The sequence below is a fragment of the Nicotiana sylvestris genome, chromosome 11 (assembly GCF_000393655.2).
Source record: "Nicotiana sylvestris chromosome 11, ASM39365v2, whole genome shotgun sequence".
In the NCBI taxonomy this organism is placed as follows: domain Eukaryota; kingdom Viridiplantae; phylum Streptophyta; class Magnoliopsida; order Solanales; family Solanaceae; genus Nicotiana; species Nicotiana sylvestris.
This window is the reverse complement of record NC_091067.1, coordinates 55,696,179-55,768,267: the sequence shown is the minus strand read 5'-3', so window position 1 is coordinate 55,768,267 and position 72,089 is coordinate 55,696,179. Positions and strand designations below refer to the sequence as shown.

At 38.1% G+C, this 72,089-nt stretch overlaps 3 protein-coding genes, 1 long non-coding RNA gene and 5 other non-coding genes across 9 annotated transcripts; 1 reads left to right on the top strand and 8 right to left on the bottom strand.

The window, feature by feature from the left end:
* Positions 1-3,139: 3,139 nt before the first annotated feature.
* LOC138881056 (secreted RxLR effector protein 161-like) lies at positions 3,140-3,835 on the top strand. The gene has a single exon (XM_070161257.1). It carries the CDS (start codon positions 3,140-3,142, stop codon positions 3,833-3,835), a length of 696 nt encoding a protein of 231 aa, XP_070017358.1.
* Positions 3,836-26,177: 22,342 nt separating this feature from the next.
* On the bottom strand, positions 26,178-28,030 carry LOC138881055 (intracellular protein transport protein USO1-like). Its single transcript, XM_070161256.1, has 4 exons — positions 27,799-28,030; positions 27,333-27,444; positions 26,714-27,182; positions 26,178-26,309 (listed from the first exon to the last, which is right to left on the bottom strand). Exons 1-4 carry the CDS (start codon positions 28,028-28,030, stop codon positions 26,178-26,180), a joined length of 945 nt encoding a protein of 314 aa, XP_070017357.1.
* Positions 28,031-34,316: 6,286 nt separating this feature from the next.
* LOC138882283 (uncharacterized) lies at positions 34,317-36,994 on the bottom strand. The gene is made up of 2 exons (XR_011403761.1): positions 35,647-36,994; positions 34,317-34,709 (listed from the first exon to the last, which is right to left on the bottom strand). It is a non-coding gene; the product is annotated as an uncharacterized lncRNA (long non-coding RNA).
* LOC138882490 (small nucleolar RNA Z101) lies at positions 35,798-35,891 on the bottom strand. The gene has a single exon (XR_011404092.1). It is a non-coding gene; the product is annotated as a small nucleolar RNA Z101 (small nucleolar RNA).
* LOC138882498 (small nucleolar RNA snoR14) lies at positions 35,948-36,033 on the bottom strand. Its single transcript, XR_011404098.1, has one exon. It is a non-coding gene; the product is annotated as a small nucleolar RNA snoR14 (small nucleolar RNA).
* On the bottom strand, positions 36,265-36,364 carry LOC138882489 (small nucleolar RNA Z43). Its single transcript, XR_011404091.1, has one exon. It is a non-coding gene; the product is annotated as a small nucleolar RNA Z43 (small nucleolar RNA).
* LOC138882488 (small nucleolar RNA snR60/Z15/Z230/Z193/J17) lies at positions 36,421-36,512 on the bottom strand. The gene has a single exon (XR_011404090.1). It is a non-coding gene; the product is annotated as a small nucleolar RNA snR60/Z15/Z230/Z193/J17 (small nucleolar RNA).
* LOC138882496 (small nucleolar RNA U83) lies at positions 36,592-36,669 on the bottom strand. The gene has a single exon (XR_011404096.1). It is a non-coding gene; the product is annotated as a small nucleolar RNA U83 (small nucleolar RNA).
* Positions 36,995-45,269: 8,275 nt separating the features above from the next.
* LOC104234844 (uncharacterized) lies at positions 45,270-47,962 on the bottom strand. The gene is made up of 6 exons (XM_070161255.1): positions 47,688-47,962; positions 47,370-47,579; positions 46,937-47,175; positions 46,272-46,450; positions 45,841-45,945; positions 45,270-45,710 (listed from the first exon to the last, which is right to left on the bottom strand). The coding sequence occupies exons 1-6, from the start codon at positions 47,960-47,962 to the stop codon at positions 45,270-45,272; spliced, it is 1,449 nt and encodes a 482-aa protein (XP_070017356.1).
* Between the last annotated feature and the right edge of the window lie 24,127 nt (positions 47,963-72,089).

The following is a 72,089-nucleotide window of genomic DNA, read 5'->3' as shown; positions in this document are numbered from 1 at the left end:
TAAAAATGCAAACGATGCCTATTTTTGTGTAATTTTTAATTTTTGTAAAACAATTTTAATTACTAACAATTGTAGAATTAAATCCTACATGCAAAATGCGACATATTTTTGTATTTTTTTATTAATTTAGCGAATAAACACGCACAGACAAATACAAATAATTCTTCAAAATATCACAAAATTGCACACCAAAGAAAAATCATTTTATTTTTGAATTTTTTGGGAGTAATTCTCATATAGGGCAAAAATCACGTGCTTACAGCTGTCATGTACACTAATAATGGTGGAAACATGCAGGGAATAGGGTTCTAAAGGGATAAAACTCCTTACAACCCTCACAACAAGTATGTCACTATTTCTGATAACTGGCTTTATACCCATTGTAGGAACAATGGGCACTTCAAAGAAAATTACCAAGCCAGGGTTCAATCTGTTCAGAAAAATAAAGTATTTGCTGAAAAAGTGACTACAAAAGAGGGACTAGGTTCCACTCACAAAAAGCGCACATTACCTGTATGAACTAAGAGAGCTCTTATTCATCCTTTTGCCTACTACAAGGTACCCAAACTTGCTTGGGTTCCTAAAACTAACTCTTGATCTTCTTGTGCAGGGAACAGTGAAAAGAAGTAGTCAACAATGGTTTATGGATAGTGGGTGTTCAAAGCACATAACTGGGAACACCTTGGGCTTTCTTTCACTAAAAGCCCTGCAAAGAGGGAGTGTATCCTTTGGAAATGGGAAAAAGGGGTACATTCTTGGAGTTGGAAAAGTCGGGAAGTCACTCACTCATTCTATTGAAAATGTGTACTATGTCAATATCCTTAAGTACAATCTCTTGAGTGTCTCTCAGATCTGTGATAAAGGAAACAAGGTGGAATTCTTGTCCAATATATGTACAGTTACTGATCTGGTAACTGGTGAAATGGTACTTGTGGCCAAGAGATACAAGAACATCTATGTTGCTGATTTCGAGTCCATACAAAGTGGTGATCTGAGTTGTCTGAAAGTTGTTGATGATGATGTTGAACTACGGCACAGAAGACTGGGGCACGCAAGCCTTTCTCTTCTGAACAAACTAATTCAGAAGGACCTGGTCCATGGTCCGCCCATGTCAAAGTTCAAGGTGCAAAAAATTTGTGATGCATGTGCTAGAGGAAAACATGTGAAGTCCTCTTGTAAGTCTAAAAGGGATATGAGCACCTCAAAGCCACTAGAGCTTTTTCTTATGGACTTATGTGGTCCTATGAGAGTGCAAAGCAGAGGAGGAAAAAGATACATTTTTGTGATAGTGGATGACTACTCCAGATTCACATGGACTCTATTTCTTAGAACTAAAGATGAAACCTTTGAGGTGTTTGTGGCCTTTTGTGAAGAAAATCCAGGTGAAGATAGAGTCTAGAGGCGCATGCATTAGGTCAGATCATGGAATAGAATTTGACAATGTCAAATTTGATGAGTTCTGTAATAAAAATGGCATAACCCACAACTTCTCAGCTCCCAGAACTCCCCAGCAAAATCGAGTAGTGGAAAGGAAGAACAGAACTCTGGAAGATATGGCAAGAACAATGTTAATTGACAGTGGAATTGCAAAGAACTTCTAGGCTGAAGTGGTCAACACTGACTGCTACTTGGTGAACAGGTGCATGATCAGGTCCCTCTTGAACAAAACCCCATATGAGTTGCTGAATGGAAGGAAACCCAAGTTGACTCACCTAAGAACATTTGGGTACAAATGCCATGTTCTCAATAATGAAAAGGATCAGCTTGGTAAATTCGATGCCAAGAGTGTTGAAGGAATATTTCTGGGCTACTCTTCTCAAAGCAAAGTGTACAAGATATATAATAAGCGGACTTAATATTTTGAGGAAAGTGTTCATGTTATTTTTGATGAGTCTCATCTATCCTGCAAGAAGAGTGCTGAAGAAGATCAAGATGGAGAACCCTTACTAGTCCCTGGTGAAGCCATTGACATGACAAATGGAAAGGCAGATATGATGAGCCAAATAAAAGAGCTGAGTGAAGACAATACTGCCTCATCTTCAATGGAACCGGGTACTTCAATTACAACTACTGAAGCTAAAGAAAGAGTGGTTGATTCAATTCAGGGTACTCCACTAGCACCTTAGAGAAGAACACAGGAAAACCAGTCAAATGTACCCACATTCTCTCTATATGAACCTCAGACGTCTAACTGGAGACACAAAAGCTCTCATCCTCTTGACAACATAATTACCTCTCTAGATTTCGGAGTACAAACCATGTCAAAAGCCAGAAATTCACTTGCCTTCTCAGCCTTTCTCTCCCAAATAGAACCCAAGAATATCAAATAAGCCTTGAAAGATGCAGATTGGATTATAGCCATGCAAGATGAGTTACATCAATTTGAAAGGAACAATGTCTGGCACCTAGTACCCAGACCCTCAGATCGAACCATTATAGGAACTAGGTGGGTGTTCAGGAATAAGCTTGATGAACATGGAAATACCACAAGGAACAAGGTCAGTCTAGTGGTTCAAGGCTACAATCAAGAGGAAGGGATTGACTATGATAAAATGTTTGCCCCGGTCGCTCGCATAGAAGCTATTAGAATTCTAATCTTTTTTGCATCTCATATGGAATTCACCTTGCTCCAAATGGATGTCAAAAGTGAATTTCTGAATGGGCTTCTTAAGGAAGAAGTCTATGTGAAGCAACATCCAGGGTTTGAATGTCATGAACACCCTGAATATGTTTTTAAACTGGATAAAGCATTGTATGGGCGGAAGCAGGCTCCTGGAGCTTGGTATGAAAGACTGTCAAAGTTCCTCTTGGAAAATGGCTTTGAAAAAGGGAAAATTGACAACACCCTGTTGCTAAAGAAACGGGGAAGGAACTTGCTCATTGTTCAGGTCTAAGTTGATGATATCATTTTTGGGGCAACAGTTGATTCTCTATGTGAAAAATTTGCAAAACTCATGGGAAGTGAGTTTGAAATGAGTATGATGGGGGAACTGAACTTCTTCTTGGGTCTTCGAGTAAAATAGTCCCCAACGGATACATTCATTTGTCAGCAAAAATATATCGAGGAGCCTTGAAGAGGTTTGATATGGAAGCATCAAAGGTGATAGACACTCCCATTGCTACGGCCACTTGACTGGACATGGATGAAACTGGGCCTCCTGTGAATCAAACCATGTATAGAGGCATTATTGGGTATCTTCTCTATCTTAATGCTAGTAGACCTGATATTATCTTCAGTGTGGGGCTATGTGCAAGGTTTCAATCAAATCCCAAGGAATCTCATTTGAAGGTAGCCAAAAGAATTCTAAGATATCTTAAAGGAACACAGGACCTGGTCCTTTATTATCCCTCAGGTGACAGTTTTAATCTCATTGGATATGCTGATGCAGACTATGCAGGTCATCTTGTGCATAGGAAAAGCACTTCTGGAATGGCTCACTTTCTAGGTTCATGTCTCATCTCTTGGGGCACAAGGAAGCAAAACTCAGTGGCTCTTTCAACAGCTGAAGCAGAATATGTAGTCGCAGCATCCTGCTATGCACAACTTTTATGGATTAAGCAGCAACTGGAGGACTTTGGGGTACTCACTAAGAGTGTGCCCCTTCTATATGATAACACCAGTGCACTCAACCTAGCTAAGAATCCAGTTCAACATAAAAGGACCAAGCATATTGATGTGAGGCATCACTTTTTGAGGGACAATGTTGAGAAAGGGTTGATATGTATGAAGTTCTGTAGCACAGAAGATCAAATTGCAGACATCTTCACCAAGGCATTAAGTAGGGAACATTTTGAAAGAAACAGAGTGAAGTTGGGGCTTTTAAAGCCCAATTGAGAACTTGATTCCTCATTATTTAGCTATGAAAATCACCTTAGGAAAAACAGGCTAAAAGTATTTTCTGGCCATGTCTAACTCATTTCAATATTGTTGCAGGTAAATACGCATGATGAGTATATAAGTTGTAGATGCAGTGCATAGATGATAAAAGAGGATTAATACTTTCAAATAACAGGTCAAGAACCTAGTTCTTGTACCAAAGGATAGTAGTTATGTGCATTCTTTAATACACGTCTTAAAAAGGTACAAAACACAACTGTCATGTCATCCAACTTTTCAGACTCTGCTGTCACGTCTCTTCACTTCAAATCATTCCATCTCCCTCTGAAACGTTGCACTTCTCCACTCCCAACCGTCGTTTCAGAACCGGTCCCTATCTCTCTCTCTTCATAATTATCCATTCTTAATAAAAAAAACCTCTATTCTCCACAAACTATAAGTCCTCCATTAGAACTTCCCAAAGCACCTTCACTCCATCTTTCCATGGCTGATACAAACTCCGACCTCTCTGCCTCAGTCATACCTGCTACTAAAAAACCTATGGAGTCCTCTGTCCCTTCTGAGTCTTTTATAACCACTCCTACTCTCCCTGCTGAAATCACACCTCACCTAAATTCTCCTTCTCTTTCCATTTCAGAAACCCCTAAAAATACTGATCCATCCTCTCTATCTTCTGAGATACCCACTAATCGAAGAACAAGTGGAGAACAAAGTCAAAGGCATGAGGTCGTAGAGGGTTCCTCCATTATTGTTGCAGATTCCGTGGTGGTAGTAGTGCCGATTGAGAAAGTCAATATTGTAACCATCTTTATGGTATCTACTGATGGTGTCCTTCAGGAGATAATTACTCAGAAAAATGCAGTACAGGGTATGGGAAAAAAGGAGCTATAGTGCTAGTTGAGGACGCTGCACTAGCAGAAACTACTGGGCTCTCACATGAGGAACCCGATCCCTCTCCGAAGGACTCAGGTCAGGGTTCTCATTCCCAGGACAGTTCTACTCCTGCATTTGATGTTGCACCTCTGGACATGCAAGCTCCTGAGATGAGGTCCAGTGATGAGGAGGATCTAGATAACTTGGCTCTCAATGCATTCATAGTCAAGCGGAGGGTTGTGTCCACTCCTGAGTCTTCCACCAAACAACCTACTACTAGGTTGCAAGCTAAGGTGGCCTACGACTCTGCCCTTCAAAAGAGCAGAAAAAGTAGTAAGAAGCAAAGGAGGAAGCTGGTAAAAGATAGTGTGCTCGTAAGTGATAAGGCAATCCTTTGGTAGAGGTGGAAGAGGAAACACCAGATGAACCTGGTTCACTGGTTAGACGGTCTCAGAAAAAGAAGCAGCCTACTTCAGTAGAGAAGGTTTCAACCTCTAGCTCCAAGTTGAAGGATGTTGTGAGTGAGTTCTCGATGTCTGATGAGGATGTGTTAGTCAAATCCAAGGGAAAAGAGAAATCAAGTGGTGGGAAGTTCGTTAAACGAAATTCTGAAATTGTCCAGGAACCTGGTTCTGTGAAGAGGATGAGAAATGAAGTCGGCCTTGGTTCAAAACGCCTGAGGCACCAAAAGGTTCTGCTGGGTCGTATGTTTGACCCAGCAATCTCTGAGATGGCTGGTATGCGACAAATTCTTGAAATGGTTGAGTTTCAATGATGGGGGCATCTATTCCAAGTAGATGCACCTAAGGCATATAAGGATGAGGTACAAAGCTTCTTTGCTAGCCTCTTTCCCATTGAGACCGACCACATCTGTGCTTTGGTGAGTGGAGTAGATATCATGTTCGATGTAAAGTTGCTTGGATAAATTCTTAAAGTTCCTACAGTTGGTGTGTCCAGTGTAAAGGATGTATGTAAGGTTAACTTCAGAAATGTAGTGGTAAAAGACAATGCAAACCAAAAGGGGGATCTGATCCATAAGAATGCGTTACTCCCTGTCACACCTCCTTTTTCGCCCGCGCCGCCCGCGAAGGGATGCGGAAGGGAGTTTTTTCCAATTAAAGGACAATCAAAACGGGATTTATTTATTTTGTTTCAGAGTCGCCACTTGGGAGATTTATGGTGTCCCAAGTCACCGGTTTTAATCCCGAATCGAGGAAAAGAATGACTCTGTATTACAGTCTGCGCACCAGAAATCCGGATAAGGAATTCTGTTAACCCGGGAGAAGGTGTTAGGCATTCCCGAGTTCCGTGGTTCTAGCACGGTCGCTCAACTGTTATATTCGGCTTGATTATCTGATTTTATACAAGTGTGAACTTATGTGCAAAATTTAACTTTTAACCGCTTTTATCATTTACTGTTTTTATCAAGAATTGCAACGTTGTGAAAATGTATCTCGAACCGCGTTACAATCAATGTACCCGTGGTCGTCGACACACTTTGACTCCGTTGAGATTTGGATTTGGGTCACATCAATGTGCACCCGAGTTTAAGGAAATTAAATTATTAAAGGCGCGCCTAAAGCGACTAGCGTATTTATTTTGGGTAGGACCGTGGAATTTTACTAAACGGTCCATCCCGAAGCCTAAACAATTTTTAAAGCAATATTTATTGAGGGCCCCGCAATTTGTATTTTTATTTGGCGAGGCTCACCTCGTTCTTTATTTCTAATGAATTTGCAACGTCATGGACATGCATCTCGAACCACGTCACAGTCAATGTACCCGAAAAGGTCCTAATTTATTTACATGCTTACGAGTTGTTATAGTCGGGTTCCAAACACAATTTGTTAAATCAGAATGTAAACACAGTATGGACAGCCCGTTGGCCAACGTGGGCCCAGGCCCAACGTGTATGGCACAAAACTGGACCTGGGCCAACTCATTCACATGTTACTACCTAGTTACATTGTACTAGGCATGCTCACAATTTGTCAAATTAAAAAAAAAAACTTGGCAATCTAATTTTAATCCTAAACCATTTACATGCTGAAATTAACCAATAGTATCTAGCTAAACAATATTCCTACAAGTTCCGAAACGGTCTATTCGTTTAATGAGCTAACTGTTGAATGTTTAAGAATAGTCTAAATCAGCTAACATGCTTTTTGAGATATGATAATCATCAAACAATAACGAACTATCTGAACAGAGTTACTACACCATTTATTATTATTTTTAGCAATAAATAGACAGTTCGTCCACTAAGCTACTGTCAGATGTTCCATTATATATTAAACAATTACATGATTCTGATTAGAGGAAACTAAATAATGTATATACACAACTAAAATTCATAATATAACTAAGATAAATTCAGAACTTCAACTCTTCATTTCATATTCATGCTTCATGTTTCAGCTTACAGTAACCAGCGTGTCAGTTCTGTACCTGATATTGGAAGTAAAAGAAGAGGAAGATCAGCAAAAATGCAGTAGCATATAACAACAGCAACAACAGTAGCAAATTGAACACCCAGGGACAGATCTTAAAACCAACAGAGATGATTCCACAACCAGTAACAGATTTAAGAATAACCCAACAGCAAGCAATACCAGAAACCCAAGCTGAAACCCAAGAATTCAATGAAGCAGCACTCCAGAACCAAAAGAAAACCCAAGAAGACCAATCTGAAAATCAGTAGTACCAAATGCAAACCACAGAAGCAGTAACAATATTCTGATTCTCAATAGTAAAGAAAGGCTTTACTTTCAGTTTTTAATTCTCAAAGACTGAATTTTTTAAGTTCTGACAAATCAGTTTTCTTTTCAACTTAAGCTCTGAATTTATGATGATCAAATTCCGTCCTTAATTATGTCCAAGTCTGCTCTATTTATGCCTCATAACAGACCCCTTAATCAATTAAACAAATAATAAAATAATCCACTTTCTCTTACCAAACCCACTACTACATAAAAAATGCAATTGTTATTTTATTTAATCAACTTTTCTTGAGCCCCATAATCCCACTATGTCTTGTTCCCCATTATTGATTAAACAAATGCACTATTCCCCACTATCACATGTCTTGTCCCCCACTATATTAAACAAATATATTAATTCCCCACCATTATGTTTTGTCCCCCACTACGTATTATTTTATGTTTTGTTTTAATATTATTTAATACTTAGTGGACAGAACACTCATTAATTATTTTTAAGACTCATTTAAAATCCCGAAAATGCCATTGAAAATACTACAATTTACCATTCTACCCCCATCAGCTATAACCAATTCACCTAATCAATCTAACCAAAATACAGCAGCTATAATCAATTCCTAATCATATTTTATGAACAAATTTAGGCTAGAAACTCAATATTTTTGACTGAACAATATTTTTTTAACAACAAACATACTTTCAGATTCAATAACAGTAACAAATTGAACATAACAAACAAGTAGATTCAAATCACTAAACTCAATAATCAATTGAACTTTAAATTAAATCTAACAACATGATTAGACTAAAAACTTCTATATTAAAACTAAACAAGAACATAAAACAAACTGAAGAAATAATCAAGAAATGATAACAACGAACAAGAAAAGAATCAAACATATACTGATTTTAAATCCGAGAATATCAAACAAAATACGGACAGAAATGAAACTTAAACCAACTGACCGGAAATGACCGCAACGGAACAGAAACTCAGACAACAACCTCGACGTACCGGATCTCGACGAACAACGACGACCTCAACGGAAATGGAAAACTCGAACCAAGACTGCCAACGACCTCGACGTGAGATGAAGCTCGACGTGCTGCCTGGAGACGGAGTTTGCTGACGAAGAAGAAGCAACAGCAGCAGCGCTGCTTGTCGTGAAGGAGCTGGTGGTTTGGCGATGGTTTTTTCGGTGACTTAGGGTGAGCTCGACGAAGAGGATGAAGTTGGTTGTTTGAGGACGACCTCGATGATGGGATGAAGCTGCTGGTTGAGGACGACCTCGACGATAGTTATGAAGCTGCTGGTTGAGGACGACGAGGCAGCGTGAGAGAGGATGGATTTTGGGCGGTGGCTATTGCAGCTTGTTTTCTAATGAGCTGGGGCTGGAGATGATGGCGTTGGGTGGTCGTTTGACGTGAGGAGATGGAGCAGAGATGAAGAAGAAAAAGCAGCAGGTGAAGCTGGCTCGATCTCGACGATGGTGGTCGTGGGACAATTTGGTCGACGCAACAGAGATGAAGAAGATGAAGAGCTTGGGCAGCAGATGAAGGAGCAACATCCATGGTCGGCTGGGGGGTGTTGTTGGTGGCGATGGACTGGTTGAACGGAGGAGGGGGGGCTGTGGGGTTTCATGGCTGGAGGGGTCGTTTGGACGAAGAAGATGAAGAGAGGGGGGGTAGCTTTTAGGATTTTTTTTTCAAAACAAATGTCCAAATGGAAGAAAGGTTGAGGGGTGTTTGCTTGGGGTTATGGGGCGGACCGGGTCGGGTCGACCCGGTAGGAGTTTATTTGGTTTGGGCCTGGTTGATTTAAATTAAAGGTGGCCCAATCCGATTTTCTTCTTCTTTTATTGCTTCTTAAACTAAAACTAAATTCTAAAAAATCCTAAATTATCCTATAAAACTAAATTGATTTATAAAAGTGCAAATTAACTCTCAATAACAATTAACACATAATTAAATAGCAATTACGATAAAACCACACAATTTGGACATTAAATGCTAAAAATGCAACGTATAATATTTTTTATGATTTTTTGTTCTTGTAAAAACAAACTTAATTGCTCCTAATTGTAGAATTAAATCCTAAATGCAAATGCGACATATTTTTTGTATTTTTTATTAATTTAACAAATAAACATGCATGGACAAAAAATACAAATAATTATCAAAATTTGAGAGGAAAATTCTCAAAATTGCACACAAAGGAAAATTATTTTATTTTGAATTGTTTGGGAGTATTTCTCTCATAGGGCAAAAATCACGTCCTTACACTCCCTGTCTATCAGCTGCTTTTCGAATTGGTAAACAAAGTTCTATTGCCTCGAGCTGAGAAGAGGTCTGTGACTTCTAAGTCTGACTTATTTTTGATAGAGCAACTGGATAGCTTTACTCCTGTAACCCTGCCTGCTATTATGATTGAACACATGCAAAAGGTAGTCACCTTCAAAGATGGTAATCATGGCCTTCCCTACGGGTTTTTGCTTGCGGGATTGTTTAAGTTCTTTGAGGTGCCACTGGTGCAAGGCAAGGTGGGAACTAAGAAGCAGACTTTCTCACAGACAACATTGGAAGAATGCGAGTGCATAGAAAAGAATGGGGGGAGGAAGTACATCAATTGTCTCACAGCCATTAATGCTCAGAATAGTGCAACTGAGGAGATTCGTCGGTTGAAGGCTAAGAATGCTATCCTGGAAGGTCAGCAAGCCGAAGGGGTTCCGACGTCAAATGATGAAGTAGCTCGTTTGACAAAAGAGAATGTTGATCTCAAGGCGCAAGTAGAGAACCTGAAAGTAGAACTGCTCAATGAGCAAAAATCGGCCAATGCCCGAATAGACCTGGTTCTCCAAACACTTGCTGCAGCTTCCAAACCCTCTACTCCTAGTGCCCCCTAAGTACCCCTTCAATGACCAGTTTTTGGAAATATCCTTTAAGTTTTTTTTGGCAGATATTTTGTTTTTTTTTTTTGATGTGGTTGGGATGAAACAGTATTGCTCCCGTCTTAACAGTCCAATGTTTTTAAGCAAAGGCATATTAAATTTTATTAATATAAAATCTATCCTCTTTTATTATCTCATTGCTTAAATTCTATGTTTCTCTTCTCTATCATGTTGTGTGCACATATATGGTATGAGTTAGCTCGGCTAAACTTCTTTATGTTGTTTATCTATTTGTCTCTTTTTAATGATGCCAAAAGGGGGAATAAATAAGTGTAGATATAATGAGAAATAAGGAAGGCATAAAGTCAGGGGGAACTTGTGGAACTTGTGTTCTCCTGTTACTTAATCTAGTTTCTCTTGCTCTAAATCCACGTTATCAATGTTAAGTTTGTCATCATCAAAAAAGGGAAAATTGATAGGTTTTCAATGTCTTTGCCTTATGTTTTGATGATCTAACAAACTTACTGTCAAGTACCAGATAGGGAACCTGACACACTTGGACCATACTGCAAGTTAACGGATTCCAGCTAAATGTGAACTGTTATAGCTTCAGGAGATAGGAAACCAAACAAGGACCCGATACCCTTGTGGTTCCCTCATAGCAGTACAAAGTCAATTAGACACAGCTGGAAGCGACGTGACCGCTTGCACTGTTTCTGCCTGCACTGCACTATTCCAGTGCCCACTTATTCTTTGACCAACTAAAGTGCTTACATTATTTCAAGTGATGTCATCAAGGTGTATCAACAATGAGTTTATATCAAAACATCACTTGAATATTTATGTTTCTTATTCAAGCCTTTTGCAAAACAAAGAAATTAATTCTCACGAGCTTGAAGATCAAAGTTAAATGCTATTACGGACAAGTTCCTAAAGTTAGTATTTTGTTGTCCTTAGTTGAGTTGTAATTATGTGATTGTTCTTATTGTATCTCCTAAACTACTTAGCCCGAAGCGTTGATTAGGAACCCTCTTGTAAAATCCGTAAACTCTCTGGGTTTATTCATAAGTTAAAGTCTTTGTAACTAGAGAGTGACAAAGTGGCTTGTGATAAGAGTATCACAAGTTAGTTAAAGTCTTTGTAACTAGAGAGTGACAAAGTGGATTGTAGTGAGAGTAACACAAGTTAGTTGAGTTGAATTCTTTGTAATTGAGTCATTACAAAGTGGCTTGTAATAGGTGTTTACAAGTTACTGAAGTTGAAAGCCTACAGGTGTAGGTCGTGGTTTTTGTCCCTTTGAGTTGATATTTTTCCACGTAAAAATCCTGTGTCTCATTTACTTATAGATTTTTTAGCATTCTGAGCATAACCTCATAGAGGACCAGGTACTCTACTGATTGGTGGACTCATACAAACTAACACATATACTCAGTAAGTATCATAATTAACCTCGGCGAGGTTGTGGAGAGAGTGGCCAATGATACTTACTAATCAATCATAACTACTCATGAACATAACGAAGATATGAATAAGCATCAGAAACAACCAACAATTCCGCATATAGAGAAGATATGCAGTTGATATCAACTAATCCATCAATAGTTAATATATAGAAGATATACATGTATAACAAGTCAAGATACATAAATTGACATATAGAGAATATGAGTATTGTGATACAATCTACCAAGTAAAGCAGCATATAGAGAAGATATGCATATAAAGGCATGGATACATTCCAGACCTAGCACATAGAGAACATATGTGGTAAAATCATGTATACATCCTAGGAGTTTGCATAAAGAGAAGATACGCGAAACTCAAACACTAATCAGTTCTGTAATCTGTGTGTATATCATCAAGAGAGAAACATGAGAGGATGACCCTAGGGGAATGGATCCTTATCCACACACTGCATGGATAACTCATGTGCCATAATTATAATAATTGCACGGACAATTCACGTGCTATAATAACTCAACCCGTACGGATTGCTCACGTGTTGTCAAACCAGTCCATATCACAAAAAATACATATACAAGAATACATGTATATGAATAACGAATATCTAATCACATACTCATGGACTCAGGCAAATAGCAAGTCAAGTTGTATGCATGTGCGAAGTGTACGACTACGACTCAAATTAGGCGGGTATGCCATACAATAACAAGTATCATGCTTACACAGGAAATCAAAGCCTACATGTGGTCTCTAGCATGATTCAAGAAGTTCACATACTCATACAACTAATTAAACATCAATCATAGAAAGCATACAGTTCGAACAAGGCATAATAGAAGCCTAAAGTCTAATATAGTCAAATCATATATAAGACCCACATATACGCTCGTCACCTCGCATATACGTCACTTCTCACACATTACAATTAGACAAATAAGGTCATATCCTAAGAGTTATAACTTCATAAAAAGATTAGGCAAGATATTTACCTTAACAAGCCCAAATCGACCTTCCAAAATAACCTTTCCCTTAGAAATCACCTCCAACTGACTCGAATCTATCCAAATACCACTTAATAATATCAAAAAAAAATCTATACGAATCAATTCAAAACATAAAAGCTTACATTTTTAATCAATTCCAAAAAGTAAACAAAAATAAACCCTGGACCCACATGGTCAAAACCCCCATCAAGGGGTAGATCCTGACAGCCCATAACCCTACTGGTCCAAATATATGTTTGGTTTTCAAATCCAAGTTCAAATCATAGCTCTCAATTTTCACTTTCTTAAATTGTAGGTAAACATCCCCCAAATTCCATATTTTATGTGTTAATAATCCATATAGATTCTTGAATTAACACAAAAAATAAGTAAAAATCACTTACCCCAAAGTCTTATATGAAAATCTCCAAACAAAATCGCCCATCTCCAAGTCTAAGGTTCAAAATATGAGAGAATGAGCTAAAATCTCGAAATACCAGTTAACAACCCAGTTGCAGATGTCACATTTGAAGCCTGGGCTCGCAAATGCGATCCACACAAATGCAACCCTGGGCTCGCACAAGTGAACTACCCCCTGACCAACAAACATCGCAAATGCCACACAAATCCTCAAAAAACTGCGACACTACCATCAAATGCGACATACCCATCGCAAGTGCGACGGTCGCAAATGTGACACCAGCTTCGCAATTGTGAAGTTGGCCTTCCCAGACCCCCTATCGAAAATGCGAGGGTAAGTTTGCAAATGCAAACCTCGTATTTGTAAGCAGATCATCGTAATATGATGATTGCAGCAAATTCCAAACTAAGCAAATCAGTCTGAAACCAATTTAAAACTCACCCGAGCCCCTTGGATCCCATTTCAAACATCCACACAAGTATATAGACATCATACGAACTCACTCATAAGCTCAAAACATCAAAATAACATCTAATATCAAAGATCAAGTATCAGAACTTAAGTGTACATCTCTAAGTTCAAGAATCTCAAAACTTCCAACCAAGTATTTGATTCATGTCTAACCAACTCGGATCACCACCAAACTTTGCACACAAGTTTCATAAAAAAAAAAAACTAAGCTATGTTTTGAAACTATATTTAGAGACTGATAACATCAAAGTCAACTACAGCTCAAACTTAAGAACTCTTCAATTCTCTAAATTTCCAACTTTCAGTAAATAGACTCAAAATCTTTGAGAAGCCTCCAAATCTAAATCCGAACATATGTCTAAGTTAAAAATCACCATACGAACCTATTAAAACCATCAAAATCTAAGTCCATTTACACAAAAGTCAAACCTTGGTTACCACTTTTGGCTTAAGGCTTTGAAAATGAAACTAAGTATTCCAATTCACTCTTGAATTCTGTGAAAACCAAACCACCCATCCTCGCAGGTCACAAATGATCGGGAAGTATCAAATAGGGGAATGGGGCTCAAATACTCAGAACAGCTGGTAAGGTCGTTATATTCTCCACCTCTTATATAAATGTTCGTCCTCGAACGGGTTTAGAATCATAGCTAGAATGCCAAAAGGATGGGGATATCTACTCCGCATATGATGCTCGATCTCCCAAGTTTCTTCCTCGACCGGCTAACCTCTCCACTGAACCTTCACTAACACAACCTCCTTCGATCTCAACTTTTGAACCTTCCTATCCAAAATGGCCACCGGTTCTTCTTCATAAGCTAGAGTTTCATCTAACTGCATTGAACTGGAATCCAACACATGTGATTTATCTCCAAGATACCTCTGAAGTATAGAGAGATGGAACACTAGATGAACTCCCGATAAGTGGGGTGGCAAGGCAAGTTTGTAAGCCACCTCATCAACTCTCTCCAAAACTTCAGGATCACTAAACATTGGGCCCAACTTGTGCTTCTTCCCAAACCACATCATGCCCTTTATAGGCGAAACTCTAAGAAGAACCTTCTCACCTTACAAAAATGCCACATCGCGAACTTTCGGGTCCCTATAGCTCTTTTGTCTAGAATGAGCTGTGTGAAGCCTCTCCTGAATCACCTTCACCTTCTCCAAAGAATCGCGGACCAAATCAGTCCCTAACAACCTAGCCTTACTGGCTCAAACCAACCAATCAGAGAATGACACTGCCCCCCATATAAGGACTCATACGGAGCCATTTTAATACTAGACTAGTAGATCTTGTTGTAAGAAATTTCCATTAAAGGTATAAATGGATCCCATTGGCCTCTGAAATCAATAACACATGTCCTCAACATATCCTCAAGGATCTGAATGGTCCGCTCAGACTGCCCGTCCGTCTGAGGGTGAAATGCAATGCTGAGCTCTACCCATATGCCCTACTCACTCTGAACCGCCCTCCAAAAATGCGATATAAACTGAGTGTCGCAGTCTGAAATGATATACAGGTACACTATGCAAGCAAACAATCTCTCTGATGTTATTTGAGCCAACTTCTCTGAAATATAGGAAGTTAACCAAAATGAAATGCACTGACTTGGTCAACCAATCAACAATGACCTAAATAGAATAAAACTACCTCAAAGACCATGGAAAACCTACCACAACGTATATAGTAATGCGCTCTCACTTTCACTTTAGTATATCAATCTTCTGAAGCAAACCACCTGGTTTCTGATGCTTATACTTGACCTGTTGACTGTTAAAATACCGTGAAATGTTCCCTACAATGTCCTTCTTCATCCTTCTCCACCAATAATGCTGCTTCAAATCACGATACATCTTCGTAGCACCTAGGTGAATAGAATACAGTGAACTATGAGCCTCCTCAAGAATCAACCCTCTCATGCCATCGACATTTGGAACACAAATCCGACTCTAAAGTCGCATGACACCATCATCCCTGTTAATCACCTTCTTAGAACCACCTAGTTACAACATGTCCCTAAGTACCAACAAGTTCGAATCATCATACTAGCAATCCTTGATACACTCAAATAAGGACGACTTCCCAACAACACAAGCAAGAACTATGATAGGCTCAAAAATATCCAATCTCACAAATTATTAGCCAAGTCCTGAACATCCATATCAAAAAGCCCCTCCAAAGTTGAAATAAATGCCAAACTCCGTATGCTCTCCGCCTTTCTATTCAAGGTGTCTGCTACCATATTAGCCTTCCCCAGATATACATAATAGTGATATCATAATCCTTCAACAACTCCAACCACCTCCGCTACCTCAAATTTGAATCCTTTTGCTTAAAAAAATCTTAAAAACTCTGATGATAAGTGTAGACCTCACATGAGACGACATATAGGTAATGCCTCCAAACCTTAACCACATGCACAGTAGTTGCTAACTCCGAATCTTGGACCTGTCACGCCCCCTTTTTCCCTTGCGGGCATCCGGGTTTCGACATTCATGGGGGAACAACTCGTTTCCTTTTTGGGAATTGGATATTTGAAGAGTCGCCACATAACGGATTATGGTACGTTAGGGCACCTAGAGTAATTAACTCGTGTAACTAGTTTGCATTACCAGAGATTAGGGTAAGGGCTCGAAATAACCTTGAGGGGAAGGTGTTAGGTATCCCTCGCGATCCAAAATGGTGGGTCCCGGCTGAACTTAAACTATGTGAATTAGTCCTTTTAACAAGTAAATAGTTTTAACAAATACTTTCAAACAAAGGCAGTTTTTCACAGTCTAAACACACATACGATCATGGAAATTTTGAAGGTAAAGAGAGTTGGACAGCTTAAACACACATATATGCAAAGGAAAAAAAGAAATTTAGATAATTTAAACATATATAGAAATTGGGAAAGGGAAGTCCTAAGTTGATTATCCTACAGGATCATACCTATGCAACACCCGGTAATCACTCCTCAATAAGAGGGGCTACACGTGACATTAACGTGTAGGTCATCATATCCTTTTACTACCCATTACCCTTCTCTTAGAGGTTATATAAGCGGGTTTAATTAATGACCTCTAAGCACGCTGCTACCCGCCCCTTCCTTATGGTCCTGGAGGAATTTAGGACTTCTAAATCTGGACAGTTCTAGACATCCTAAGGTTTTTAAAAGGTAAAAATCTAGGCGACAAGCAAATAACACGTAGGACAAACAGATAGGAACAAACAGTTAGAAGGTTCATATTTAGCTCTGCACGTATATAGGCAAACAAATAGCATATCTAAAACACAGATTGTAAAGAAGTTCAGAAGTCCTAAGAACATGATATCTAGATGGATACTACAGATACAAGATATGCATAAGGAATGTAGCAGAATCCTAACCAGTTTGCCTACTGGTTTTATAGCATGCTAAGCTTAAGCAGTTTAACACAATCAAACGCAGTTTCCAGTTTATATAGAGAGAGAGACTGATAACCTAAGGCTCGCCGAGGTGGGAGACTGTTTTCACAGGAGACGATTAACAACTTAAGAAATTGTTCAAACTATAAGCATGCTATCCTAGATGACACAGATTATAACATGTATTTTATTTTATTTTAAGACATGATGCTTGTGTGTGAGGTTGTTTAAACCTTTTCATAGTCAGTTATTTATTTCAATCGAAATAGACAGGGTCCAAATAGATGCAAACAGAATTCTTAAAGCAAGGTATCTAATGCATACATGGGATGACTATTTTTATTTAAAACAGGATTATTGACCTAATGGCAGGATCTCTATGTGATAGTACTTATGCCCAAATCAAAAGTTGGAATAATGGTACATGATATGCAGTATGCTGAAGCGATAAATGTGCATGCCCTAAATCAGGATGTCTAGTGCACAAGTTAGCATGGTTTGAATGCAAATAAATATAGTAGTACTAGAACATGATTTCTAACATAGATTTACTCAATGTAAGACCTAGAAGCATGTTTTCTACCTAGTTTTACCCTCAGTACCATACAACTACCCTCCCTTTTTACTAGTCACCCCAATATTTGTTACAATTAATTATTACAGACCAATGATTGAATAAATTATATAAATAAAATATAAATTAAGCTATAGAGAGCCTGAAGTAGGCCTTAAGCAAATCCTGGTTTACTAGGCCTTCACTAATCTCAAATGCCCAAGATTCATTGCCACATCTGTGTCCAGGTGTGTCAGAGTTCTCTAAGGACCTCAAGGATCTCGGGCAATGCTCACACCTAGACTTTCTCAAATAAAGACTGAATGTGCAGTGTGGAAGAACTAGCCCTGAAATGCCAGAGTTTAGAGAGATCTCAAGGACCTCTACGCAGTACACATACCAGAAGGGCATGACTTAATAACCTAAGAATAAGTGAGAGTGCTTGACATGATTTGAAAGAGTTTTGGTAAACAGTATAGAGAGGATTCTTATAGGTGAATAGATTTTCTGAAACCAGTACTAATTTGGAGGTAAAACTACTTGAGAAAAGTATGAAAAACACTTTTAAGTCAAACACAAATCACAGAACAACCATATTCAGAAACACTTGTCAAGCAAGTTCCACACAAGGAGAGGGGGGTTGGGGACACATAGAATACACCTTAGAGTATAGTGGAGCACATAAACAACAAGGTGCATAGAATTCTCAAGGGTTCTGCAGAACTAATAGGTCAGCTATAAGGTAGGTCATTGAGACATAGAGCAAGGATCACAGTAAAGCCACATTGAAAACATATAAACACTGGACAGAATCAACAACATAGCTAGAGTTACTTGAGGGACTAGATGACTTAGCATGAGCAAAACAGAATGGGCAAGAACTTAAATGGACAGGCTAGGCAAATATCAACAAGTAGACATGGTGTAGGCATGCTGAACAAAACAAGATTTAAACATGCTAGGTAAACAATAGACAGGCCAGCATAATTTAAACATGTTAATCACATATGGAACCAGGCAGTATAAGGCATGTTAGGTAAACAATAGAACAACAAGTAAGTTGAGACATGCTAATCACATATTGAACAAGATGTATTGGGCATGCTAGATAGAGAGTAAACAGGAGCAGGAATGAACTCAGGACTGATGGACTAAGGCAGTAATGAAACACATAGGGTTTAGGTTGTAAAATTTAATCAGAGGCATACCAGTTGGAGAAAGAGAACACAAGATGTAAGATAGGTGTTGTGCAATTTCCAGCCTTGGCTTACAGCCGGCAAGACTAATGAAGATCACAAGTAGCAGAAAGAACAGAGAGCTTTTTAGAGTGTAAGAGTAGTGGTAAACTAATGTTCGTGTCCTTAAGAAGTTAAATAAGAGAGTTCATATAGTAGTTCAAGAGTAGAGCAAATAAACAAAGTAATCAATAATCAGCAATTAAGGGATCTCAGAATCAATCACACAAAGAGGTTCAGCATAGTCTTCCCCTTAATTGAGGGCAATTAGCCAACGGTAATGACAGGAACTAGTTAAGTCAAGAGGTTCAAATCATACTAAGTAAATAAGTGAAGAATCAGAGGCCTTATTAAGGAAATGGGTTCAAATCAAACAAAATAAAGAACTTCATAATAAAATAGTCAAGGTTTTAATTAAGGAAAGTATCATGTAAAGAATTAGTAAATATACAGCAATCAAATAAGGCAAGAACGACTAATTAAGGTTATAAACACAGAAATAATCAAGAATCATGCACACAAATTTTTTAACAGAGCAAATCACTCAACAATTCTGGAAAGAACATATCAATTCCCATAAACAAAATAGGTTGAATAAAACTTTTAGGAACACAGAGAAATTAGATGGAAAATAATTCAAAAAACCCTAATTTGAAAACACTCAAAGAAGGAAAACAGCCATGGAAAACTTGAAAGCACGTCAACACACAGAGATTCGAATAACAGAAATCATAGAAATCGAAACCTGAAGTAGCGTAGTGTTTAAAACCGGTTAGTAGTAGAGAAGTAAAAAACCTAAAAGAATAGCCATGGAAATTTGAAAAATACTTCAGATACTCAGAGGTTCGACTAACAAACAACAAGAAAAACAAACCCTAATAGAACAAAATATTCAAAAATTGATTAATCAGTAAAGAAATAAAGGAGCCTTAAGGAAAAAGCAATGATGAACTCAAATCACTCCAGATCTACAAGGATCTGGACGGATTCAAGTCCAAATGCTAAGTTTTGAAGAAAAGAGAAAGGGTAAAGAGAATCTGGCCTTTGAATCAAAGATTTGAGCCGTGAAACTTTGATAGAAATCACTCACAGACCATAGACAGACTCTTGAAGAGTTTTAAACAAGATATGGACCAGATCTCTTCGAGGTCCTTCCACAAAACCACACAATCAAGCAACCATGGTAAATAGGAGACAAGTAGAGGCCTCGTACAGCTATGGAATCCATAGATCGAGTAGGAATCAAGGGGATTAGGGCTGGTTTTGGGTGGCAGTGGATAGGGTTAAGTTTGGTCTCAAAGAGAATTAGAGAGGAGAGGGTTTCAGGGGTGTCGGGTGTAAGCAAATGACTAGGGTTTGGGGGTCATTGGGACTAAAAAGGAAGGTCTTAATGTGGATCGTTGATTTAAAGGATCAACGGCCACGATTTGATGAGGTTTTGGGTCGGGTAGGTGTCTCTAGGTTTGGGCTGGGTGGTTTTTGGGCCTGGTTTAATTGAATTGGGATTAGGGGGTTGAAATTGGGCTGATAATTAGGCTACATCCGAAAATAAGAGGGCCATTTATTAAATACCTATTTAATTGATAAATTAATTTTTAAAAATAACTAATAGGTAGTAAAAAATAATTTTCATACCTGGAAATATTTTAAAATAATTGCTTAATATTTTAAAAATATAAAAGGCTATTTTCTGATAAAATAATATAATAATACATGGAAAGGCTATAATTGCAAAGTAATTGCAATTGCATCTTAATACAAATGTGGCTATTTGTGCAATAATTGAAACTTAGTGCAAATGCAAATGATAAAATTAAGAAACAAAAATTATTATAAAACTATTTGTGATGCAATCAGTGATTGTTCTATAAATAAAATGCTGAGAGAAATTAATTAAAATATTTTTAAAATGTAGAAATTGTATGAATAATACTAATTGATGCCCAAGCATAGTTTTGAAAAATATTATGGGAAAAATTGGGTAACAACAGGACCAGATAGTTCTTCATATGGGGCTTCAACTGACGTGGCGCATCAGCAATCACCTACTATTCTGCATCCACACACACCCAAGACTAAGACGCGAAGCTTCACAATAAATTGTATACAACACCGATCCTGAGGTCAATACGAAAATTAGAGTTGTAGTATCAATCTTGAGCTTCTAGAAGCTCTCCTCACACTCGTCAGACCATTTGAATGGAGCGCCCCTCTAAGTCAACTTGGTCAATAGAGATGCAATAGATGAGAAATCCTCCACAAACCGACGATAGTACCCAGCCGAACCCATGAAACTCCTAACCTCGGTTGTGGTAGAAGGTATAGGCCAAATATAAACTACCTCAATCTTTTTCAGATATACCTTGATCTCATAGGCCAAATATGAACTCTAGATCGATGCTTCTTCTTCTTGAGAGAATATCACTGAATGCACAAGTAATGGTGTGTCTTGCACCAGGTTGTTTTATCACAAAAGATATCATAATAGATAGTGGTGTCAACTCTTGGTGTACTTCTTCTCAGTGAGAAGTGACTTCTGCAATGTCTGCATAGCCACTTCTGGGCAGTTGCGTTCCAGCTGGACTTTGTGCTTTATGTCAATACATACCAACGGACCAGGTCTTGGTTGTGTTCCTCTTCTGTAACAGTTGTCAGATGGTCACTTTCTTCTATTACGTTCCAGCTGTACACTTAATCTGTACTTCTGTCAGAGAACTTCAAAGGAGCAGGTCCCTATTGTGTTTCTCTTTATATTGAATGCGTACAGTCACTGACTTGTGCTTTTGTCAGAGAACCCTGAAAGACCAACGCATCGGCTCCCTGTTATGTTCCTCCATGTGGTTATTGATCCATTTGCTGATTTTCAGGCTTCAAACAGTTCACATGAGATGTGTATCCTGTGGGACAAGGTTCTCTATCTGGTTCTTCACAACAAGTTTGTTAGATCATCAAAACATATGAAGCATAAGTTTAAGACATTGAAAACCCATCAATTTCCCCCTTTTTGATGATGACAAACTTAGGAATGGAAAGCATTTGTTTGGGTCAGATTTAACCAGATGAGATACCAGTTTCTCCTTAATCTTAGATCTCCCTCCTTGTCTGGGTCAAATTTAACCAGCTGAGATACCAATTCCCCCTTAATCTTAGATCTCCCTCCTTATCACTTTCAGTTCCACCAATTCCCCCTTCTTCCTTGTCATTTTTAGTTCCCCCTCAACACCATCCGCTTCTTTTCCCCCTTTTGGCATCATTAAAAAGAACAAGTGTGTCGAAGAGCACAAGCAGGTAATAAGCATAAATAAGTCTAACACAGCTAGCTCATGCCACATATGTGCACACAACATGACAGAAAAGAGAAGTCAGAGGAACACAGTGTTGTACATGCAAGGAAAGGAGAGCTATTTCATTAATGTTTACATTGGACTGAGCAAGTCAGGAGCAGTAATGGTTAAGTTCAACATGCCATCACAAAAAAACAAGTAAACACAAGTAAAACAGCAGCCACAGGATGTTGGAGCAAAAATATCGTGACACTAAGAGGATCCTAGGGAACACTAGAGGAGGGAAGCTTGGAGGAAGAGACAACAATGGTTTTGAGAACCAGGTCCAGTCTAGCATTTGCAGCCAGTTGTTCTTCAAGTAGTTGAGCCCGAAGTCTCTCATTTTCCTTTCTCAGTTGGGCAACCTCCTCATGTACATAATCAGGTCCCTTAGCTGCTTGGCTAAGCTGAGTTTCTAGAATGGCATTTCGAGCCCTCGGCCTTTGTATTTCCTTAGAGGCTACATTTTAGGCGTTTATCAGTTGAGAAATGGTCGAGATGCTTCCACCAACTTTTTCTATGCATTCACATTCTTCTAGAGTCGTCTTAGAAAAGGTTTGCTTATATGTGCCCACTCTAGGATTTCCCAAGGGAACTTTATAGAATCTGAACACTTGAGTGAGGAGAAAGCCATAAGTTAACCCATGATTGCCACCCTTAAAATTTACCACCTTCTGCATGTGATCTATCATGATTGCTGGCAAGTTGATTGACACAAACTCATCAATCGCTTCCATCAGGACCAAATCTGACTTTGTGGCAATGGAACGTCTCTCAAAGCGGGGTAAGAGAACTTTATTAACCAGTTCAAAGAGAAACGGGTACTCAGGAAGCAACACCTTCTTATGGACCTGTTCCTCATGTTGAATGGATTGCTCTTTCATGATGGCTCTCCGAAAGTTTATTCCACAGACGTCCTTAACTGAGGACATACCTTCACACGGAATTCTGAGAATCTTTCCCAATGTTAAAGCGTCGAGTACAATGTCCACTCCATTTACAAGCACACAGATGTGATCCCCCTCAACTGTGAAAAGAGATGCATAGAAGGATTGTACTGCATCCTCGTACACCAGAGGCATGCTCCCTTCAAACAAGTGTTCCCATTGTTGAAATTACACAATCTCCAGAATTTGTCTCATGCCTGCCATCTCCGAGATTGCTGGATCAAAAGTACATCCCCACAACACTTTTTGAGTTTTTAATTTCTGCTTCCACAGAACACCATCACAGTTCATGGACCTTGTTGAACCAGGTTCCTTTACAATAGTTTCCCCTTTTTGTTTGCTATACCCTTCATCAAACTTTCCTTTCCAGCTTGCCATCACCACAATATTGTTTTCAGAAACTGCTAGCTTAGTTTGACTCCGCTTAGACTTGTTGTTGTTCTTCATGAATGGCCCTTTTAGTTCCTTAACAGTTCCCTCAACTGTTATGGATTTTTGTACTAAGGAACCAGGTTCCCTGGAAGCATCCATGTCTATCCAGTTTACTGACACACTCTTGATGAAATCCTTTGGATTAATTTTCCTCTTTTTCCTTGTCTTGACACTCCTCTTACTTTTCTGCAGTGAAGATTCAAGGCTTTCTTCCTGCAGTGACTTGGTGATGGGAGATTTGGAGGAAGACTCTAACAGCTTGGAGTGAACAGGAGGTTCAGAAGTGAGTTTGCATGGAAGAGAATCAGGTTCATTAGAAGGCTTTTCTGAGGATATATCATGAGCTAAGGGCTCGAGGAGTGTTGTGGTTCTTACATCTTCTAGGAATGGAATTTCTTCCCCCTGGTATTCAGACAAGAGATATTCTCCTTCATTCATCAATCTCTCAGCAGCTATAGCCATGATGCTATGAGCTGTTTCCTTTTCTGGTGACTCCTTGAGAGTCACTGAGTCCAACATGGAAGAGTTTTGATACTGATCAGGATCATCCTCAGGGGCTTCTGACATTTGAGGAGTAAAACTTCTTGTGTGGTCTTTGATGAGATCGTAGGATTGACTAGTCATAGGATTCCCAAAATAATGGTAGATAGGATTTATCAAAAATGGGAAAACTGTAGGAGTAGAGGAGGAATCAAGAGCAGATAAGGTGGTAGAAGACGTGAAACAGTGGTGTTCACGGAATGGTTTCAGAGGTGATAGTGAAGTGGGAGCGGTATTAATGGTGAATGAGGTAATTTTTCAATCGCCATTAGATGAAAGCTTGGTAGACGAGCAAAGAGAGAAAGAGAAAGATGAAAAGAGGATCCTAGCTCTAGAAAGGGGATAAAGGTTCATGACTTGCCGTGAGAGAGAGAAAGTTTTATTGGAGGAAGGGCTAATGATGAGTGAAGAGCGAAACAGGTTCTGAATAATTCTGAAATCGGCAGAAGGTTTGTGGGGAAGTGTTACCGTGCAGAGAGGATGAAGGGATGTGACAGACAAGACATAACATTCAGACGTTTGAACAATCAAATGATGTGGCAGATGAATTAGTTTTGTAAAAATTTTGTTTGGTGAGGACATGCAGAATTTAAGCACATTACTACTAACCTGAGGTGCAGGAACCTCATTCCAGAACAAATTTTGAATAAGTTCTTAGTAGCTCTTCTCTCTTCACCTTTCACACTTGTGCCTTTAGCTTCTATGATTGACATGCATGTTTACCTGCAACAGTATTGATGTGAGCTACGCTTGGTCAGAAAACACTTTAGCTATCTTTACCTGGTTCTGTCTTACATAGCCAACTGATGGAGGATCATGTTCTTCATTTGGCCCTTATAACTCTGTCTTCACTTTTGATTGATCCAGAGTTCTCTACTCGAGGATTTGATGCAAATGTCTAGAATTTTGTCTTCTGTTTCTTCAATATGCTTGATCTTCTTCCCTTTTTTGATTTGAAGACCTTCTTCAGTTGTTGATGAAGCCATTTGAGTTTTGCTTCATTGTTTCCCAAGGGATGAGGCATGCATCATGACAAGAGAACTGTTCCAAAAGTGTTTTCCTTTTCCATAGAAAACCCTGCATAGATAACATTTTCATAACCCAACAGGATTAACAAAATTGTCACCTGATGGGTAATACAGGACTAGGTCCTGAGTTCCTCTAAGGTATTTCAACTCCTTTATGGACACCCTACAAGTAGGATTCCTACGGACTTGCACTTTGGATTCTATTCAGGAGCGAAAAGAGAAAGAAAACATGTTTATCTAACTCTTAGAATAAAAGAATAATTGACTTTGATTAAAGAGGGAGATGTGGAGATTAATTTGATTTCCCACACTTTTTGTTCTGCTACTTGTGTCGTGACATGAGTTGCATCCTTGCTCCTCTCTTAGCTTCAGTGGTAAAGAGTGATGTACTAGATTCTTTGTGAGACATGGATAATGATGTTGCATTGCATTTCACCAGTCCCCTTCATCTTACTCATTTTGTCATCGTTTCTTAAATGGCAAGAGGAAGTGTCTTGTTGTAGACCCCATGAGCACCCCCTATCATTTAGTGTGCCCTTTGTTGGAGACATTCTGGCCTTGTTTCGTGGATTATATTCCAGAGGAATTCCTTTTCTCATCCCTTTTCATTGAGCTTCCCTGGCTAATCCTTCCTGTTGTCGAGGACATGGTATTCTTGTTTGTTCAGTTCTTTCTTTCAGCAATATCACTTTACTTTGAAGTCCTTGATTGTTGGGAAATTGTGCTTGATCCCTTATCTCCCCTCTTTCTTCCTTTTGTGAAATCATATCTGGGGACACTTGAGCTGATAAACCATGGGCCAGGTCCTGCTGAGTTAATTTATTCGGAGGTGAGAAGTTTGCATATACCAATCTTTTGTGCTGAGGTTGCGACTTTACTCATCTCATACCACCAGCTTGTGGGAATTCACACTTAGTTGGAGTGGATGTTCTTGTTTCCTTTGTCAGCTGAGACCACTTGGCGAGTTATCAAATTGGTGACTGCACTCTTTAGGCCATTCACATAACGCACATTCCAACTTGAGTGCCAAAAGAACTTATCTACCTTTCATTCACTTGATAATGTACCCTTTACTTCCTTCTTAAGGATACATTCCCTTCCTGCAGGGCTGTCAGTGAGAAGAGATTCATGTTGTTTTTAGCTGCATGCTTTACGTATCTATTGTCCATGATCCACAGCAGCCCGCTTCCTCTTACTTTTCCCTGCTCATGCAAATCAAGGGTTAAATTTAGGAATCCAAACTAGTTTGGGTCCCTTGTTACTATAAAAAGGATGAATGAGGGTTTTCCTAGTCCACGCAGGCAGCATACGCTTTTTCCAAGTGGTACCTGGTCCTTTGCTAGTAGTCACTCTCTCAGTAAACGTTTTGTTCTTTTGAGCAGACTGAACCCTGGCCTGACAATTTTCTTTAAAATGCCCATTATTTTCACATTGGGTACATAGCCAGTTATCAAGTACAGTGACATACTTGATGTGTGGGTTGTAGGGAGTTTTTTTCCCTTTGGAACCCGATGCCCTGCTTGTTCGCACTATTGTTTAGATACATACTAGTAACAACATTTGAGGACGAGGTCCACTTCAAGGATTTCTCAAGATCATTTCTTACTTTCTCCAACTCAGATTGGAGTTGTTGATTCCTCTCGAGTTCACTACAAAGACTAGTTTTTACAGCAGTTAACTCCTTTTCCAGCAAGATGTGCGACTCACTGGCTACTTCCTTCCCTTTCCCAAGACTTACATTCCTATGTTCTCTATTGAGTCCCTCAATGGTTTCCTCTAGATCAGCGCATATCACTAGAAGGTCATCTCTTTCCTCTTCAGTGGAGGCAATTTTTTCTTCTAAGGAATGTTTCTCATTGCTAAGACCTTCTATTGTTTCTTTTAGATCAACAACTACTAGCATCATATTGTTTCTCTCATTCTCCACACTGGTTAATTTTTCAATTAGGGCCTCCTTCTCTAGTTCAAGATTAGCTATGGTTTCATTTAAGTCCACTACATAGACCACTAGATCATCTCTAGATTGTTCGGCCTCCCCTAGTTCTTCAGTCAAGATCTCCTTATCATTTACAAGACTATAATAAGTGTCAATTAGGACATTTGATAAAGACCTTAGTTTCTTAGAGGAATAGGATTTCAGATTTCTTCGAACATCCCTGAAGTTTACCTCATCTTCTTCATCATCATCATCTGACTAAGCCATTAGCGCGAATAGTGAATCGTACTTTGTTGCTTCAGTTTCCACTGCCATCATGGAAATGTTTTCTGCATCTAATTCCCTTTCGGATTCACTTGAGAAGTCTCCCCAAGCAGCAAGAGCCTGCTTAACGATATTGTCTGCAACACTTTTTCGATTGAATCTTTTCTCTGGAACCAGGTTCCTTTTTCCGATTTTGTCAGGATTTTGCTTGTACTACACCTATTTCGCGAGAGGGCGATCTTTGATGAAATGCCCTGGCTTTCCACATCCGTGACAGAGATCATTGTTCCTTGTTTTACTTGAACTGCCCCACTTTGGTATGCCATCATTTCTTCGAACCATTTTTTGAAATCTCTTAGTAAGATAGGCCATGTCACTCTCTTAATCACATGAATCACTCATTTCAGTCTTAAGCACCAGGTTCTTTTCCTTCTTAGGCTCTCTTCTTTCACTGTCTTTCTTTCTTTTCATCTCGTATGTTTTCATATTACCAATCAACTCATCCATGGTCAGAGTCTGTAGATCTTTAGCTTCTGTGATGGCATTTACCTTACTTTCCCAAAACCCAGGTAGAACACTAAGAATTTTCCTTACAAGCTTGTTTCTGGGAATGACATCTCCAAGTAAGTGAAGCTCATTTATGATGGAGGTAAATCTGGTATGCATATCTTGTATGGACTCATCATCTTTCATCCCGAAGAGCTTGTATTCAGTGGTGAGCATGTCGATCTTGGATTGTTTGACTTGAGTGGTTCCTTCATGTGCAGCTTGTAAGGCTTCCTATATTTCTTTGGCAGTATCACAGGTTGATACTCTGTTGTACTCATCAGGTCCTATGCCACACATCAAGATCTTCTTGGCACGATAGTTCTTTTCTACAGCATTTCTGTCAATGTCGTTGTACTCTCTTCTCCCTTTGGGCACCAATGGTCCTGTTTCTTCAAGTTTCTTCATGGAAACATGTGGACTGATGTCCCACAGTTCTGAATCTTCAACCATTATGAAATCATGCATCCGAGTCTTCCACCATCCATAGTATTGACCATTGAATCTATGAGGTCTATAAGTTGATTGTCCTTCTTCAAAGCTTGGTGGAGCAGCCATTTAGGATCCTTCCTAGGTGTTAGCCTGATAGGAGGAACCTGCTCTAATACCAATTGATAGCTTATATGAGTCCACCAAACTATAGAGTATCTGGTCCCGTATGAGAATGATATGTAGAATGCTATAAAGGCTGAAAGAAAAGAAGGCAAGAGATATTTCTACGTGGTAAAATCCCACACAAGGGGATCAAAAAACCACGACCTACCCTTGTAGGCTTTTAACTCAACTAACTTGTAATCTACCTATTACAAACTACTTTGTAAAAACCTTATTGCAAAGACTTTAAACTAACTTGTGATGCAACCACCATAAGCCACTCTTTAACTCTCCTAGTTACAGAGGATTTAACTTATGACTATTTCTAGTCACAACATAAACTCTAAAGTTTACGAATTTTGTTTGTTCCTAAAACAGCGCTTCTAAGAAAGCAAACTAGGAATTACAATATAGAACAAGATTACAACTCAACTATGGATATACATAAGACTTCGTTTAGAAATTGATCCTTAGTGGAGTTGTCTTCTTGTTCTTGACACACCAGTGATTTCAATGTTGGATCGATGCTTCTTCTTCTTGAGAGAATATCACTGAATGCACAAGTAATGGTGTGTCTTGCACCAGGTTGTTTAATCACAAAAGATATCACAATAGATAGTGGCGTCAGCTCTTGGTGTACTTCTTCTCAGTGAGAAGTGATTGTTGCACTATCTGTGCAGTCACTTCTAGGCAGTTGCGTTCCAGCTGGACTTTGTGCTTTATGTCAGGACATACCAACAGATCAGGTCCTGGTTGTGTTCCTCTTCTATAACAGTTGTCAGATGGTCACTTTCTTCTGCTACGTTCAAGTTGTACACTTGATTTGTACTTCTGTCAGAGAACTTCAAAGGAGCAGGTCCCTGTTGTGTTTCTCTTTATATTGAATGCGTACAGTCACTGACTTGTGCTTTTGTCAGAGAACCCTGAAGGACCAATGCATCGGGTCCCTGTTGTGTTCCTCCCTGTGGTTATTGATCCATTTGCTGATTTTCAGGCTGCGAACAGTTAACATGAGATGTGTATCCTATGGGACAAGGTTCACTATCTGGTTCTTCACAACAAATTTGTTAGATCATCAAAACATAAGAAGCATAAGTTTAAGACATTGAAAACCCATCAATTTCCCCCTTTTTGATGATGACAAACTTAGGAATGGAAAGCATTTGTTTGGGTCAGATTTAACCAGATGAGATACCAGTTCCCCCTTAATCTTAGATCTCCCTCCTTGTCTGGGTCAAATTTAACCAGCTGAGATACCAGTTCCCCCTTAATCTTAGATCTCCCTCCTTGTCACTTTCAGTTCCACCAATTCCCCCTTCCTCCTTGTCATTTTTAGTTCCCCCTCAACACCATCCGCTTCTTAGTTCCCCCTCAACACCATCTGCTTCTTTTCCCCGATCTCAAGTCAATATTCAATAATACCCTGGCCCCTGAAGTTGATCAAAAAAATAATCAATTCAAGGCAATAGATACTTGTTCTTAACAGTAACCTTGTTTTGTTGCCTATAATCAATGCACATCCTCATGGAACCATCCTTATTCTTCACAAACAACATCAGTGCACCCAAGCAGAAAAAATCAGCCTGATGAATCCCTTATACATCAACTCATGTAGTTGCTCCTTCAACTCAGCTGGAGTCATGTGATACGATAGAATTGATCTTGGCTGAGGGCCCACCAATTCAATACCAAAATTAATATCCATATCGGGTGGCACACCCAGTAGGTTTGTATGAAAGATATCTGGAAACACCTTCACTACGAGGACTGAATAAACTGTAGGAGTATCAGTACTAATATCTCTAACAAAGGCTAGGTATACCAAACACCCCTTCTCAACCATACATTGAGCCTTCAGGAGTGAAATTACCCTACTAGGTGTATGACCAAACGAACCCCTCCATTCCAGTTGGCAACCCCAACATAGCCAACATGACGGTCTTAGCATGACAATCAAGTATATCATGGTATGGAGATGGCCAATCCATACCCAAAATCCACCATATTAAGCAACAAAATATCAACCCTAGTCTCATAACTCCCAATGGTACCCACACAAGACCAAAACACACAATCTTCCACAATAGAATCACCAACAGGTATAGATACATGAACAAGGATATCAAGAGAACCATGAGGCACATTCAAATAAGGAGAAAAATATGATGACACATAAGAATACAGGGTCAAGTAATACTGAAGCATCCTTGTGGCACACTGAAGCAATAGTTATGATCATGGAATCTGAAGCAACTGCCTGTTGCCTACCCTGGAATACATAATAACGTGCATGTCCTCCACCTGACTGACCTCCACTTCTAGGACGGCCTCGAACAAACTAGGCTCCACCCCAAGATAGTTGTGTATGTAGTGTAGTTGATGGCGCCGAAATCATGGACTGAGTGTCGTGATATGGCACACTACTCAGAAGCTTGGGGTAATCTCTCTTAATATGACTCAAGTCTCCACACTTAAAGCAGCCCCTCCTCTAGTAAGATTGTTGGATCTGTGACTACTTTTGAGAACCTGAACATCTGCCCAAAAACCACTAATCAGATGGAGCACGGTATACTTTATGTTGGTAGTGCATTGAAAAATAACTGGCTGGAAGAGCACTATATGAACAATGGCTGACTAAAGAACCACGAGGAGCCTGATGGGTTGACTGAACAATACTGAAAGGGCAACCTCTACTGTGATACCCCTGGCCTCCGGATAAGGCACCACTAAAACCACCTAAACCACGGGGCCTCTTGGCATCCCTCTCATCTTTCTCCTTCTTGAGAATACGTTGTAAGCGCATTGCAATATCCACATCTTGATAAAAAATGGTAACATTCGACCTCTCATGCCATCCCATATTAGATACAAAATTTGAGACTATCAATGAACCTCGTAACGCTCTCCCTCTTAGTAGGGACCAAGAACACAGCAGATTGTGCTAGCTGCGTGACCATATCTCATACTGAGTATCGATCATGCCCTCCACGCGTAGATGCTCAAACTCACTACGCAACTCATCACTACGAGTATGTGGAATGAACTTCTCCAAGAAGAGAACTGAGAACTGAAACCATATGAGTGGTGTTGCGCCAGCTAGTTTACTCAACTCATAAGTCTGCCACCATTTTGTAATGACCTGATCGATTGTTTTGAGCATTTGCATTCGGTACGGTAGTTTGAGATCATGAGTAGCTTCATATGGTGTATTATGACTTGCATGTATTATTTTTGGTTTTCGAATGGTTCAGGATTGATTTGGAACAATGATTCTCATTTTAGAAACCTTAAGTTAGAAGAGTTGATCAAGTTTGACTTTTGTGTATTTGACCTTAGACCATAATTTTTACGGTTCCTTAGGACCAGATGGTGATTTTAGACTAAGGTGTATATCCGAATTTGTATTCAGAGGTTCCTGGTTTGATTTGGCTTGAATTGGCGAAAGCTGGATCGTTGAAGGTTTGAAAGGTTGATAGTTTGACCAAGAGTTGAATGTTGATATCGGGTTCGGATTGCGGTTCCAGGAGTTGATATATGTCTGTTATGTCATTTGGGACTTTCATGCAAAATTTGATGTCATTCCGAGTTGGTTTGGCATGGTTCGACATGAGTTTTAGAAGTTTAGAAGTTCATTAGTTCATTAGACTTGAATTGATGTGCGATTCGTAGTATTGATATTGTTTGGTCTAATTTGAGACCTTGAGTAGGTTTGTGTTATGTTTTGAGACTGATTAGTGTGATTGGACGGGATCCTATGGGCCTTAGGTGTGTTTCGAATGGGCTACAGGAGATCACCATGCTTGGGATGTTATTTTTGATGTCTGGTGCTTCCTTCTTCACGATCGCGACTAGGAGTCGTGTTCGCAGTGGTATTTTTGGTGTCTGGCAGTTTGTACTTCACGTTCGGGAAGATAGGGACGTGTTCGCAAAGCTTTGAGGAGACAGTGCATCGCGATCGAGAGATGGGTTACGCAATCGCGTAGAAGGATAGGTGGGAAGGGGGCATCAGGTATTTGTCCTACGCGTTCGCGAGTGAGGCATTGCATTCGTGTAGGGATTGTAGAGTTGGTCATCGCGTTCGCGGCCGGTGTGTCGCGTTCGCAATGAATGATTTGGAAATTGGGTGAGTTTTGTCTTTGCGATTGCGAAGGGTTCATCGCGTTCGCCTTGAGTATATCTTGGCAAACTATTTCATACTATATTTCGAGGGTTTTGTTATTTTATCACATTTTGAGTTAGATATCTTGATTTTGGACAATTTTGAAGGGAATTTTCATGATTTGGATTGGGATAAATATTTTTTACTAGGATTTATTTATATTTCATGATTCCAACTTCCATTTTAATGTTTGATTAATGATTTAAATTGGAGAAATTGGAGATTTTAGTAAAAACTTTTCTAAAATCATAAATTGATGATTTAAAGGCCGATTTGAGGTCGGAATTGGATGATTTTGGTATGAATTGAATCGTATCGGAATGGATGTTCAGAATTTGTGAGTTTTGTTGGGTTCCGAGGCGCAAGCCCCGGATTGACTTTTTGTGATGATTGTTGATTTTAGTTAAAGATCGTATCTTTGTTATCCGAAATTATTTTCTATGGCATTTATTTACGATATTAAGTTATTTTGACTAGATTCGAGCTGTACGGAGATGAATTTGCACGGGAAGAAATTTCTAATTAGTCGTATCCATACACTTGCCTTGATTAATTTATGATTTAGCGATCATTGCCTTACTTTACTCTTGTTTGATATCATGATCGGACTTATAAATATTAATTAAGCATAATGAACCGTTATGAGAAGTTGAATTATATAATTAGCCATAACCTTCTCTTATTCATGTAAATAATGATCCACATTTTATTATTAAGTCCTACTGCGCTTAGATCATATCGTCTCATACACATATGCAGGAGTTGGAGAGTTGGATATTTAAAAATGTTTAGGATTTTGGCACGAAGAACATTATGACCAAATATTGATTATCGATGGTATTATAATTGGATCGAGTTGCACACTGCAAATAACACTTAGATATGGATCCGTCCTTCCGAAATTAAGTGATTACTCATGTTATTTTAGGCTATGTGAGAGCAAGCACCTAGATGGTGCTTAGTTTGGACACTTGGCCAGTGTCAAACACATGAATTTGTGCTAAGAGATATTGAGAGTGGATTATGAGCATGCATTTGCATCCTAGACTCATATAGCTTTTACATAAATGTTGATTGACTTATATTATGATTGTAAAAAGCATTGAGAAATATGGCATTTTATTCTCTCTTGCTGGAAAAGCATGCCAAAATTCCAATTTTACTGTGCCCGTACCTTTGTTATTATTTGATGATACCATACATTATTACATGTTCTATTTATGCTTTCACTTGTTTATTGCAGTAAATGTCATTGTTGAATCATCATACCTACTTCTTCGAGACTAGACTTAGTACTTATTAAATAGCAGTAATTGTGTACTCATACCACACATATCTATATTTTTGTGCAAATTTCGAGGCAGGTACCAGTGATACACCACCAACGGTTTAAAAACTTGTCCGAAGAGTATGTGTTGAGCTACTTTACTTGATCCGACCTACAACACATGGAATTTTCCTTTCCTATTTGAAACTATCTCTCTTAGGAATGACTTATGTATCAAGTCTAAAAAGTGGATCAAGTTCTCCCATCGCCCTTTTCCCCAGTATCCTCACCCAAGTTTTTGCTTCGTTATACATGTCCTTAATCACCCTAATATATACAACAAAATTACCTTTAACCTTCAAATATCTCTAAGAGTTCAACATTAAAACAAAGTTGAAAAGGTGTAGAAACTTTTCACACTTCCTCAAGAGAAAGTAACTAAATTCAAGATTAATGAATTACTTTGCTAAGAGTAGTTAAAGTTAGACAACAACGAAGAAGTATCAAGTGAACAATTTAAACAATGGACAAGACTAGCGGTGGAATAAATAGTAAAATTTTGTTCACCAATATTTCTTTCATAACATACAGCTTTCTCCTCCCGCCAAAAAGTCAAAAACTAAATCATAAGCTCTTTTCTAAAATAATTTTCTCATTTACAACAGGTGATAATTTAAACCCAATTGCCCTTCCAAAAGTATCATCCCTCGAGCAAACGACAACTTTATGACTCGATGTGTTGGCATATTCCCCGTGTATAACCAACCTCCCAAAAATGATTTTCGGAAGCTAAGCAGGTAGGGGTGTTCATGGTTCGATTTGGATCGATTTGTTTCCTAAAAAGAAACCAAACCAAATAAGTAACTTTCAAATATTAGAACCAAATCAAATCAATTAAGTCGGTTTTTCTCGATTCGGTTTATGTCGATTTTTCGATTATTTGTCGGTTTTTTCTTAAATATAAGACATACACTACCAAACACATATTCCGGCGACCACATTTTCAATGTAACACTATCAAATCAATTGCCCTTTGAGAAATCTATTATTTACCAAAATATATTGATGATAATTGAATCAAATAGTGATGAATAATTTAAGGTCCCAATTAAAATATGTTATTTTTTAACATAAAATGAATTTTTACACTAAACAAAAAAAACTACCAATCAAACTAGAATGTAAAGGTAAAGAATTATTTTAAAAGTGCAAACTATTAACATTTACCATAAAATTTTTGAAATTTTGTATAACAATATACATATATATATATGTGTAATAATAAATTTAAAATAACTACTCATATAGTCAATTTGGTTCGATTTTTTTCTGATTAAAACGAAAACCAAACCAAATTTGATCGGTTTTTAAAATTCAAAACCAAACCAAACCAAACCAAAAAATAACGATTTTTTTAATCAGGTTTGGTTTGGTTTACGGTTTGGTTCGATTTCTCGGATTTTTATGAATAGGTATCACAGCTTTAGCAGAATAGAACATCTCAATTTTCTAAGAGAATTGAAACAGGTTCAATATCTAGAAAATTCGTACCTAGAATTAGTCCAAAACAATTAGTATTTCTTTATTCCATTAGTAATGCAATTGAGATATTTATTACAAAATTGTAGGTATTTATCAAATTTGATTTTATCCTAATGATTTTTAGCTTTAAAATAATTAAAGCTTCTTACAAAACTAAACCGAAAAATCACTAATTGTTTTCTAGTCACAATGCCTCGGATATTTTTGCGTTACACAGAAAGCTTCTATTACCAAAGCTAAAGTCATTCTTCACATGTTCCTGCACTCATAATTGCAGCGGATAGTTGAAAGCTATGAATACTTCATAAAGTTGGTATATTTTCATATCAATCTATTATCTCAAAGTCAGAAATAAGTTACGAAAAATAGGAAGAAAACAATTGAATGGCATCAGTTCTCCAAGGTGATATAGCATCAATGAAAAGTATCAGACGCAAATTACCCATTAAAATTATGATATTCCTCATCTGCCCATAAAATCAAAGAAAAAAACTCTGGGAGTCGAGTAGTAGTAAATAGTGAAAGATAATAACCGATCAGAACCTGTCGGGATTCACTGTTTACATCACACAAATTAGTCAGTGGATTGACAGACAATGAATTCTATCGTCAACTCGCTCTGTTTCTTTCCCATGAAAAGAGTAAAAAGGATCTCAAAAGTAACAAAAGGAAGATATAAAACTGGTTGAAAAGTGAAGAGCTCAGAAATTGATAGAGGGTTGTGTCAATGGTACACATTTGAAATTTTCTTCGAAGCATCCAAACAGTAGATAAGAAACATGAGAACTCATTGTATTAAAACCAAAACTAAAACAAAGCAACAACTAAAAAATTAAGGAAATATAATGGGGACTCAGTTTATGGGTGGTGATATATCAGGATGGTCGGCAAGGTGGATTTACACCATTACGACGAACGAGACCAATCTGAAAAGTAGTCGTCATTGTCCTAATAACACTTTTCAATCTCAAAATAATCAAAACGAATTTAGAACGAAAACAATTTGAGAGTCATCAGATAGGAGCGAAAGACTAGAGTAGTTTTATAATCACAAATAATTTCATGTGAACTATGGTACTAGTCATCATTTGACCCCCGTTGACTACTTCAAACACAGAAGAATCAATTATTGAATTAAAAGTACAGAAAAACTTAATAAAATTTTGATAAAAGGGCAGCCTCAGAAGGAAGGCAGTAGTATAGTCGTAATCATGATTTTCTCATTAACGCAAAACAACTACATCATCATCGGCAAAAACTGAAACCAAAACTTAGATTCAGATTAAATCACCATTTAAAACCTGAGATAAAAGACAAATGAAACAAATAATTTTCTCTGAAAATTAAAGGGAAAGAATGTGAAGGATTTAAAGAAGAATAAAACGGCCTCATAGAGAAGATTAGAGTATTCAACATGAGAAAAATTCAGACATATGCTTGTCTATTAAATAAGTCTAATCATTGGCCAAACAACTAGTAAATACAATAGAAAAAAAAAATAGAATTTTGCGTTGACGCTATTTTCTTAGAAGAACAGGAAAAGATTACTAATGGAAGAGCTAAAGCAGATCGGGGGGAAGACTAGAAAAAACAAAGCAGTCAGAAAAATGAATCTGCGTAACACCTAAGGGAATGAGGAGCTTATATAAAGAGAAGTAATAAAGGCTAGGGTTTTACTTAGAGGAGAGCCCGCTCTCAGCCCAGCAGCCTCCTTTCAAACCCAATTTCGAACGGAAACCCCGGCCCATTAATAAAAGGAAATTTTTCATAACTACAACATTAGTCTGTATATAAAAAAGAAAAAATGGCATGGTATAACAACCTATTAAGAAAATTAGCATTAAAAAGCCTTAGTTTTAGATATTGGCACTCTATAGCCTTACTTTAAATTTTTATTTGTTTTAATTGGCATAGCATAGCCAACTTATCGTGCTTCAGCACTTTCCCCTCACTCCTCCCCTTTCTCCTTCTTTTACGCTTTTCTTCTCTATCTTCCCCAAATTTTAAAATTTTCAAATACCCCAATTCTCTCCATTTTTATCTGATTAGTACTTTGTACTATGCCTACTTAATATTTTTCTTAACTCTTTTTTTAAATCAAGTCTCATTGTAGAAATTGAAAGATATTCTCATTCTTGCCAAGTTGACAGATGGGTAAAAATTCATATGGTAAGAAATCAAAATCTAAATCAAATGTGGTCAATTTTCATCTCTTCTTTGGAGATCATCATATTGTCAAGAAAGAATGGTTCTACACTTTGAATTACAGTGGTCAACCTTTGGACGACACGGTATGTTTTTTGTACTCCTTTTACATTAGATTATATCATTGTATATATGTGAGTGTGTGTGTGTGTGAGAGAGTATATATATATATATATATATATATATATATATATAATTTAAATACTAATATATGTTTTGTATCCATGTTCATTTTAATCCAATATGTATAACGACATGTATAGCATAAACTCGTATGTATATCAGTATGTTCTAGTGATCCCTCACTTAACAGCCTCACTACTGTGGATTATTTGAATGCATACACTTTGGATTAATAATGTAAGGTTAATGCTTAAGGTCAATATCAAGCTTACCAAGTTCATTTTTTTTATTATTGCTTTGAAGGAGTTGAGAGCTCACATGAACTAAATTGATAACATATCTCCTTAAAATAGGTTTTGCACATTATGATAGGCTAAATTTATGTGTAAATGAAGATTGTTTGGTGTCTTCTTATGCCAAAGTAATCGCTGCAGCGTCATTCTTTCGTGCAGTTGTATGTGCTTTGTCTAGTGAGAGTAATTAATTGTCGTACTGTCATTTATAAACATTTATAAACAATGGAAGTAACTGTATAACTGATTAGCGTAATTGTATATTAAAACCTTCAACTATATGGATATGTTGTATATCTACATGTATATCAGATCCAAAAATTATTAACTTCATCTTCTTACAACCATTCTTTTTTAAAAGTATATCCCGATATGTATATCTAAGACTAAAAAATATAACTATATTTTTATAATATTATTTCATGTATACCAAGACAATAATTGTATATCATACAATGCTTAACTTGAAACATATCAGTTTTTACTTAAATGCTTAGTTTTATTTTATTAAATCTTTAAGTGTTATATTTATTGACTTAAATCTGTTTTTATTTTGACAGCATATTGATGTCATCTTCTACTATCTAAGGAAAAAAATAAAGTATGATGTTAACGTTCCAAAGTCCTTCACCACGACAAACTTTCCATTTTGTGTTAAGGTAAAATCATTGTATGATCAGTTTTTGTCGAGCAATGGGGACTATGGTGTCATCCCTAAGGATCATGAAATAGCTGATTATATGCGAGGCTCTCGCATGCCGTGTAATGTTCCGTGGCACACTGTCGATCATGTACTAATTCCTATAGGCTTAAAAGACGAATGGCATTGTATTTTAGGTGTGTTGACTTTTAAGGACAGGTGCATACACGTGTATGATTCCATCAGAGGAGCGCAACATGATGCTAAAATTCGTGAGGCCATTCAACCATATGCAGTGTTGATTGCTCGTTTCTTGGCTAGTACAGGTTTTTATAGGAAGAGACATGATATTGATTTGACCAATGTACCATACAGTGACAGACCACTTGCTGATCCATTAGCTATTCACTTGGTTGATGATCTGCCACAACAAGAAAACGCGTATGTTAAGTTTTCGATATTACATTTCTTTAAATAATTATATTTTATTAAAGGGCGTTGATTCCTTCTAATTTATCTTCACTTTGTTTTAGTGATTGTGGTGTATATGTGACATCTTTTGCGGAGTATTTTATCCATCAAAGATCAATTCCAGTTGTCTTCGATGCAGAGCAACATCGCAAACGACTTGGTACATTGTTGTGGGATTATGGTAGATCTAAACAAGAGAATGAAGATGAAAGTGAGTCAGAGTTTTCTAAAAGAAGTTTCAGAATAAATGCTCTTGTAACATTGAAGAACAATTAGTCTTACTCTTTAGTTTAGTTATCTATTATTTTGGGATATGTAAATACATTTGTGTTTTATTAATGGCTCATTATGGCACAATATTTGTAATATATTATTTATATTTTGCAGGTTTAACGTATCTTTTTCCTTTTTTTGTCAAATTAAGAAATTACCAGTATGTAGCATGTGTATATTTATGGATTTTTTTTTACTTTGTTTACTGTTTATTTATTTTTTTTTAAATTTAACATGTGTATGTCTAAATTTTCTTTAGCATGCTCATGTCTAACATAAATGAATATGGCAGTTCCATAAACAAACACCACCATTATTGTGTATCTCTACTCACATGTATATCAATACATAATTTTACTACTATATATATATATATATATATATATATATATATATATATATATATATATATATATAGCTTGTTCTGTATATCTTTAAACTAACACACTAGCATTGTGTATATCGCTATCTACATGTATATCAGTACTTAATTGTACAACTACAGGTAAATATTTAAGTGTGCTAACTTGTATATACTGATATTTATATCTGTGAACTAACTACACCAGTGTAGTTTGTCACACCTCCTTTTTCGCCCGCGCCGCCCGCGAAGGGGCGCGGAAGGGAGTTTTTCCAATTAAAGGACAATCCAAACGAGATTTATTTATTTATTTCAGAGTCGCCACTTGGGAGATTTAGGGTGTCCCAAGTCACCAATTTTAATCCCGAATCGAGGAAAAGAATGACTCTGTATTACAGTCTGCGAACCAGAAATCCGGATAAGGAATTCTGTTAACCCGGGAGAAGGTGTTAGGCATTCCCGAGTTCCGTGGTTCTAGCACGGTCGCTCAACTGTTATATTCGGCTTGATTATCTGATTTTATACAAATATGAACTTATGTGCAAATTTTATCTTTTTACCGCTTTCATAATTGTTATTATTATTTTTACAAGAATGTGAACATCGTTTAAAAACATGTCTTTGGATTGCGTCACATAAAATGCACCCGCGATCCGGAACGTATTTTTATTCAATGTTTTGGGATTTGGATTTGGGTCGCATAAATGCGCACCCGAGTTTAGGGATGTATTATTATTAAAATCATGCCTAAAGCGATTAGCGTATTATTATTTCTGGGTAAGACCGTGGAATTTTGCCAAACAGTCCATCCCGAAGTCTAAGCAATTTTAAAATAAATATTTACCGAGGGCCCCGCAATTTTTGTATTTTTATTCGGCGAGGCTCATCTCAGTCTTATTTTTTAAGGAATTTGCAACGTCATGGACATGCATCTCGGACTACGTCACAATCAATGTACCCGTGATTGGAGACACATTTCGATTCCGTTGAGATTTGGATTTGGGTCACATAAATGTGCACCCGAGTTTTAAGAAGGTAAGATTAATTAAATCGCGCCTAAAGAGTCTAACGCGTTATTATCTTTGGGGAAGGCAGTGAAATTCACTAAACAGTCCATCCCGAATTCTAAATATTCAATTAAACATTTATTGAGGGCCCCGCAGTTGGTGCGTTTTATTGGGCGAGGCTCATCTCATTTATTTTTAAATGGACAAATCTTAAAGCGACTACTTTTTTCTATTAAAATTAGTCTCTAAAATAAAGAAAGAAAATCCTAATTAATTACAAGCTTTTTTTATTTATTTATTTAAGAAAGCATGGCATACTAATTGCTAGATTAATACAAATATTGATGAAAAGGAATTTTATTAAAAATTCAAAATTATAAAAAAAAAAAAAATTCGACAACTAATATTCAAAAGAATCAAATATAGCTAGATTAAAACTCGCATTGTTATAAAAAAAACTATTGAGATTAATTATTCACAACCATTTGAAACTAGATTTAACCATAATTACTAAAGCTTATTAGAAAGTTTATTAGACTTAAACGTTCTTCTAATCTTGCTTGAACTCAAATCATGCCTTAATGCCTAATTTACGAAATTTAATTTAAATTCATGTCTTAGCTAAATTTAGCTACTTGTTCATGATTAACCTACTGTTGATAATCTTGAAAACTTCATAACTAGTGAATTAACCCGTTTTGCCAAACTGATTCATTAAAGACTAACTTATGTTATTTTCTCTTATTCCAATTATTATTTAGTAATACATGAAATAGCCTAAATACAATCAATAATAGGACCAAAGAAAAAGCGAAATTAAAACTTCAAAATTTCATTCTTCATATGTATTCATGCTTCCACATTATTAGCTTGCGATAGCTAGTATTACAGTCGTGTACCTGATATTGGAAGCAAAAGAAAAGGGATATCAGCGGAAATTTAGTAGCATACAACAACAGCAACACCCAGCAACCAACAATGAGAAGCCAATGACGGATTTTAAAACTCAAGATAAAAATCCAGAAACATCAACAACAATCAACGGACAGAAGCCAAGGGAATCTTTTCAGAGTTGAAAGACTAATTAATGTTCAACCCTTAATTTCTGAATCCGTATATCAGAATATTTAAATTGTATATCAGGTGTATACTATTCTTCTTTTGAATTTCCAGAATATTTTTCTTTTTATTTTTGGAGTTTTAGTGTTTTCGGAATTTTTCTCTCTATCTTCAATATTCAGCTCTCTCTTTTTTTCTCTCTCTTCTCCTTCCTTTTTTCAAAATCTGATCAAGTCTCCTCTTTATTACCATATTTCAGCATTTTTAAACATAAAATCCACTATATTCCCACTCATCCCCCTTTTAATCTCACTACCTAATGTTTTGTCCCCCACTACATTAAACAAATACCCCATTATATCTTGTCCCTCATACTTGATTACTTTAATATTATTTTAATCCTAATTGACAGAGCACTCAAAATAAATAATTGTTCAGAATTTTAATTCCAAAAATACCCCTCTAACCTTACTGAAATTACCATTTTACCCCTGAACGTACTGCAAATTACCAAACTACCCCCATCAGCTATAACCAATTCACCTAATCAATTTCAACCAAAATACAGCAAATATGACCAATTTCTAAACAATTTTCAACAACAAATTCAAACTAAATGATGAACAACAAAGAAACAACTAAAATTATTTTGATTGAACAATATTTTTTAACAACAAACAAACCTACTTTCAGATTCAACAACAACAACAACAAACAAGTATATTCAGATTTCTAAATTCAATAATCATTTGAACTTAAAATTAAATCTAACAACATTACAACCAACAATTTCTATATTAAACTAAACAAGATCATGAAACAAACTGAAGAAATAATCAAAAATGATAAACAACAAACAAGAAAATCAAACTTATACTAATTTCGGATTCAAGAACAATCAAACAAAGTATGGACATAAATGAAAAGATTCAACAACAATAACAAGCAAGTTTTATTCAAATTCGAATTAAACTCGAATTAAGCTTAAACAAAACAAATAAACATATTCAAATCACTAAACTTCAAATAATCAATTGATCTTTTTAAATTAAATCCAACAAAATTATAACAAAGATACATTGAATCAAAAAATTAAAAACCAAAACATAACTTCACATTAAATCACTGAATTAAAAACGAACTTCAAACAAAATGAACACGAATTAAATCTATATTAAACAACAAACAACGGATTCAAGCGATTTAAACTAACACTCTTCTATATTAAAATTAAATCCTTTTAAATTAATAAAACAAACTGAAAAATAATTAATTGAATCTTCAACTTAAATCTAGCAACATTATAATTAAGCTAATCAATTTCTACCTAAAAATAAATAAGAAAAATGAATGAAAACAAACTGAAAAAAAAAACGATGAACATGAAATTAATATCAAACATATTTGATTTCAAATCCGAAAAATATCAAACAAATTATGGACGGGAACGAAACTTAAGCCAACTAACCGGATCGGAACGATGATGAACTCGAACAAAAACAAATCTTTCCGGAAACAAATATCGCACCAAAACCATTTGACGCCGAAGACGATCACGAACGGACAAACGAAGAACTTGAAGAAAGAAGTAGCGGACAACAGCATCAACGGAGGAGAAGAAGACGCAGCAGCAGTGGTGGCGGAGCTTGACTGAAGCAGAAGCTCGTCGAGGGTCGTTTGGCCGCGACGAAGAAAAAGCAGCGGGCAGCAGCAGGTGAGGGTTTGTTTGGACGACGCAGGCAGCAGCATAAGCAGCAGAAGGGACTGTTTCAGGTGGTCGTCCGATATGGTGAGGAGGGGCTACTGTCGAGACCAATGAATTAGATGAAGGAGTAGCCATGGCTGCCATGGGAGCTCGAGCTCGAGCTTGACGACGAGTAAGATGAAGGCAGAAGCAGCTGGGTCAGTTTGGATGTAGCAGAAGCAACAAAAACGCAGCAGCTATGGGAGCTTGATGAAGAAGAAAACAAAACAGTAGCGGCGGGATCGTTCGGGGAAGAAAGTCGCCATGGAAGCTTGAGCTTGGCGACGAAGAAGACGAAGCAATGGCAGCGGGGTTGATGGTTTAGGTTCCGGCAGCATGTGTTTGGGTAGTGAGGATGAAGGGGAAGGGTAGCAGCCATGGCTGCCATGGGAGGGGAGCTTGGGGTGTTTTTGGAGAGGAAGAAGAAGGAGAGGAAGGCGGGTAGTTTTAGGGTTTCTTATGTTTGGGTTTCAACAAGAAAAATGAAAAATGGGAGGGGGTTGGGCGGATAGTTTAGTTATGGGGCGGACCGGGTTGACCCGTGTTGAAATGGACCGGGTCATGGGGAAGGTTGGGTATTTTTTTGGGCCTGTGGTTTGAAATTTGGAGAAGAGGTCCAATTCCGATTTTCTTTATATTTTTTGCTCTATTTTCTTCTACTTTCTAATTAATAAAACTAAAATTCTAAATTAAGTTATAAACTAAATTAACTTATCAAAAAATACTAATTAATTCCAAATAACTATTATCGCATATTTAAATAGCAATTAACGATAAAATCGCACAATTTAGACGTTAAATGCTAAAATGCAACGTATATTTTTTTTATTTTTTATGATTTTCTCATTTTTGTAAAACAAACTTAAATAAATACTAAACAAAAATGCGACATATTTTATTTTTTATATTTTTTAAACAAATAAACATGCACAAACAAAAATACAAATAATTATACAAAAACACCACAAAAATTCAAAAATTACAACACCAAGGAAAATTCGTTTTATTTTGAATTTTTTGGGAGTAATTCTCTCACAGGGCAAAAATCACGTGCTTACATAGTTTATAAATATAGTATACATTTAAGAGAGATAACATGTATATCCCACTATGTATATCCGTGAACCTACTACTCTAGTTTTGAGTATATCTCCGTTCCCATGTATATCAATACCTAGTTGTACAATTACATGTTTACATTTATTTGAGCTAACATGTATATCCTGATTTGTATATCCTTGAACTAACAACACCAGTTTTTTGTATAACTCTATCCCCATGTATATCAATACTTAATTGTTCAAAAACATGTATACATTTTATTTTATATTTGTATGTGTAACAAGCACAGAGATATATATCCAAACTTGATTCAGTGTTCAGTATGACGACATATTAATTCAACTTCATATAAAATGATTAAATTGTAAAGATCATGTGCCAAAATATTATTTACATGTCAATGCAATAATATACATGATGATATACATGTCCTACACAACTTAATGTATTGACCTTGTCCAACTAATTTATATGATACATTTTGATATACATACGAAAATGCTAAATTAAAACTTGCATACACAAGTGCAAAACTTAAATAACTTCTGAACATGAATAATACTTCAATCATTTAATAAACTTGATATATATACAAACAATTTATCTTTAAGGTCATTCAGTGGTTATAAGGTATATTTCTACATGTTCTCCTATTGTGGCCCTCACGTCCACATTGTCCGCATGAACTCTTTGGCCTCTTAGCTTGTGATTCTGAAACCTTCTTGTATCTCACCTTTTTCGGTCTTCCAGGCATCTTATTCCAGACTGGTGGCAACACAGCTTGTTCTAATACCTCTACTGGAATTGTCCATGTGCTTTCATCTGGAAGAGGATATATTGGAATGTCGTATGCTTTCAACATGTATTCATTGTTGTAGTACATAGAGCAGTAATCTTCACCCTCTAAGTTTTTTGACCTCAAAACCGCCCACGCATGCGGACAAGGGATTTGATCAAGCTGGAACCTTCTACAACTACATGTCCTTTCCCTAAGGTAAACGATGAACAACCTCCCATTATCAATAACTGAATGTAAGTTTTCAGTCGATGGTCCCACCTATATTTGGTAGAAAAGCAAGATTAGTCTACACTTTATGTATAAAATCCAAAAGAGTAACTTTATTGATTTACTCTGTAGAAAAACATGAAGTTGAAAATAAGGAATATGTTATATAATATAAACTTACTATCATATGTTGTGATGCATCAAGATTTTCATCCAGTATAGCATTGTATTTAAAGGTAAGCTTTGTAAATGTCGCTTGTGCAGTGTTTCGATTTGTGAGTTCCACCTGTTGATCAACATTCGAATTTCTTCCAGTAACTGCTATATCGGAAGTTCCCTCGCTTCCTTAGTTGCTGAATTTAATGATTCTGCAATGTTAGAAGCCATTGTCATTGTTCTGTTGACTTTTTCATGCGCTCTACTCCACCTGTGATACCCAATATCAAATAAGTAATCCTTCACTCTTCCATCTATTTGTTCCATCTCTGTCATATGGTGATTAAACTCTTGAATAGTATATGCTCTTGCAGTAGCAAAAAATATCTCTCTTAGCTCTTCTTGGCTCCTCTTATATCTGTCTTTTATGTTATTCCATAGATGTCATATACAAACACAATGAGAAACTTGAGGATACACTATTGAAGCTGCCTTAGCTATGCTCTCATTTCTGTCCGATACAATGCACATGTCATCTCTATCACCAAACGCTTCTTTGAACCTTTCAAAGAACCACCCCCATGAGGCATCATTCTCCTTATCAACAATTGCATATGCAAGTGGAAAAATCTTGCCTGTTTACAATATATTAATTATATTCCTTCAACAAAGTATTTATTATAAATATATTCTATTTAATAAATACCTATGGATAATTAATTGATATGCACGGATTTAAAATAACTATATAAGTGTAAATGGCTATACACATAACTTTTATACATATATGTATACTCTGATATACAATTAGTTCTTTGGATATACATGAATATGTTACTAATATTTAGAATAAATGAAATATAGTAGAGTATTTCTAGAACAAACCTCCAGCATCTTGCGAGCAAGTTGTGTGAGTAACATTCCTCTATACGTTGCTTTAAGGAAGCTTCCATCAACCACAACAATAGGTTTGCAAAATTCTCATTCCTTTATTGATGCATATAAGGCGACAAAGGCATACATGAAGTGTTCTTCATCTGATTTTCTCAAACACACAATTGACCCGGAGTTGGAATGCATCAACATATATAAGTAGCTTGGCAACTTTGCATACGACTCACTTGGGTCTCCTCTTAAAAACTGAAGGGCCTTTTGCTTTGATCTATTTGCCTTCCAGTAGCTTAAGTCAATACCGTAATGTTTTTTCATGTCTTTCATTATGTCCTTTGCAGTGTATATTGTTTTAGGATCAACATATTTATCACAAATAATTCTTCCAATAATAGGAGCAGTAGCTACACGTTGTGTAAACAACCTATCCCTCGCCGAACATGTGTGATCCTTACTGAATTTTCTAACCCTAAAGATTTTTTACTTGTTTAGCGATGAAGACTTGAAAAACCACGTGCAACGGTCATTGACACATACCAGACAGTATCTAATAACATCCAAATTTACACAATAATAAATAAATTAAGATAAACTATTGTGTGTTGTGAAAATAAAAAAACTGTTGATTGTATACAATTATTAAAGTTAGATATACATTCATACCTTGATGGACTTGATCGATCAACCTTAAACTGAAATTTTTTCTGAATAGCATAGTTTTTTAACGCCATCATCAGTGTCTCCTTGTCCTTGTAAAGTTGGCCTTCCGAAACAGTATTATTTAGAGGATCATCTATTATTGGAGTTTCATCAAAATCTACAACTTCAGGATCATCTACGTTATCAAACGCAATCAACTGTAGTGTATCCCCGCTATGTATATCATATATATTAACAATTTGTAGGCATACAGATGAATTTTCCTCGTTTCAATTAAACGCGTGCATATCTTTATCTTTCACTGTTAAACATAGCGGATACTCATTAAACGCATAATTTTTCTTCTTCAACTCGATATATACACGCAATCCCATATCATTGTGTATCATCATTGGTGGTGAATCTTCATCGCATTTATACTGGATTTCAAGCAGATTAATTGTGGTGTCAATCATCAATTGTTTTGAGATTGTAGAAACAAAATCAATAAATTTAGTTTCGGTACTAATCACCACGCCTTCAACTGAGTAATCCACAAATCGATTGTTGCTATCCCAACGTCCACCGTGTTGTATCAAAATCGGCAAAGTAGCCATTGAATCTGTATTCTATATACAGAGATTAAAACCCTTCTTCTTCGGTATCTTAGAACTTCAAAAATAAAATAAAAAATTGTTTCCAAAGAAAGAACTAATTATTGCATCAGAATACAAAAATTTGATATTCAATTTCCGTGATGGCTGAAAAATCTTCGCACCCTTGTTGATTTTTGAAGGAAATATATTTTCTGCATTTGGTTTTATTTTGGTCGACTGGGTAGTTACGCTTCTGATGGGATACATCATGCAAGCGTGTTTGGGGGGACAGAATCTTAAAACCCCCTATTTTTGAGGGGTTGTATAATCGTGTTTTTTAGGATTTGGCTATTTTATGCCGATATTTTTGGGCTACTAGTGCCAACCTAAATTTATGGCCAATACAATGCCAATTATAGTGAAGGATTGTTATACGGTGTCAATTCCTCTATAAAAAAACACCCAACCACGTGTAACTATTTTTTATTTCCTTTTTTCCCACTTCTTTTCTTTTTCTTTTTCTTTTTTAAAATTTGGAGAATTTAGGGGACTTACTTCATTAAAATCCATATGGCTGTCCTTTTATTGAACCAACACACATTTCTCCTATGAAAAAAGATTACTAGGACAAAAGAAGAATCTCTTAGGGGTCGTTTGGTTGAAATACGATTTATACCGGTATAAATTATGCATGTATAAGTTATATTAGGATAAGTTATACTTGAATTGTTGTTTATTCATTGTTTGGTATGTTGTATTAAGAATGACAATTGCATAATTTCTAAGAAGAAGGTATAAGTTATACCGATGCTAATTACCCCACCTTCTATAAGGTATAAGTTATCCCGGTGTTAAAATTAACAACGGGATAACTTATACCTGATTTGCTAACCAAACAGAGTATTAAGGTGGTATTAAATTTTTATACCACCTTTATACCTTCTTATACCTCATGCCAAATAACCCCCTAGATGTGTAATTTATAGTTGTTCCAAAAAAAATTATATATTGTTTTTTAATCTCTACACGATAACACTCAATCTCTTATTCCGTTTAATCTCTCCATACATCATTAGGCTACTCATCTCTAAATAACCTTGTTTACTCATAAAACGGTATTATTTAATCCCAAAATGATAAATAAATTAATTAAGAATGTAAGAGTTAGCATTAAAATCGAGATAAGACAGTAAAGAGCTTGGTTCCGGGAGCAGAGCTTTCGAAGGCAGTAATAACGATATTAAGAAGAAAGAAAATAAAGTGTTATTGAGCTTTGAACAGTATATAGCATAAGTTTGTCGGAAAATTCGCCTCCTTATCGTTGTTGTTGGAACTCTTATTTATAGTGGCACCTAGAGAACAAGGTCCTGGGATCAAGCACCTCTTAAATGATAATTATGGGAGCCATTAAAGAATGTGCAGTGGCAGCTATGAATGTCATATTCTATATAACAGATTATGTATTTAATATTGCAGAATATTCTTCATTGAATGTTATCGGGTGACAGGTATTCATGAGCAACATTCCCTTTGAGGGCTTCCTAGTGCCAACCGAGACTGATGCCCCTGATCTTGACTTTCACTTGTCTCACTTTTTATCTGTCTCTAATTCTATGTGTCACTCTACTATACAAGCATTTAATATGAATTGATTTTACCCTATACAAACCTCTTATTCGTTTGGATATTCATGACATGCAGCAAACCATCAAGCTGCTATTTGGAGGGTTTAGTGGTAGGGATAACTTTGTATTGGCAAGTCCTATAATGAGTTTCCAATTAACTTAAGTACCAACTACAAAGAGCATGTTTGAAAGTCACTTAAAAATTAAATTTGTGTGTAATTGGATAAAATTACAAAGTTTAACATATTTGTCTGACTAAGTAATTATTTGGTAGAATAAAATTGAGTATAATTGAGAGTGTGTAATTACACTTTTTAATTCTTGAGAAAAAAGTGAAAATTAGTGATAATGATACAAGATAATTACAAAGCTAGTATAACTTCTCTAATTCTCTTATATTATTCCTTTTACATTTTTTCTCTTTCATTCCTCTTAGTCTCATTTTCAATCTTCCAATGTGTTAGCTTAAGGTGTGCTCCCATATGCAACTTCCGATATTTTGCTTCTGTTTTATTCCATTTTTTGTTAGTTGTTCTATTCATTGTCATAAATAAAATTATAATAAAATCTTCAAAACTCATATCTATTTTTTTATTTAAAAAGTACAAATAAATTTCATATTATATTCATATGTGTTGGTAAAAGATTTAAGTTCATAGTTAAAAATTTTATTATTTATTTAAGTTAAGAAATTATTTATTTAAAATATTGTCAAGATACCGATTATTGTGTCCGGAACCAAAATATGAATATTTAATAATTAAATCTTGTATAGTTATAAAAATTAATTATTTAATTTTAGTGTAGTAAAAAATAAGTCAGTAACAAACAAACAAACATATAAAATAATAAAACTAACATATTAAATAATAAAACTAACATATAAAATAATAAAATAACATATAAAATAACAGTCATGTTGAGTGATAAATCGGAAATTTTTTCTCATCATGAACATAAGAATTCAGGATACACTGGTGCTACTGGCCTCAAATATTGTGTCCAGAATCAAAATGTAAATATTTAATAATTAAATCCTATATAGTTACGGAAATTAATTATTTAATTTTATTATAGTAAAAAATATGTGAGTAACTAACAAACATATAAAATAATAAAACTAACATGTTAAAGTAACATATAAAATATAAAATTTTAATATTGAAAATGTATCAACCTAATTAACAATATAGTAAAAATATAGAAAAAAAATTAACATTAAAGGTATTGCAATATATTTAAGCAATGAAAAAGAAAAATAATGTAATTAATTTTGTTCAATTTACAGTAGTCGTCATGGAGGTTCCGTCTTTGCATCCCGGACCTACCTTGCTAGAGCTACTAATGATGCAGGCCGAGCATAGGTCTTCCTACATATGGGAGGGGCAGTTATTTGCCCAGACTTTCCATGCTAGGAGAGTAGACGATATGTGGGACTTTCTTACGACCTGCCATCTCCAGCTATGTATAGTCAAACGCTTGTAGGATACGAGTTTCTATAGGATTATTGAGATCAGTCGGCTGCAGCTGGATTGGTCATTGATCACGGCTTTGATAGAGCGGTGGCAACGAGAGACGTGCACATTCCATTTGCCCATTGGTGAGGCCACTATCACGCTGCAGGGCGTGGAGGTTCTGTATGAGCTGTCGGTTGATGGACTTCCTGTTGTTTTGCTGCATGCCATGAGAGATTATACGGGAGATCAGCACCTGGAGACGTTGTAGCGGCTCATCGATTTCCGACCAACGAATGAGGGTGCATTGGTTGGGGCTAGTTATCTTGCGTTGATGCATGTCCGACTACATCTGGAGGCCATGAATGATGACATTACTTATGATACACCGGATCTTCATATTAACCGGTACACGAGGTTGATGTTGCTTATGGGTAAGGCATCGGGTGCCCGTCGCAACCCATCAGTTTGGGTCGTGAGTGCTCTAAAATATAGGGTACAATAATAATATTCAGATAAGATAGCTACGCAGTTCTACGGGATTGACTGAATCACAATTACTATGGTGCACGCTCACACGCTCGTCACCTAGCATGCGCGTCACCTCAACACCAATCACATAGCACGTAATTTCAGGGATTTACACTCTCAAAACTAAGTTTAAAAGTGTTACTTATCTCAAACCATGTAAATTTCTACTCTGACAAGCCGTTGCCTCGCGAATCGGCCTCTGAATGCCTCGAATCTAGCCACAAACAATTCGATACAATCAACTCAAGTTATAGGAATCAATTTCATATGAAAATGCCAAGTTCTAAATCAAAAGTCAACCCCCGGGCCTATGTCTCGGAATCCGATAAAAGTTACAAAATTCAAACACCCATTAAACCACGAGTCCAACTATACCAAAATTACTCAAATCCGACACTAAAAATCCCGCTCAAATCCTCAAAATTCGTCCTAAGAAATTTTCTCCATTTTTTCCAAAAGTTCAACCCAAATCACTAATTAAATGTTGAAATCAATGATATATTCATGTAAATTTAACCAAAACCAAATTAGAATCACTTACCTCAATCACTCCCTTGAAAATCTCTCCAAGAATCGCCTCAATCCGACCTCCCAAAATCAAATGTGAAATAAACTCAAACCCTCGTTTTGAGACTTTAAATTTTTCTCAGAAGTCCCTTCTTCGTGATCGCATAAAATGTTTCGCGATCGCGAAGCACAAGTTCAACTGCCCAAAACTTTACTCTACACGAACACGTAAACAGCCACGTGAACGCGATACAATGCTTCCTCAGACCTACGCGATCGTGAACTACCTCACGTATTCGCAATGAACAATGCGCTTGAGCCCCAGCCTTGCCTTTCCTCTACGCGAATGCTACCTCAGCCACGCATTCGCAATTCATAGCCTCACTAACCTACGAGATCGCAGACCTTAACTCGCGAATGTGTAGAACTAAAATCTCAGCTTCCCGAATAAGCCAACGTAATCGTGGACCTTTCCACATGATCGCGTATAAGAAAACCATACCTGAACACCAGAAAACTACAACAGACTTCAGCCATTTCTCCAAGTCAAATTCCACTTCACTAAGCATCCGAAATCCACCATAGGCCCATGGGACCTCAACCAAACATACTAACAAGTCCTAAAAAATTATACGAACTCTCTTGAAGCGTCAAATCACATCAAACAACGGTAAAACCACAAATCGTGCATCGATTCAAGCTTAATGAACTTATGCATTTCTAACTTCTACATTCGATGTCGAAACCAATCAAACTAACTCCGATTGATCTCAAATTTTGTACACAAGTCATAAATAACACAACGAACCTATTTTAACTTCTAAACCAAAATCTGACCCGGTAATCACAAAGTCAATTCTCGATTAAACTTCTAAATTTCCAAAACTTTTAATTTTTTAACTTTCGCCATTTCAAGTCAAAATCAAATACGGACCTCCAAATCACTATCCGGACACACTCCTAAGTCCAAAATCACCCAACGGAGCTATTGGAACCATCAAAACTCTATTCTGGAGTCGTTTACATATAAGTCAACATGCAGTTAACCTTTTCAACTTAAGCTTCCAACCTTGAGACTGAGTGTCTCAACTCATTCCGAAACAACTTCGGATCCAAACCAACTACCCCATCAAGTCACATAACAATAATTGAGCATAGAATAAGCAGTAAATGGGGAAAACGGGGCTACAACAATCAAAACGACCGGTCGGGTCGTTACATCAACGAAATTTAAATAAATTAGGGATTTTTTCTCTTAAATTTAATGCACTAAGAAATTACCAAAATATGTTGCCTACGCATTTTTGTGCTACCAATAAGTCTACTTATTGTTTTTCTAAGAAAAAAGATTTATTATAAATTTTAGATTAGAATTTCAAAAGTAATGTTATATTGTAAACAATCTCTCTCTCTCTCTCTCTCTTTCTCTTTCTATATATATATATATATAAAGGAGGGACATAAGGGAGGTGATGTGGCATCTCTATAGTGTAGAAATTCTCTTTATCTTTTTTCTCATTTTTTTGACTTTTTCCTTTCAATTTTTCCATTTTAATTATTTTATAATTATAATTTTCACATCATAACTGTTTGACTCAAAAGATATTGGAACCTTTTGAATAAATTAATTAAAAAAATGAAGGGGTAAATCTTAGCTAAGTATAATAATCTCTAGAACAAAAGGTATATAAGATGAACACAGTGGATAGTATTTCTTGATTTTGTGAAGATGAATGATCAAACATTAAAGATACCAATCGTTTATATAGACAAGTATCACAGTCAGTGTTCTTAGCAGGAAGAGCAGAAAAGAGAGCGAGCTTTACAAGGTTATTTTTTCGTTATATATAAGGGACAAACCCCTTCTAATCCCTAAAAAACAAATCATAGGGAATATTCGAAAGAATATTCCTAATGCCCCCTATTGGACCTACACTACTTTAAAAGTCGTGCAGTATCTGTTCGCTTGTCTGTCGTCCTCCACAGGACATCGAGCTACGAGGATCTCGTTGTTTGTCGTACTCATCAACGGGCGTGGCCGTCCAAATTTGGACCCATACCGTTAGTCCCTTCGCTTGTCGAGGTTGAAACTTGGTGCGTCCTTGATAATCGGACACCACTCGCTCTTGTGGAGAAATTTGGTCTTACGAAGCGTTATGGCTTGGCCAATAATGGGAGGTCAGCGTGCTCAACAAGACACCGGATAATGCATCTTATCTGGAAATAACATCATCTTCACGTGCATCATCATTATGCGTGTTTTCGAGATAGGGGTTGAGGGCTTGTCACTTCGATTTTGGTGCCACTCTGCAGCCTTTCACTTTGATTCTGGCGCTACCCAATCCTATAAATAGGTGGAGGGTTTGTTTTTTCAAAAACTCTTGGCCATTTCATTTTTGGTTATCCTTTATCATCCCTCCCGCGTTTGTTCCAACAACTTTCTGCTTCCTCTTCTCCCATTCTTCGTTCACAACTTTCTCTGTTATTTTAACACCTTTTCCATTGAAGAGATTCCTAGAACACATTGATTCTCGTAAGGGGTTTTTTGATGCTTCCCCGTTATCCGTGGCGCTCCCTCTGTCGGTGAGGACATGACGGTGGAAGAGGGGGATAGTTTTCCCACCATGGAGGAGTTGCTGCCGAGACACCCCATGTCTCAAAGCGACTTTCTCAAGGATCCTCCTCCTATTCCTACCCCTGTGCTCTCTGAAATGGAACAAGTTCATATTGATGCTCTCCGTACAAAGTATAGCATTCCTGCTCATGTTGATATAGTTCCAGTGAGAAGGGACTTCGTGGAAGTCCATAGGCCTGGGTACTATGCTTTTTATGAGTACCCCTTCGTGATCGGTCATTATTTCCCTCTTCTTCCATTAGCGGAAGAGTTCTGTAGATTCTATCAAGTTTGCCCGGCGCAACTTTCCCCATACATGCTTAAAATACTTCTGTTGTTGATAAAGTACGCGGAGTTGGCGGGGTGCCAGGTTACCGTTCACCACCTCTTGCACTTGTTCTCACCCAGCTTTCATAGGGGCACTATGTTGCATCCGAGGCACCATGGGACAAAACGGTTGGTGGTTGGGACCGACGACCGAGCAAGTCGCAAGTTTTGGCATAAGTACTTCTTTGTCAAAATCGAACATATTGTGTCTGACCCCGCTAGGTTCCCGGAGCGGTGGAACAAGAATAGTAAGTGTCGCCACTTGTTTTAATCTTTCTTTTCCTCTTCATTCATTATAGGGTTTGTTTGCTTCTCGTTTGTAGCTATGGGGCGTCCCCCCCGCCCTATTACAGGTATAAGGGATTGGGTAGCCCATCTGTTGCCCCATGCAGCGAAGACCCCAGATTGGCCTACCTTCGTGAAACGTTATGGGCTGAGAGTTTCATCTGGTAAATGTCTTCCCCTATATCACTTCATTGGTTATATACCGTTGTCTATTGATACGACTCTTCGTGATGACAGGTCGAGGAGCTTCTAGGCGGAGGGCCCCAGTCCCTGCATTCCGACAGGCTGTTGCTACTGCAGGAATGTAGTTTACTTTGAATGAATCCATCCGAGGTGGTCGTACTCAGCCGATACAAATGGAAGGTCCTTCTCGGGATATGGTCGTGAGGGAAGAGGCCTCTTCCGTACCGACCCCTCACCTCTTGGACAAATCCTCTAACGGGGATGAGTCGTTGCTGAGAAAAATGAGGAGAGTGGAGCTTGGGAAGGATGTGGTCGTGGACTCCGATAGAAGTAAGGTGGGTGCATCGCAGACAACACATGTGCCCGCATCTATGGCCGATGCCATCTTAGCGGGAAGGTCTCCCCAAACGGAAAGAATTTACCTCGGAGGCGGCTCTGTGCGCTCCACTGAGAGTGGCACGTCATCTAATATTGGAGGAGGCCTGTGCGTCGAGGGTGAAGGCTCGGGTTCAGATGTCGACCCAGAGGATGTTCGTGAGTTTTTAGAATGTCATACTCATGTGGAGGTCAGAGTGGAGGGTTCTGATCGACACATAGTTGTCCTAGGGGACTACAACTTGTTGTCGAACTGTGATCAGGTGGCGTCTGCTTTAGCCCCTTTATGTGCTTCCCCCAAGAGCAAGGCGCTTAGAGCGATGAGCGACATGGAGTTGTCTCGGAACGTCGCCGGCATGGCCTTGCGGGTAGATGTCTTTCTTTTCCTTCTCGTCGTTGGGTTTGCATTGTTAGTGTCGACTTGTCTTTTTATTTTAACTTCTTTCTTGTTGTGCCAGACCCTTATCATGGAGACCGAGCGCGAGCGTCGGGAAAGGAAGAGGATGGCCATCTACGGGAAGATGTCTTCCAAATATCAAGAATATCGCACTAAGCATCGTGCGATGGCCGACATCTATAATCCAACTGTTCTGCGAGGGGATGAAACAGAGGGAGGATCAATTGGCGCGCAAGGTCGAGGAGCTGAGGGAGCGAGACGAGGACCTTATGAAGGCCATCGCCCGCAATAGTGAACTTGAGGCATCCCTTAAGGTGAAGGAAGATAAGCTCGAGTTAAGTAGAGGGGTGATGGCCGAGAATACCGACTTGCAAGAAAAGGTGGCCAGATTGACTGCCGAATTGGGTATGAAGGCGGCAGAGATTGATGGGCTTAAGGGTAAGTTAAGTGTCAGTGCCGATAAGTTGGAGACTGCTATTTCTGAAGTGGCGGTTTTGGAAAATACCCTTTGTGTCTGTAGGTTAGAGCTGACTAAGGAGAAGGAGGCATCCAAGCTTAAGGTAGCGAGGCTTGAGGGGCATGTTAAGGTGTTGGAGGCGGAGTTATCCGCGTTGACCGGACAAGTGGCGTCATTGAGAACGGAGGACACACATTGATACTCACAACCTTCTATGTCTCGTGCCTCATCATTTATATGAGTTATGGGTTCATGCCGAGGCACGGTTTGATGTGTACAAGGCTCTTCACGCCGACGGGAGGGCATCTGAAGTTGAACTTTAGGATATGCATGTCAAAGCTCGGGCAGCTCGCGAGGCATGCAGATATGACCCGCTTATGCCTGACGGAGATGATATCAACTCTAATGATGCGAACTGTCTTGCCTCTGACTCTTGGTACAAAGATGTGTATGGTACTATGGATGATGTGTAATTTTTGGTTTGTACTTACTTTTGCTTCAGGATTTTTGTAAGGGCATTTTTGAGCCCATTGTAAAGATAGGTGATGGCAATAATTTGTTGTAATGAAAAAATTATTTTGTCAATTCTGTGGCAATCTTTGTTATATTATTGTCGATTTGGGTGATGTCGGACACTTTCCTTTGGTGACGGCCTTAGCCTTTGGGATATTACCTTCGAGCCGATATCAAGGTAATATCCCTTCGTAGTTCGAGTGAAGTCGAACTTATATCTTTGTCGATGGCCTTGGCCATTGGGATGTTACCTTCGAGCTGGCGTCGAAGTAGTATCTTGTCGTAGTTCGAGTGAAGTCGAACTTATATTTTTGTCAATGGCTTTGGCCATTGGGATGTTACTTTCGAGCTAGCGTCAAAGTAGTATCCCGTCGTAGTTCGAATGAGGTCGAACTCATATTTTCGTCGATTGCCTTGGCCATTGGGATGTTACCTTCGAGCTGACGTCGAAGTAGTATCCTGTCGTAGTTCGAGTGAAGTCGAACTTGTATCTTTGTCGATGGCCTTGGCCATTGGGATGTTACCTTCGAGCTGACATCGAAGTAGTATCCCGTCATAGTTCGAGTGAAGTCGAACTCATATTTTGGTCGATGGCCTTGGCCATTTGGATGTTATTTTCGAGCTGGCGTCGAAGTAGTATCCTGTCGTAGTTCGAGTGAAGTCGAACTTGTATCTTTGTCGATGGCCTTGGATATTGGGATGTTACCTTCGAGCTGACGTCGAAGTAGTATCCCGTCATAGTTCGAGTGAAGTTGAACTCATATTTTTGTCGATGGCCTTGGCCATTGGGATGTTACCTTTGAGCTGATGTCGAAGTAGTATCCCGTCGTAGTTTGAGTGAAGTTGAACTTGTATCTTTGTCGATGGCCTTGGCCATTGGGATGTTACCTTTGAGTTGACATCGAAGTAGTATCCCGTCGTAGTTCGAGTGAATCCGAACTCATATTTTTGTCGATGGCCTTGGCTATTGGTATGTTACTTTCGAGCGAGCATCGAAGTAGTGTCCCGTTGTAGTTCGAATGAGGTCGAACTCATATTTTCGTCGATGGCCTTGACCATTGGGATGTTACCTTCGAGCTGACGTTGAAGTAATATCTCGTCGTAGTTAGAGTGATGTCAAACTTGTATCTTTTTCAGTGGCCTTGGCCATTGGGATGTTTCCTTTGAGCTGACGTCAAAGTAGTATCCCGTCGTAGTTCGAATGAAGTCGAACTCATATTTTTGTCTATGGCCTTGGCCATTAGGATGTTATCTTCGAGCTGAAATCAAATTAATATCCCATCGTAGTTCGAGCGAAGTCGAACTTGTATCTTTGTCGATGGTCTTGGCCGTTGGGATATTACCTTCGAGCTGACGTCGAAGTAGTATCCCGTCGTAGTTCGAATAAAGCCGAACTCATATTTTTGTTGATGACCTTGGCAATTGGGATTTTCATTCATATATTGGAGATTTGATAATATTCCTATAGGAAATACATGTTGACTTTGTACATACAATGGAGATTTGGTTATCTATACCTAGCCCCTTCATTACTCGGCCTAGAGATCACATTGATGGGCGGGGTAATGAACAATACTTCGGACCTCGAGACGTCCCCCTTGCCGCATCATTAAAAACCTCACTAAGAAAACCCGATTGGGACAAAACCCGGATGAGGGAAAAAGAGTACGACTTTGGTGGCGCCTCTTTTTAGAAGTGGAAGAATTTGAGATAGGCGACATTCCAATTGTTTTGGAGTAGTTTTCCTTCCATTGTCTCTAACTGGAATGCTCCTTTATTTGCTGCCGCCATGATTTTGTATGGCCCGTCCTAGTTTGTTCCCAGTTTTCCCTCATTAGGGTCTTTCGCTGCTTGTGTTTTAGCTTTGAGGACGTAATCTCCGACCTTGAGCGGTCGTACTTTGGCCTTCTTGTTATAGTACCTTTCTGCTTGTTGCTTTTGGGCTACCATTCTTATGTGGGTCATATCTCTTCGTTCTTCGACTTCATCCAGATCTTGTAGCCTACTTTCGTCGTTGCTTGGTCCGCTTTCGTTGGAGTATCTAAGGCTAGGTTCTCTGACTTCGACGGGTATAACCGCGTTAGTCCCGTAGACTAGTGAATATGGTGCCTCGCCTATGCTAGTTTTTGGCGTGGTGCGGTATGCCTATAGTACTTCTGGCAGCAGTTCAGACCATAGCCCCTTGACGTCCTCGAGCTTCTTTTTCAATATATTCAGTATCATTTTATTGGAGGATTCAGCTTGGCCACTGCCAGCGGGATGGTATGGTGTGGATAGTATTCGCTTGATATGCCATTTTTCAAAAAACTCGGTCATTTTCTTTTCGATGAATGAGGTCCGTTGTCACAACTGATTTCTTTGGGAATGCCGAAGCGGCATATTATAGTTTTCCATATGAACGCAATAACTTCTTGCTCATGTATTTGAGTGTATGCACCTGGTTCCACCTATTTAGAAAAATAGTTAGTTAAAACCAAAAGGAATCGTACCTTACCTCGTCCTGTTGGGAGGGGTCCGACAATATCCATACCCCACTTTATGAATGGCCATGACGAAGTGATGGAATGCAGTAGTTCTCCTGCTTGGTGTATCATAGGGGCGTATTTTTGACACTGTTCACACTTTCTGACGTGATCTGTGACTTCTTTTTCATGGTAGGCTAGTAGTATCCGGTGCGGATGAGGCATCTGATGAGGACACGGTTTCCCGTATGGGCAGCGCAGTGCCCTTCATGTACTTCTTCTAGTACTCGCCTTGTTTGATTTGGCCCAATACACTTGGCCAGGGGGCCGCCGAACATTCTTTTGTAAAGATCATAGTTTACGAGCCTGTATCTGGCTGTCTTTATTCAAAGCTTTTTGGCTTATTTCTTATCTTGTGGGAGCATTCCATCCTGCAAATATGTTACAATACAGTTGCGCTAGTCCCAAGTTAGGTTTACAAAATGTACCTCGACCTGGTCTATTGAGGAATAGCAAAGAGTGACCATGTTTTCCTTATTGATATTTCTGGTGGCTTCCGCTAGCTTGGCAAGACCGTCCGCTTCGATATTCTGTGCCCTGGGTATCTGGTCAAGGCGGCATTCGTCGAATTCTGGCAGCAATTTGTAAATTTCTGACTGGTACTTTTATAGTCTCTATTCTTTGATTTGGAAAGTCCTAGTGACTTAGTTCACCACGAGTTGAGAGTCGCAATGGAGGACGAGTCATCGAGCTCCATATTTGAGGGCTAATTTCAATCCTGTAATCACAGTTTCATACTCAGCCTCGTTGTTAGTCATCTTAGGGCATCGTATGGACTGGCAAATTACTTCACCCGTAGGGACCTCGAGGATGAGTCCCAGTCCCGATCCTGATGCATTAGATGCGCCGTCGGTGTAGAGGACCGAGAGGTCGGAATGTGCGGAAGCGTGGGGCACCTCCTGCTCTACTTCAGGCAATACTTACGCACTGAAATCGGCGACGAAATCGGCGAGCACCTGCGACTTTCTAGCAGTTCACTGTTGGTATGTTATATCGTGCTTGCTTAATTCTATGGCCCATTTAGCCAACCTACCCGATAGTTCAGGTTTGTGTAGGATGCCCCTGAGGGGGAAGGTTGTCACCACCTTTATGGGGTGACATTGAAAATATGGTCTAAGCTTTCGTGAAGCTATGACTAATGCTAGAGCTAGTTTCTCAAGGTGGGGTACCTTGTTTCAGCATCAATTAAGGTTTTGTTGATATAATAAATTGGAGATTGCGTACCTTTGTTTTCGCGAACCAAAATTGCACTTGCCACGACTTCAGAGACTGCTAGGTATACCAGGAGGCATTCGCCCGGGTTTGCCTTGACGAGTAGTGGTAGTGAGGACATGTGCGCTTTAAGTTTTCTCAAGGCGTCGACGCATTCTGAATTCCACTGTAGCTTGTGGTCCTTCCTTAGTACATTGAAAAATTTGTGGCATCTGTTTGATGATCGTGAGATGAACCTTGACAGGGCGACTATTCGTCCTATCAATTTCTGTACCTACTTTTTGTTGGTTAATGTCTCCGGTATTCCTTTGATGGCTCTGATCTGATCCGGGTTGACCTCGATACCCCTTCGCGACACCAAAAAACCAAGGAACTTTCCTGAGGTTATGCCAAAGGGGCATTTTTGGGATTCAATTTCATTCTGTATCGCCTCAATATTTCGAAGGCTTCCTTCAGATGACCAATGTGATCCTCCTTCCTTTTCGACTTCACTAGCATGTTATCGATATAGACCTCCATGGTCTTTCCGAGTTGTTTTTTAAATATCTTGGTGACTAACCTTTGATACGTCGCCCCTACATTCTTGAGTCCGAATGGCATGACTCGGTAGCAGTACGATCCTTGGTGAGTGATGAAAGTGGTTTTTTCTTGGTCTTCTTCTGCCATTAGAATTTGGTTGTAACTAGAATAAACATCTAAGAGGCTTAGTAGTTCGTGTCCCGCTGTTGCATCGATGAGCTAGTCGATATGTGGTAATGGAAAGGAATCTTTTGGGCATGCTTTGTTTAGGTCGGTGAAGTCGACACACATCTGCCACTTCCCATTCTTCTTTTACACCATGACCACATTGGCGACCCACTGAGGATACTTTGATTCTCGGACGGAACCATTAGCAAGCAACTTATCAACTTCTTTGCTGACTGCCTCGTTGATAGTGGCATTGAACTTTCTCCTCATTTTCCATACTGGCGGGTAAAGAGGGTCGACATTCAGCCTGTGTTTGGCGATGTCCCTTGGGATTCCTGGCATATTTGAATGGGAAAAGGCAAACAAATTGGCATTGTTAGTTAAGAACTCATGGAACTTACCTGGTTCTTAGAGGTTGTGTCCGATATAAGCTTTTTTCGTGCTGTCGGTGTTGTCCAATTGAATTGGGTCGAGGTCTTCGACGGTTGCCTTGCAGGCTTCTATGACATTCGGGTCTTTGATTAGGGCTGGGCATATATCGGGTAAAATCGATAACCCGAACCATTAATTTTTTATTGGATTATCGGTATCGGGTTATTGGGTTAACGGTTCGATAACGGTTTAGAATTTTTTTGGGGGTTATCGGTTTGGGCCTCGGTTTGCCAATTTTGTTAATGGGTTAACCGATAACCCAATTAGAATTAATAAAATTACAACTTTATCCTTAAGTATATACAAATGCTAGGGCTTCAGTTCATTCTCTCCTATTCTTTCCCAACTCCACTCTTCAGTTGCTTCATCTTCATTCTTCATAGACCTTACTAGTTACTCCTAGCATAAGTCTTTAGTATGCTATATGTGAATTCTTCTCTTTTTTGCTTAACTTCGGTGAATTGTCTTTTCTTTTTTGCTTAACTCTAGATTGAGTTATCTTATCGGGTAAACCGATAACCGATCCGATAATGATCGATAACCGATTAACTGATACCCGATGATCGATATCTTATCGGTTCGATTATCAGTTTATCAAATTGGTAAACCGATAACTGATATGCTAAACTGATAATATTTATAACTGAACCGAACCAACCGATTCCCACCCCTATCTTTGGTAGCCTCTATTTGTATGTCGGGTTTAGTTCCCATATGGCTGATTGTTATGCTTCCGCACTTGCCCATTTTGGTTGTTGGGTGTGTGTGCAATCTTGGGCGATTCGGTAGCACTCTTGGGTGGTGCATTGCTCGCCTCGGATACTAAATATTCCCCATGGGGTAGGAAATTTGATTACTTGATAGAAACTTGACGGGACGGCTCGCATGGCGTGTCCATGGATGCCCTATAATAGCATTGTAGGCTGTTTCCTGATTCATCACGTGAAACGTCGTTTCCAGAGTGACTCCTCCTGCCAAAACGGGTAACACCATCTCTCCAAAGGTTCGTTCCACTGTATTATTAAAACCCATTAGTGTTATGCAGCGTGGTACTATCTTATCCTCGAGTCTCATCTGTATGAGGACTCGTAGATGAATAATACACGCGACACTTCCGTCATCCACCATTATTCTTTTTACATCGGTCTCCGCAATACATAAAGTTATAACCAAAGCATCATAGTGAGGGAAAGACAAACTGTTGGTATCTGACTTATCGAAGATGATACTATCTTTGAGGTCATCGTACCGTTTGTTAGCGACTGTCCGCTTGAGTTTGTGTGTGGTGGTGAATTTCACCTGGTTGATTACCGTATCATCGTCGCCGCCAATGATCATTTGTATGGTACGAGCTGGTAAAGGTAGTTTTGGGGGTCCTTGAGGTTGATCGCGTCCACGAGCGAAGTTAACCCGTCCTCGATTGCTCAACAGTTCTTTTAGGTATCCCTAATTTAGCATTCTTACCACTTCCTATCACAGACCTATGCAGACTTCGGTCTTGTGTCCTCTTTCCTGGTAGAATTCAGTCAGAACATTCGATCTCCGGGTGCTCGGATCTAACTTCATCTTTTGCGGCCACTGCACCTTTGTGCCGAGTTTTTCTAGTGCATACACTATTTCTGAAGGAGAAACACAAAAGTTATGAGCAGATAATAGTGGAGGCATACCTCTTTCATTTCGATGTGGCGCAGTGTGTCGAGGCATGACGTCTGCATGCCATAGAGGAGGTGGGATGGATGTCCGAATTTAGGGATGATGCCTTTCTCGATTGAAATGGGATAGTTGGTCCCTTCAACCATTGTTGTGGCGATCTCTCCTTGTTTCGGTTTGGACCGATGTTAGCCATTGGATTGGGCCATTTAGGTCATCCTCGTTTGCCCTTACTTCGGCATAGTAAGCATTATGGATTTCTTCCCACGTGGTGGGAGGGTACTTCATGAGTCTACTTAGCAGCTTTTTGGTTGCTTTTGACCCATTTCTATTAACCTATTTTGGAAGGCTGCTACCACCATCCCTTCTGATACATTTGGTAGGCTCATTCTTACCCTGTTGAATCAGGTTAGGAAATCCCGAAGTCCTTCGCTTGTCGTCTGCCTGACGACGAAGATGTCATTTACCTTGGCCTTTGCTTTTTTCGTTCCCGCCTGAGCGGTGACGAATTTATCTGCCATTTCTTCGAACGTTGATATTGATCATGCTGGTAGTTGGGAATACCATGTCAACACTCCCCCAGTCAGAGTTTTGCCAAACTTTTTCAACAGCATTGATGGCACCTGTTCTTTCGACAGATCGTTGCCTTTTACTGCAGTGACGTAGTGGATTATGTGATTTTTCGGGTCCATGGTGCCATCATATATTTTCAAGTATGGCGGCATTTGAAGGTTTTCGGAATAGAGTGGGGAGCCGCCCCTTCACTGTATGATTGTTTGGCGAATTGGCCTACGTCACGTTTTGGTAGCAACTTCGGAGCGCTCGGTATTTTATCGACCCTTTACTGATGCTCCTTCATCTGATCGCGGAGAGTTTTGTTCTCATTTTCCATCTCTTCCATTTTCTTTAAGATGGCCGCGAGTGCATCGTTACCTGTATCAATGACAGTATGAGTGTTACCTATGCATGGAGTTTCTATCTCATCGGCGACAGTTGAAGTTTCTGCCTGTATTGTGCCTCCGATATCCCTTTGAATGGTTTGTCGAGTATGCTGTTCAAGGTGTTTGTCAACCACTCTTCTAATAGCCTTTTCACAGCCGGTGATGCTTCTCCTGCTACGGATGTTGAGGTTTCCCTCTCGTGCGAGACTATCACACTTTTGTAAGGAGGGTTGAGGTATCTCCCTCAGGTGTAACGCTTGGCGTTGCGTTTTTATTGTCTTCCCTGCTGACTTCGTTGATGGAATCAAGGAGGTTGTTTGTGATGCCTACTATTGCCTTTAATCTTGCTTCCCCCTTTCCTGCCATTGTTGGTTTTTTCGAGGCTAAGAAGAGGTGATTATCCCTTTCAAGGATCTAGACGAAACAAAAATCTCAGCTATAGAAATCCCCACAGACGGCACCAAATTGTTTGACTCAAAAGATATTGGAACCTTTTTGAATAAATCAATTAAAGAAAATGAAGGGGTAAATCTTGGCTAAGTATAATAATCTCTAAAACAAAAGGTATATAAGATGAACATAGTGGATAATATTTCTTGATCTTGTGAAGATGAATGATCGAATATTAAAGATACCAATCGTTTATGTAGACAAGTATCACAGTCAATGTTTTTAGCTAGAAGAGCAGAAAAGAGAGCGAGCTTTACAAGGTTGTTTTTTCGCTATATATGATGGACAAATCCCTTCTAAGACCTAAAAGACAAATCATAGGGAATATTCGAAAGAATATTCCTAATGCCCCATATTGGACCTACAGTACTGTAAAAGTCGTGCAATCTCTGTTCGCTTGTCTTCGTCCTCTACAGGACGTCGAGCTACGAGGATCTCGTCGTTTATCGTACTCATCAACCATCATGGCCGTCCAAATTTGGACCCATACAATAATGCCATAACTCCCTCACACCTCTTCAATGGGGTTATAGCTTTTCATGTCCATAGCCTCCAATCGTTTAATGTGTTATTGATAATTCTGTTCATATCCTTGTCCCTCTGTTCCTCTTCTTGCTCACTCCTGACCGTTACTTATGTATCCTCCCATTCCATTCATAAAGGCATGTACCATTCATACATTCAGAACTAGAAAGTTAGTTGCTCAAAGCACTTTTTATTTTTGTGAAGATTTACTATTCCTATTAAGGTTTTAAATAGTACTTGTAGTATTTTAGTGTGTTTACTCACAACTTATTTTGAGTATGCAGTTTTTTTACGAGTATAATTTAGTACATCATGTTGGGTTCATGCCCATGTTGTCCAGTCAAAGGCCCAATGGCCTAATCCTATTCTCTTTTGGTTTCCATTTATATTTGGAATTGGATTCGGTTTATTCCTATTTTGAGCGGGTTTTGGCTTTAAGAGAAAGCACCACTCATGATCTATAAATATGACAACCTTGGAGAATTATTTTATGCTTACTGATACAAGTCTTTGAAAGACTTAAGCACATAAGAGTGGTTTTAGAGAGAGCTTTCGTCAAGAGAGAAGAAAGAAGAAAAATATTTGTTTTGCTGCAGATTTTTATTCCGACCAGCCAACTTCAAATCACGTTAGTTGATTTGTTAACCGTTGGATCAGGCTGCAATTTTGACTGAGTGTTCATAACATCTTGTTATTGGATTTGAACGGTGGGGATCGGATTTGGAGACCATTAGCATCTGATTTCGAGCCTCGAACAACAGCTTCATTTTTGTGGATTCTCCTCTTTCTTCAATTGATTAGTGGTTGCTCTTGTTGCTATTGTTGCTCCGTGTTTGGCACTTGTTGTGTAGCCAATTTGGAGAACTTTTTAAACCCTCTTATTGTTATAGTGGAACTTTTTGGATCTTTGTGAACCAGTGGTTTTTACCTTCGATTTGAAGGGTTTTCCACGTTAAAATTTGGTGTTCTTTATCTTCTTTATTTTTGGGTTTGCCTCTTCCTCGACATAACAGTTGTATCAGAGCCTTGGTTATTTATCCGAGTTTTTATGGAATGGAGGCGAATATGAGCAAGATGGTATGTTTAAACGGGAGAAATTATAATGCTTAGAGAAGCAAGATGAAAGACTTGTTGTTTGTGAAGAAGATGCATCTACCCGTTTTTTCAGCACATAAACCTGAGAGTATATCCGATGAAGATTGGGATTTCAAACACCAACAAGCATGTGGATATATATGACAATGGGTTGAAGATAATGTTCGCAACCATATTGTGAACGAGATACATGCAAGATCATTGTGGGAAAAGCTAGAGACTCTTTATGCTTCAAAAACCTGGAACAACAAATTGTTTCTACTAAAGCAATTGATGGCCTTTAAATACAAGGAAGGCAGCCTTATCCTTGATCACATAAATGATTTTCAGGGCGTTCTTGATCAGCTATCTAGAATGAGAGTTAATTTTGATGATGAGATACAAGGACTTTGGCTTCTTAATACTCTGCCAGACTCTTGGGAACTCTTCGTGTTTCTTTGACAAATTCAGCTCCTGGAGGTAAGGTGACCATGGAATATTCCAAGAGTGGTGTGTTGAATGAGTAAGTAAGGAGAAAATCTCAGGGTTTATCCTCACAAGCAGATATCTTAGTTACAGAAGATCGGGGGAGAGATAGAACAAGAGGCTCAAGGAATAGAGGTAAAAGTAGAAGTAAGTCAAGGTCCAAATACTATAATATTACATGCAACCACTGTGGCAAGAAAGAACACATCAAAAGGTTTTGCCGCAAGTTGAATCAAGATACTAGAGAAGAAAAGAAAGTTGAAAATAACGAGAACAATGTTGTTGCTATTGTTCGAGATGGCCTTCTTTTTGCTTATGATGAAAATGTCATCGATTTGGTATCCCATGAGACGAGCTGGATAGTAGATTCTGGAGCTACCTCACATGTCACACCAATAAAAGATTTTTTCTCATCTTATACTCATGTTGATTCTAGAGTGTTAAAGATAGGCAATGCCAGTGAAGTTAAGGTGTTTGGTGTTGGCACAGTTTGTTTGAAAACTAATAATGGTTCAACGTTAGTTCTTCAAGATGTCAAGCATGCTCCAGACTTTCCTTTCAATTTGATCTCCGCATGAAGATTAGACGATAAAGGTTACCATAATGCCCTCTTTAATGGCCAATGGAAGCTCACCAAGGGCTCGTTAGTAGTGGCTCGAGGAGTCAAGTCTGGTTATTTATATGTGACACAGGGCTCTGTTCTTAATGACTCAATAAATTTGGTGGAAAGTGATACTTTGTCAGAATTGTGGCATCGAAGATTGAGTCATATGAGTGAGAGGGGGATTACGTGTTTGGCTAAGAAAAGTTTGCTTTCTGGAGTGAAACAAGCAAAGCTGAAAAGGTGCATACATTGTTTAGCTGGCAAACAGAAAAGGGTTTCCTTTCATAGCCATCCTCCCTCAAGAAAGCCTAATTTATTGGAGCTAGTACACTCTGATTTGTGTGGTCCTTTTAAAGTAAAGTCAAAAGGTGGTGCACTTTACTTTGTGACCTTCATTGATGATCATTCTCGTAACCTCTGGGTGTATCCTTTGAAATCTAAAGATCAAGCACTTAGCGTGTTTAAGAAATTTCAGGCCTTAGCCGAGAGACAGACGGGGAAGAAATTAAAATGTATTCGCACTGACAATGGTGGTGAATATTGTGGTCCCTTTGATAACTATTGCAAGGAAAAAGGAATTCGTCATTAGAAAACTCCGCCCAAGACACCTCAATTTAATGGTTTGGCAGAGAGGATGAATAAAACTCTAGTTGAGAGAGTTAGATGCTTACTTTCAGAGGCTAAACTTCCAAATACATTTTGGGCGGAAGCACTTAACACTGTTGCCTATGTTATCAATTTGTCTCCTACAGTTGCTTTGGATGTTGATGTCCCAGACAGAGTTTGGTTTGCCAAAGATGTTTCTTATAATCACTTGAGAGTTTTTGGGTGTAAAGCTTGTGTGCATGTTCCTAAAGATGAGAGATCGAAATTGGATGTCAAAACTAAGCTGTGCATCTTTATCGGTTATGGTCAAGATGAGTTTAGGTATCATTTTTATGATCCAGTTGACAATAAAGTTATTAGAAGTCGTGATGCAATATTCTTTGAAGACCAAACTATTGAAGATATTGACAAAGCTAAGAAGGTAGATTCTCAGAATAATGAGAGCTTAGTTGATATTGATCCAGTTTCAATTGCTAAGGCACCTATTGCACATGAAGGAACACAAGACAATGATGGAGATAGTGATCAAGATCAAAATGATCATCATGATGTAGATGTTATGGATGCTCCAGTTGATGAAGTTGTGGTTGATCAGCAACCAATTTCTTCACCGATAACTACTTCGAATGCTCCTGAAACCTCTCTTAGAAGATCTACAAGGGAGAAGCAAAAATCCATGTGTTATCCTCCTGATGAGTATGTACTTTTGACTGACATGGGAGAACCTGAGAATTATGATGAAGCCATGCAAGATACTCACAAATATCAGTGGATCAAAGCGATGGAAGATGATATGAAGTCACTCCATGAGAATGGCACAAACGAGTTAGTGAAATTGCCAAAAGGTAAGAGAGCTTTATCTAACAAATGGATATTCAGAATAAAGCAAGATAACCATACCTCTGCGCCTATACAAGGCGAGGTTAGTTGTTAAAGGTTTTTGCCAGAAGAAGAGAGTTGACTTTGACGAAATTTTCTCCCCTGTTGTGAAGATGTCTTCTATTCGTGTGGTTCTATGCTTAACTGCAAGTCTAGATTTAGAGGTTGAGCAGATGAATGTCAAGACTGATTTTCTTCATGGTGATTTAGATAAGGATATTTATATGGAGCAACCTGAGAGTTTTGTAACTAAGAGAAAAGAAAATTATGTCTGCAAATTGAAAAAGAGCCTGTATGGATTGAAACAAGCTCCAAGGCAATGATATTTGAAGTTTGAATCTGTCATAGAAGAACAAGGGTACAAGAAAACTTCTTTAGACCACTGTGTATTCTTCCAGAAGTTCTCTGATGATGATTTTATTATTTTATTACTTTATGTGGATAACATGCTTATTGTTGGCAAGAATAAATTCAGAATTGCAGTCCTTAAGAAGCAGTTGAGCAAATCGTTTGAGATGAAGGACTTGGGGCCAGCAAAGAAAATCTTGGGCATTCAAATCCACCGATATAGAGATAGAAAGGAGTTATTTCTGTCCCAAAAGCAATACATTGAGAAAGTACTCAAGAGGTTCAATATGTCAGATGCAAAAGTGGTTAGTACTCCTCTTGCTAAACACTTCAAATTAAGTATTAGTCAGAGTCCATCTACTGATGAAGAGAAAAAGGAGATGTCTTGTATTCCTTACTCTTCTGCCGTTGATAGCTTGATGTATGCTATGGTTTGCACTAGACTAGATATTGCACATGCCGTTGGTACTGTTAGTAGATTCCTTTCTAATCTTGGAAAAGAACATTGGGATGCAGTAAAATGGATATTAAGGTATTTGAAAGGTACTGCAGATTTGAAGATGTGCTTTGGCAATGGCAAGCCTGAACTTGTTTGTTACACAGACTCTGATTTAGGAGACAATCTTGATAATTCAAGATCCACTTCCGGTTATTTGATCACTTTTGCAGGGGGAGCTGTTTCTTGGCAATCTAGACTACAAAAGTGCATAGCTCTATCCACCACAAAAGTCGAATATATTGCTGTCATAGAAGGTGCCAAAGAACTATTATGGATGAAGGAGTTTATTAATGATCTTGGCTTTGAGCAGCCAAGGTACATCTTATTTTGTATAATCAGAGTGCTATCTGTCTCACCAAGCACTCCACTTTTCATTCTAAGACCAAACATATAAATAGAAAGTATCATTGGATAAGAATGGCCGTGGAAGAGAAATTATTTGAGGTTGAGAAGATACACACTGATGAAAATCCTTTGGATATGCTCACAAAGGCTGTGGCTGCAGATAAACATGAATTTTGTAGAAAATTGGCAGGCATGAAGCCTGTCAATAGTTCCTCTACTTAAAAACACATTTGGTCCCTTGGCTAGAGGGGAAGTTTGTTGGGCTCATGCCCATGTTGTCCAGCCAAAGGGCAAATGGCCTAATCCTATTCTCTTTTGGTTTCCATTTCTATTTGGAATTGGATTCGATTTATTCCTATTTTGAGTGGGTTTTGGCTTTAAGAGAAAGCACCGCTCATGATCTATAAATAGGACAACCTTGGAGAATTATTCTATGCTTATTGATACAAGTCTTTGAAAGACTTAAGCACATAAGAGTGGTTTTTGAGAGAGCTTTCGTCAAGAGAGAAGAAAAGTATTTGTTTTGCTACAGATTTTTATTCCAACCAGCCAATTCAAATCACGTTTGCTGATTCGTTAACCGTTGGATCGGGCTACAACTTTGAATGAGTGTTCGTAACATCTTGGTATTGGATTTGAACGGTGAAGATCGGATTTAGAGGCATGTAGCATCTGATTTCGAGGCTCGAACAATAGCTTTGTTTTTGTAGATTTTCCTCTTTCTTCAATTGATTAGTTGTTGCTCTTATTGCTATTGTTGCTCCGTGTTTGACACTTGATGTGCAACCAATTTGGAGAACTTTTGTAATCCTTTTATTGTTATAGTGGAGCTTTTTAGATCTTTGTGATCTCATGGTTTTTACCTTCGATTTGAAGGGTTTTCTACGTTAAAATTTGGTGTTATTTATCTTCTTTATTTTCGGGTTTACCTCTTCCTCGACATAACACATCATGCTTCTTTTACTCGGAAACTACGTTCAGGTTCGTGCTTTTGTGAATTGAATTTGGAAATTATGACTTTATTATGTTTGTTATTTTATTCTCTTATAGTTTTGTGTTAATTAGAGCCCAATGCTTTGAAGTGGATTCCATCTTTTTGTCTTATGGGTCATTTTTACCTTTCTGTTGTTAGTTATATTAATGAGATAATTTTATCTATGGTCATTGAACTTTTGTGTTTGTTACCCAAAAATTACTTTTTTTTGTTACGTAAAAATCATTCAACTTTATATTCATTACACAAAAGTCACTTTTCTTTCTTTTGTTACACAAAAATCATTTTAATTTGCTCTAGTTATCACATACGTCACATTTTACTTGAAAAGTCTATTATGCCCTTGATATTTTATAAACCTTCATATTTATGTAATACTTTCTATTTTATATAATATATAATATATTTTTACCTATGTATTTTATTTATAAATAAAATAAATTAATAGTATTTTATTTATTATATTTATAATATATTCGTATATTTAATTTTTTCTAACTTTATTTTTTAAGATATATTATTAGCATTATAAAATAACTTTTTTCATCAATTTTTTTTTGAATTTAATTGACCGACCAAGTTGGTCGGTAATTTCCGACCAACTTTGGTCGGTATACCCTTCCGAC

Bases quoted from the DNA above. Each gene is read 5' to 3' on its own strand.
- LOC138881056 (XM_070161257.1), top strand. From the start codon at position 3,140: ATGGATGAAACTGGGCCTCCTGTGAATCAAACCATGTATAGAGGCATT.
- LOC138881055 (XM_070161256.1), bottom strand. From the start codon at position 28,030: ATGCTCACCACTGAATACAAGCTCTTCGGGATGAAAGATGATGAGTCC. The intron at 27,445-27,798 runs GTAATATGAAAA...AAAGTGTTGCAG, and splicing joins GACCATGGATGAGTTGATTG to ACAATATCGTTAAGCAGGCT. The intron at 27,183-27,332 runs GTACGATTCACT...CACTTATTATAG, and splicing joins GTGGAAACTGAAGCAACAAA to TCTTGTAAATGATAAGGAGA.
- LOC104234844 (XM_070161255.1), bottom strand. From the start codon at position 47,962: ATGGCTACTTTGCCGATTTTGATACAACACGGTGGACGTTGGGATAGC. The intron at 47,580-47,687 runs GTATCCGCTATG...TGATATACATAG, and splicing joins AAAAATTATGCGTTTAATGA to CGGGGATACACTACAGTTGA. The intron at 47,176-47,369 runs GTATGAATGTAT...AAAAATCTTTAG, and splicing joins GATCGATCAAGTCCATCAAG to GGTTAGAAAATTCAGTAAGG.